Below are 72,089 nucleotides of genomic sequence, written 5' to 3' on the forward strand. Positions count from 1 at the left end.
CTCTCTTACTATATTACTCTGGTCTAACCCATGTTATGCTTAGCTGTGATTGGACCATAGCAGTTTGGGGAGGGGCTTAGCTATAGGTCAATTGAGGGGCAGGCCCTCAATTTCAATGTAGCCGAAATACAAAAGACAAAATCAACAACATACATTAAATACAGCAATATCAAATATATGAATTGGAAAACAGAAGGTATTCAAAACTATAATAGATAGATGAGAATTAATTAAAACAGTTACAGTGTTGAACCAAAGTGCTAGAAATCATTTCCCTGAATCGACCTATAGGGAAGGCAGTGATCTGATTTTTAGGGACTTCTGGAGTTCGTTCCAATAAAATGGAATGACAGAGAAGGTTGCTTTACCTAGCTCTGAGTTAGCAAATGGAACCTTGAGGGTCAGGAAGTCATGGTCAAAGTCTGGTTGAAGAGGGCAGCTGGGTCAATATTTAGCTGGCAGAAACTTACGTAACATTCCATGTGCCGAGTGGAAGGCTATTTGCTGAACCCTTCCATCTGCCAAGGCAGGAGGTCATTCTGACCCGTTGGCTCGGAGGGAAGTATAGTTATGACCGGATGGGTAATGAAGGCGCTCACGTATCAACGTCTCAAGCCAGTCTCATAGAGGGGATTCACTGAAGATTCTTCCCCGCGGGGAGGAAACTTCAGTGAACCCTCGCTATGAGTCTGGCCGCGCCAGGCTAGGACAGTGAGCCACAGTGAGCTAGCCTGGCAAATAAGCCAGACTAATATCACACAACACTGTCGCGGGAGGCAGGCAATTTGTTTTTGCCAACAGCTGATTCGGTCTGGCTTATTAACAGTGAGCATGGCCAACTACAGGAGGCTGGGCTGCAGCACATTCTTTTTTTTAAAGATTTGTTTTTTGGCTTTTCTGCCTTTATTGATAGTATCAAGTGAAGATAGACAGGAAAGTGGGAGAGAGAGAAGGGGAGAGACACGCAGCAAAGGTCGTCATGAACGGGACTCGAACACGCGACACGCTGTCTGGCCAGAGCCTATATGTGGCATGCGCCTGGACCACTAGGCCAGCGGGCGCCCTGCAGCACATTCTAACACCCCAAAATGGACCGCAAGATATTCTGAGAGGGTCACGGTCAAAGAACATTGTTTGCAGTGTTGATTTCGTCGACTATAAAACCATGACGAAAAATGTCCGTCGACTACCTTTTTTCAGTAGATATTCTTTATTCAAAAGACTATGACTGAATCTAAAATGATTGAAATGTTTATTTGAATAAAGCAATTTTAAAAACAATATAAACAGAAACGCGTCAGAATAACAAGCAGTACAAAAATAATAAAAAAGCAAATTCAAAAGGAGTGAGAAGAAGCATGGCGTATTGCTCCCACCCCCTTTCCATTAATACTAAATATCATTCAATAATCTATTCAATACTTAACAATAACTAAATCTGTGATATCTATGCATACAAATGAATATTACATACACACACAAACACCCCCCCCCCCCCCCCCACACACACACACACACACCTAGTGAGATCCTGCACCTTCTTCATCCCTCTACCTCATTAAAATAATGTCTTTGAGCTTAATTTAAAAAAAAATCACGTTTGCACATCTTTTTTAACTCCGCCGTAAAACCATTCCATAATCTCACCCCAGAATTGGAAATACAATAATCTAAATTATTGTGATATCTCGGGATGAGTAATGCAAAACTAATGTAATTAGTTGTGTAACAATGTACTTTCCACAGTCCGTAAATAACTAACGAGCAATGTGTAAAACACCTGCTAGCCCACTTGTAAAAACCTACAGCAGGTGTTTTGTGTCCCGTGTCCCCCCCAGGCCCCCACCCACCGGGTGACCTGCATTTACCTCTGAACGTACAGTAGTTTGTGGTATAGGAGCAATGAAACGTGACTGAAGGCGATAAGACTTTTGCCCCCGAGAGGGAGAGAGCCTCTCGAAGCTATGTGAGCAGGTGCTGACTGACCCCATTACAATGGCTGCACGTTTGCAGCGTTCACACACAGAGAGAGAACGCAGTCCACCACGCAAAGCTTTGTTCTGACACCGTTTAACTCTGAGAGGTGAGCTTCAAAACTGCCCTTTCATACACATGCTCACATGCATGCTCAAAAACTAGGCCCAGCGATAACAGCACATACGATTGCGCCTGTTATTATTGTCCCTTCATGTTCCTCCAAGCTGGGCACCTTATATGGTCACGGTGTCACATTGTTAGGCCTTAATTGTGGAGGAAAGAAAGCATTATTTGCTTGTTTTTTCTGGCCTAGTGCACACCACACCTCACAATCCACCCACCCCCTGAATCCAAATCCCAACCCGATGTAACGCCCGGGGCCTCCCGCGTGAAAGTCCCAACATCTTAACCACTAGACCAAAGGGATATCCCTCTGGACCGGGGGGAGATATTAGACATTTGAGGCCATCAGGCAGAGGCTCTGAGCCACTCGGCTACAACCGAGGTGCTGGTGGGGTCGCTCTTTATCTCTTCTTTCTTTCTCATAGTTTACAACCAGCCTAAATGGGTTGATTGACAGACATTTTTTTACAGAAATAGATCATGTTTCTCGTGTGATGATAGACAGCTTTTAGTTCAGTTTATCTTCCTGTTAGTACCTGATTATGGTGACATTATTCTTCCTGTCAGTACCTGATTATGGTGACATTATTCTACACGCATGCACGTGCTAGCTGCCCCCCCCTAGGCCCCTGCCACCTTGAAACAGGTCCTTGACAAGGTCTATCAATCAGCACTTAGTTTAAATTATTACTGGGATAAATTTAGAACGCATCATTGTACTCTTATCAGCCGGTCGTCCCAGGCTAACTAGGATAATGAAGTTTGACTCCTGTATGTTTAAAAAGCAATCTTATTATGCTACCTACTGTAATTACCCTGCAACGTCTCTCGTTCTAATGAGAGATGTTCTAGTAATTACTAAACCTTTCAGTCAACACCGACCTGGGAAAAACTTACTTTAGAGACTTTCACATTGGTCTTAATCGCACTGGGCAGATACAAACATTTGTCCTGTATATGTTTTATATAATATGTTCCCATAATTGTCATCGTAATTGTTATTGTATGTATAAAATGTAGTCACAGTATAATGGATTTAATGTTGTTTATTGCGACCGTCCGTATAGGTCGCGTTTACTATGAAAACCTGCATCTCCCGTCTGTCACGCCTCATGTCACGCCTCCATATATTATGGTCACGCCTCGTGGACACGTGACGCCACCATATATGGCCCTCAGGGTGTCTTACTGGTAATATTGTATATTGTTTAAACTGATTACGCTTTTATGATTATGTTCATATGATTGAATGTAGTTTGTATGATCATGCCATGTCATGCCTGCCATGTCCCCAGACAGGATGAAAGGCCTTTTGGATTCATCTCCTCAGACAACCCCAAATCCTTTCCTGTCCGTTTTCCTGTTTCATTATTGGCCTTGGGTTCATTACACCTGGTTTCACCCTCTACAATTAGTCACACGCAAAGGTGCACTAATGTTAACTGAAACGATGGGGATTTAATTGGAGAGAGAGTGAAGAATAAGAGAGAGAGACGTGCAGTAGGAAAAAGAAGAGAGGGAGAGAGAGAGAGAGAGAGAGAGAGAGAGGGAGAACCTGGGAGCAAGCCAGAGGAGAGAGGGAAAGGAATAGCAAATGTCCGACAGTTACCTCGGAGGCATTTGTCTTCCCAGGCATGTGGGCCCTGTTAGTGTATTTGAGGGCCGTGACCCAGGTCACAGTCGGGGGTTACAGCCTGTAAATCAGAGGCCTCTCAGCCCCCCAGGAGGCTCCGTGACCTCCCTGTTGCACGTCCCACTGCTCAGCAAAGAAGACGGACAAAACCTCCAGTCACTTCCTCCATGTGCCTCTCTCTGCCAGCCCCCTCTCTAAAAGAGTCAACTCCAAGTACATCCTGGCTGTGACGGACTGCCAGAGTCCAATTTTAGAAGACCTATAGTTACCTCTGCCCAAATACCTATATCGGAGTGATTAGAGGATTACTAAGTGGTTATCGGTGGTGCGGATGATTTGAACTGGCGGAAGGTGAATGTAGTGCATACTGTTCTTATTAAGCTTCTGCTTCTGAACAAGAGTACTAATGATCAAGATGTGTTTGGTGGAAAGTGGAAACTGAATATGGAGGCCAGGGAGTTTCCCCGATAACGTACGTACTACTTAAGGGCTCCACTAATAGAAGCGTTACTTTATCTCTGAAGCCGGTGTGTCGCTTCTCCGTCTCCTTGGTGGTTTTGTGTCTTTATTGGTGCTTTTACGGATTCTGTATTTCCGGATTAAATTCTGTGAAGTTTCTCAGAAAGCAATGGTCCAAGAGGTGCACGCACGTCGTCCACAAATTGCAACGGGTGCAGGATAAAAAAAAAAAAATAAGAAAGGAGAGAGGAGATCCGCACACCGTTTTCGATCATCGTTATCATGCTTTTCGACGACATACCATAGTATGTCGTTTCTCATGGATTTGCGACGATGCACCTTCCCACGATGCGCTGCACTGTTCGCACCACTCTCTGCACAGTGCTTTGCATTCCGTGGCGGTGCAGTTCCCAAGAATACCGGAGAACTCAGCCAGTTTACCAAGTCGCCGCGGCGAAAGTTCTTCATCAATGTCTTCATGGTTATGCTAACATGCTGTCTTCATCAGTGTAGTATGTCAAACTCACAGATGTTATAGTTCATTTCCAAAGTGATCAAATTATTTTGCTAGATAATGATATAAAAGGCGAGTATGTGAATACCAATGATGAAGTAGGCCTACCATTTCAGGATATGTTTACTAATTAATTACATTGTTTCGGTACTTTGGTGTTTAAAGGTATATTCAGTGATTTGACTTAATTCAAATATCACTTATTTTTCTGGATAATCCTCCCTACTATAGAGTGTGCTGACCATATAAGGAGTTCCTCCCTGTCCCCAGTGAGCCCCTGGGGTCAAAAAACCCTAGTTTCAGTTTTGGTGGCGGGTGGCAAATCCTTCATCCAATCAGGATGAGAGGGGCCTTCCTCCAATCATGATCGAGTGGGGGTGGGCCTTGGTGCACATGCTGTTGGCCTGTTGCACTTCCCCCCACTGTAGAGCGTGCATGTGCACATTTTGTTACCGGGGCGGACTGGGTGGTTTTCCAAATCACCCAAATCACTGAACGCTTCTTTAAACTTTTAGCATTCCTACTTTCTCTAGTGTTAACTCTAAACAACTATCCTCTCTCAATTCAATGCAATTTAAATGAAGGTGAGGTAAAACTATAAATGCACTAAATCACAGCCACTCGTCAGAACACTCTCCATGGTGCCGCTGTAAGACGCTCTGAGCATGCGGGGGGCTCACATAATATACAGTTGGAGGCCATCGATATTGTCCTTTTCTTTTTGCTGAGGTTTGCGTGATCTCCAGAGGGAGTGCAACGAATCATGTTCAACCCAGATTCGGCACAAACAAGGGACTAAATTATTTTCGCTCCTATGCCACCAAAATGTGGAACGCCCTACCAACAGTCATTAAGACATGCGAATCCCTTGACTCCTTCAAAACCGCTCTCAAAGGGCACCTACGGATGGCTGCAATTCGAAACTGGCCCCCGTAAAATCTGAATCCCCCCCCACCGCCCCCCCCCCCCTTTTTCCCCTCACTGTATATGTTTCTTTTCCCTTTTTACCTCCATTATGATGAATTCCTGTACTGTTCTTTGTCTATATAGAAGTGTCTTTTTGTACGTCTCTAAATGTTTTGATGAATTGAACATGGTGGACCCTGTTGCAAACAACAGCCTTTGTATTGAGTTTGTGCTTGAAATGTACTGTAATTCTGCAAACTGTTAATACAAATTTCAATCAATCAATCAATCTGCGCAAAAGGACAGTTAACCCATTTTGGGCGGGAACCCCTTTTGGTGTTTTCAACATTGTTATAATTTAGCTTTTGAAAAATAGCAGATCTACAAGCTCATAGCGCGCCACCGAGTGGCGCGCTACGAGCTTGTAGGTCTGCTATTTTTGAAAAATCGTGAAAATATTTATTTCAGAAAACTGGAGGATTTAGAAGGATTTTTTTAAATTTTGAGGTCAGGCCTAAATGGGTCAAATGATAAGGGACAATATCGGTGGCACCCAACTGTATGTCGAGTCGACATACTATATAGACATTGTCGACGAAAACTATGAAAAGCGACTGCATCTGCATCCCACGATGCCACAAATCCATGAGAAACGACATACTATGGTATGTCGTCGAAAAGCATGATTTTCATCTATTTTCTTTAATCATGGAAAACCATGAAAGACGACATTCTGTGTGGAACAATCGGTCAGTCTGGCATGGATTGATAGGACAGCTCCGCTTAAGTACTACTCACAGGGCCTTCTTAGCACTGTTTTAAGAAGGGCACTGAAGTGCACTGCAGACTATACTATAACATGTCGTTTTTCATAGTTTTCTAGCATTCAACCCATTTAGACCTGAGGACGATTCTTTAAAAAAAAAAGTCTTCTACATCCTAAAGGTTTTCTCAGTGGTACTCAACCCTTTTCATGTCATGGCGGACCCCCAGAATTATCTGTATTTGTCCTCGGACCCCCCCATCTCAAAATATGTTTATTATTCACTCTGAAAGAATATTATATTCAAAGATTTGCGCCACATTTTCACGATTTTTCAAAAAATAGCAGACCTACAAGTTCATAGCGCGGCACTCGGTGCCGCGCTATGAGCTTGTAGATCTGCTATTTTTCAACAGCTAAAGCATAACATAATGCTTAAAACACCAAAAGGGGTTTCCGCCCCAAAATGGGTTTTAAATGCATTGCGGACCAGTTCTCTAGCTCTCAATAGGCATAACTGCAAGCAGGCAAAAATAATGAATTGAAAATGTGTCGTTGAATATGAAGTGACCTTCATTGGTTGGGTGGTACTTTACCATGATTACAGACATTAGTTTTAGGCTATAGGTTTCTGTGCATGACATGCATGCATGATTGAAGAGAAATTACATTTTTGAACAATGTGAAATATCGCTCCAACTGCATGGATGCAAAGCAAAGCAAAGCAAAGCAAAGTTACTATATTTACCCAGGGTATCTGGGCTAAGCTCAAGAACTTGTTTCCAGCCAGGCCCTGCTCATAGAACATTTCATGGTAGTGGTTCAATGCCTTGCTCAAGGGCACTTCAGCCGTGGTAATTTTAACGTGTCGGACCGCTGATCAAGACCGCTCCGCAATCAGTTCGGCCACCGCTGCCACCGCTGCCATGCGTGATCTGACAGGGGACATTTTTTTTTAGCTTTATATTTATAACAGAGCTTTGAGCTACATATAACATATTCTACGTATTTGGTCAAATCCCACAAACCAAGCTGGAACAAGTTGCTTTCAGACAAATCCCATGAACTAAACCCATAAGCATACGCATGCTGGAAGATGTATGATTTTAGCCCTTCGTCATATCATTAGGACAAAGAGAGACCAGCCAAAGTGTGTGCGTGCGTGCGTGCGTGCGTGCGTGCGTGCGTGCGTGCGCGCGTGCGTACATGTTTGTGTGAGGGCTGGCAAGATATCAAATTGGATATTCCCTGCAGACAGACGTGCCTATCGCCACTTATACCCTGCACATGTTTTTATACCGTGCATGGCTGGGTGAAACCTCAGAGGCATGCAGACAAACAGGGAGCGTCCTTGGACTAAATGTGTTTCTGCGTGCGTGCGTGCGTGCCTGTGTGCGTGTGTGGGTGTATCCGTTTTGGCAAAGAGAGAGAGAGAGAGAAATTACGAGAAAGCAACAAAAAGACAAAAACTGAGCACAAACTCAGATGCCAGCCATGGTTGTCTGTGGGCATGTAATGAGGAGAGGTGTGGATGGATGGATAATGGCAGGGTTACTAAGATGACCATCCATTGTGCTAACGTTGACAACGATGCCTGTTGAGTACATATATACGTACATAGAATCTCTGTTTCTGTGTCTCTCGCTCTGTCAATATGGTGCAGTGTTGATTTCGTCGACTAGAACTAAAACGAAAAATGTTGGCCGACTACCTTTTTTCCATGATGAAAACTAAATGGAAACGAAATGGAAACTAAGCTGTGGTGACTAAAACTATGACTAAATAAATTGACAATTTCGTCAACAAGTAAAAACGAGACTAAAATGTTAGGATGGGGACTAGTGGACAAGAGATCCAGAATAAGTCATTTTACACTTGGTTGCATGCTGAAAATAGCCGATCTACAAGCTCACAGCGCGTCGCGTCGCTGTAAAATACATTTTAGTCGACTAAATCAACTGTAGATTTAGTCGACTAAAATCTTATGACATAGTCGACTGAAACTACACTAAACACTAATGCTGCCACGAAGCAAGAAGCTGCTTCTAGCTTCCTTGGTGTGAACGCGGCTTAAGACATTCCAGGTGACTAAAATGTGACTGCAACTAAATGAAAACAATTGAAGGGACTATGACTAAAACTAAAAAAAATCAAAAATTGCTGCCAAAAACAACACTGATATGGTGTCAAGTGCCAGCTTGTCCTCCTTGCTCGCTCTCACAGCTCACTGCAGGTTAATGAAATACTGCCAAGACTTGTTTGTGCCTTTGGTGTCAGATTATATGCCACTTGACTTGTTGATATAGCCATGGGGTTTCGGTGACAGAAATTCTCCTGCCTGAGCAACTGTAACGCGACCTGTAAGCAACATGAACATTAGAGAAATGTGATATGGTGACATTTTACGATGGTAAATGATCTGGAGAAAACAAAAATGACAACAAAGTACAACATAAGATGTTTTCACAGCAAGTGAAACTCATTCTTGGGGAGTGTTAGAACAGATAAATAAAATATTGTTGGTTCTGGCCACAGTTTGACAGTGGTCCATTAATTGGGGTATCAGTAAATAACACTGGTGTAGCCCAGGGCCGGATTAACACCTCTGAGGGCCCCTGGGCACTGAAGCTCGAAGGGCCCCCCTTCACGCTCGCGCAAGATTTTTGCTGTTTCAGAGCCGTTTTGGGGCAGTTTTATGCCGTTATATTGGCCTATTTCCGGTCGCCTACCCCCCCCAGAGTGACAGCCAATCTAGCGCATTGTTGCTGCTTTACACACAATTACACTTTCAGCTGCCTTCTCACCAACAATAAAACACTAATCCATTTATTAAGAAAAAAATATATATATATATATATATTTTGTGAGGGGCCCCTGGTGCCCAAGGGCCCCTGGGCACGTGCCCAAAGTGCCCATATGGTAGATCCTAGCCAGAAACTGCACTCACAGAATCAATCGGGGTGACTTGATTGTGGTATGATATATTGTATTTATCTAGCATTCAGTGATGCTTGCGGAACTCGACTTCGTCTCGTTCCTTACCGCATCACTATCGTGGCAATAATCACGTTAAACCACACCCTCTCGTGTAATATTGCTTCATTAGGCTATTGCTATTTTATAGGTGAAGACATAGGACATCTTAAATATTTGTATTTTTGTGGAGCAGAGAACCAAAGTTTCAATCAGGAATTCCTTCAGCATATCCACGTTTTTCCCCCGCCAACGTACTGGGCTCCTTGTGTGTGTGCTTTGCTTCCTTCAGGCTGTGTTGCCATGTCTGCTAATTATAAGCAACCTTTGACTTGTTTTTTCTGTAACGTCACTTGCAAATAAATTATTGGTAGTTGCTGGTTGATGGTTTTTTTGGGCTTGATTCTAAAGTGTATAGTAGTTGCTTATTTGGGCTTGCTTCCACATTTCTTCACATCAAGGAACCCCAGATGAATATGATTGTGCCTTTTTGATTAAAATATTTTTAAAATATTCAAAATATTTCGATTTATTCTCAATGTGCTTTTAAATAACGGATGTACAACCTCACAATGTGTTGCTGTGAGCTTGTAGATCAGCTATTTTCATTTGTGCTTGTTTTCATAGACCTGGCTACTTGTTTCTCTTGCAAAACTGGCAACACAGCAAGATAAAGAGGAACTTATGCACACACAAACGCAATGGGCTGTAAGAAAAAGGTGAATATAGCGCCATAGGTAAATGGTAAATGGTGCATTTATATAGCGCCTTTATCCAAGGCGCTTTACATAGATTGTGCATAACATTCACCCATTCACACACATTCATACACCGATTGCGGCGGAAGCCATGCAAGGTACCAACCAGCACATCGAGAGCAATTTGGGGTTCAGTGTCTTGCCCAAGGACACTTCGACATGTAGCCAGGAGGAGCCGGGATTCGAACCGCCGACCCATGGATCATTGGATGACCTGCTGTACCTCTTGAGCCACAGTCGCCCCCGGTCCGTGGTCCCCAAATTGACACTCATCAGCCCGCGGACCCCCATTTGAAGAGATATGCCAAAGACCCCCATAAGAGAAGATTTTTACGACTCTAGCAGTGATTCTCAACCTGTTTAATTTCAAGGACCCCTAGTTTGACATGCATATTAGTCTACAGACCCCCATGTAATGGCATTTACCATTGTAACTAACTACTTGCCTGTGTTTTATTGCTATTTTTATGAACCTTTGTACACTCTCAGAGTTACAGACCCATAAGTATCCATTTGGTTCCTAACTAGGACTATCATTGGCCATGGGGACTCCCTGGAACTCCCTCAAGGACCCCTGGGGGTCCCCGGACCCCACTTTGGCAACCTCTGCCATATGGTATGACATTTCTTTGACATAATGGTATGTTTTTAGATAGGCCTACTATATCACTTTTTATGACATATGTTTGGGTTTGAATTTATTAGGATCGCCATTAACTGATGTGCAACATCAGCTACACATACCCTAACATATAACCATGAGGACAGATTCATTATTTTTCCAATGCCAGATACCCATAGCATGTCATTTACCAGTGCTATTAAATTAAATAGCTTGATGTTTTGGATGCCACATTATGTATTTTTGAAGCCATAGCACAGTATAACATAATTGTGATGCCATGATATTTTTCAAAGCAATACTATGACATTTTGTCACCATGCATATACAGTAGCATGACACTAACGGATGCCATATCATGGGCTAATATCATATTTGTAACAGTGTAGTGTATTTCTTATTATAGACGCTTACTGTATGCTGTACTGTGTAGGCCTATATAGGCCTATTGTGTATTTTCAGTTTTTGACTAACACAAACAGGAATTAAGTGTGACTTTGCAAATCTCCACCACATTCATTACTCTATCAAGACGTTATCATTAAATTAATCTAGAGCGCCGTTGCATAGCTGTGATTGAATGTAATTCTGTTCTCACCTGCTGAACCCTGGACCAAATTGTAGTGATGCTGCCCTCTACTGGGTATATTGAGAACTGTCTGAAGGGCTGTTCAAGCCAACTAGAAGTTCTAACTGGTGGCAGAGTTCACACCACAACTAACCAGACTAGACAATGGTCAACGATATGGTTATCTTTATCTGCTTGGTGGGGATGTTCCTAAACCCATACTTAAAAGTGAAACATCTATATATGATTAAATAAAATAGTTGTATTAGCAGGAGATATTTATTTTAGAATACATTTCAGGTAAGTAGTTGTAGCACCACCTGTGAAATCTAGATGAAATTAAATGCCAAATCAGCATTTTATACATATGCTCTTGCCATGTAGATGTGGCACTTATCTGCAGTATTTTATTAAAAAACATTAACATACAAGGAGTTGGTCATCCCAGCCCAAGTAGCTTTGTCTATATGGTGGCCACTGGCCACCTAAACATTCTCCCACCAGCTAAATAGTTTCTGCAAATAGAAATGGCTTGCTTGTACACTATTTTTTTAAGATTCAGAACAACATTGATGTGCAGTTGTGCACAAATTAAGACATTGCTAGTAATTTTAATGAAATGTCAACACAGTGCTCCTATATATAAAATGACACCAGCAGTTTATTCCCCCATATTGAATTTGGTTTAAATTATTAACCATGTCATAATGTAAAATGGCAAGTTGTAACTCAAGATTAAATGTCTACTTTAATGCTGTGCTTAGTTTCATAATTGTTTGACCAAAAAAAATGAATACAAAAGTTTTAGTATTAGTTAGAATCAGATTGTATGATCAAATCATTCTTAAACATAAATTGCTTGGAAAAATCTAGCTTTCACAAGATTTATATAGCGATGTATTGATCATCATAAGAAGTAGTCTACGACAATGGTTTATAAAACCACTTTCCAGAATAATGATATTTTTCTCTTCATCAATATTACAACCAAGCTCAAAAACAATGACAGAACACAGGACTTCCTTCAGCCATCAATTACCAAATTTATTTTTTAACAAACGTCAACAAACAAAGTCAGAGATGTAAGCCAATGCAGGCAATAGAACTGGTCACCATCACTCCTCCACACCTTGGATCGGCACCCCACACATCTCCACTGGGCACTGCAAGAGAAGGGAACAGTGTCAAATATCTGATCATTTTACTGTTCCAGCTAAATCAAAAAAGGAAAGCAGTTTCCCAGGACCTGAATGGAAACAAGCCCGCAAGGACTTTTTTTCAGCGATATCCTTTTGGACTTAGTGTTTGACTGTACTCTGTACCATTTCTGCCAATAAAGTATTCAATCAAAGTTATTAATACATTGTAAATACATCTACACATGCCCATTGCATTCAACAAGAGCCTTTTCCAATGTGCATTTAATTTTTCTTCTCAATTTAGTCTTCACTCCACTTCGACGGTCTTCCACACACGACCTGTTACTTGGTTATTATTGGGGCAATGTAGACCATCGTTTCTCAAATAGTGGTCCTAAACCAAACCACCAATAAAGCGTTATTCATAGTCTGCATTTTCAGTGGTGAGGTGACCACCGAACTACATGACGTCACTGAGCCACGGTGAAGAGCAAACCACCGCTCTCTCCCCAGCCCTTCTGTTTTTACTCACCACCGCTCCACGTTATTACAGCTTCGGTGGTCACCTCACCACCAAACATCCAGACTATGAATAGGCCTTTACAAGGTCATCATTTGACCCGAGTGAGTTTGAATATTAAAAAATGACACCCGTGTGAACAGAGTCGTGTAAGGTCTTATATAGACCGATCAGCTGTGGTCTGACGTAATGAAATCACACCCGTGTGAACTGGGTGACCATAGCAACCGTGCTCATTTTTTGAGCACAGACAGACTAACAAAGCCAGTTGTAGGAGTGGTTTACACCACTCAAAAAAATAATAAAATAGCAGACAAAAATAAATAAAGTTAAAGAAACACCAAATGTCAGGGAGAACTGGTGAGCAGGGTACTCCGCTAATGAATTATGGTTAACGGGGGAAACTCTAGCAAAGAATGTTTGAGAACCATTGGTTTAGAATGACCAGGTGTCCTCAAGATACACAAGTCAGAAATTGCCAATACATTTTTACCCGAGTGATCAGTTTCACCGTCAAGGGTTCAACACATGTTGAGGAACACGCTATGCGACCCAGTATATTCTCCCTGCTGAAAAGGTGCTCGCCCAATCTGTACCCCCTTCTCCACCTGGACTCACCACCCTCGAACATGGCCAATTCACATCATATGCACGACTGTATGCAACACATAATAGAAGCTGGGCCAACGCCACATTAACCTGACTCCGCCAGATGGGGCAGCAGCTATCCCGCCTCTAGCTGCTGCTGATTGGCCAGGCCGTTTTGTGGCCGGGCATCAAGTCTGCCTGAGAGTTCCCAGATGGGAGCAGGAGGGGGGAACCCAGTGTACTCTCTGCTGCCCCATCTGGCGGAGTCAGGTTAACGCCACATAGCAGCAGCACAAAACTAATGCCGCACAGGTGAACCTTTACACAAAAATTAACAGGGTGGGCGGGTGGTCAGATCTTGTGGTTAAACAGTGGGTAATCTCCCCCCAAGAGAAAATGTTGTTAAATGTATGTTAACCCATTTAGACTAGAGGACGATTCTACAAATGTCTGAAAAACCCTGTTTCTGTCAGTCGTTCTCAAACATTTTCATGTCAAGGACCCCCATCTAATTGGGCGGCCGACCCCCATCTGAAAATATGTTGTTCCAGGGACCCCGTCCCCAGAAGCAAAGATTTGAGTTAAAAAACGTTTGCTCTGAAAGAATATAATATATTCAAAGATTTGCACCACATTTTCACGATTTGTCAAAAAAATGGCAGATCTACAAGCTTGTAGCTTAACTCATTGAGTTGCATTGGTGTGGTCTACCTAAAAAACGCTTTGTCCCAACCCGACCCTTTGATGTGGTTTGAGCTTTAATAGCCATCATGGACGGGAACCCCTTTGTGTTTTAAGCATTATGTTATACTTTAGCTATTGAAAAATAGCAGATCTACAAGCTCATAGCGCCGCGCTACAAGCTTGTAGGTCTGCGATTTTTGAAAAAATATGAAAATGTAGTGCAAATATTTGAATATATATTCTTTCAGAGCGAACGATATTTAACTCAAATCTCTGCTTCTGGGGGGTCCCTGGAACAACATATTTTCAGATGGGGGGGTCGGCGGCCAATTACATATAAATCTTGGGGGTCCTTGACTTGAAAATGTTTGAGCACCACTGACATAGAAACATAGGTTTTTCAGAATTTGTAGAATCGGTTCTCAGGTCTAAATGGGTTTTTTAAAAAAACAGTTTTGTCCCAACCCGACCCTTTGGTGTGGTTTTGGCTTTAACCATAGCTGCTTCCATGATGGTGACCGTACCTATCGCAGCCTCCTGGCCTCTCTCTCAGACTCCAGGAGCGTCAGAACGTCACCCTCTCTCACCGGGCCCTTCACGTTCCTGATGATGGAGCGGTTGCTGTCATCCATAAATTCTACACGGACCTGCAAGAAAGAAAACACAACATCAAATCACTTCTCTACCCAGACCTGCAATAAAAAGGAAAAAAGGGGACATCAAAGGCTACTTTTGAGGTGACTGATGGATAAAATAGGTTTTATGAACTATTGTTGGGCTGTTTTACATGTGTTATTACAGTCAAGGAGAAAGGGATGACTAGAATTACAAAAACCTAATTAGAATTAGTTATAAATTGGTTAACTTAGTTATACATTAGTTCAAATAGATATCATTTGTATAGTCGTCTTAAATGAATGAGGTCTGAAAAGTTGTCAAACAACAAAGGGAAGGGATTCAGTGCAACTTGAAACCAACAAACCTTATTCTTAAAAGGTATGGATTTTAACTTGGGCAATAATGTTAAACCCCCAGTATTATTAGGTCTGACAGTACTAGGCCATTAAATAAACAAATAAATTGACATAACCTACTAAATCACCCAATGTACGATTATGCATACTTTGAAAATCGCAGTACCTCGTCAAATACTTTGAGAATAGTGGTTACATAGGACCATAGGCCAGTGATTCCTGAAGTGGGATCGGGGACCCCCAGGGGGGTACTTGAGGGAGTTCCAGGGGGTCCCCAGCTAAATGATAGTTAGGAACCAAATGAACCCTTATGGGTATGTAACTCTTACTTAGAGCATACAAATTGTACACTCAAGTTAAATTAACTGGTTTTACAATGTAAATTGTGGTACAAAGTTGGAAATGTCATTAAATAGGGTTCATAGACTAATGCATGTCAAACTGGGGGTCATTGAAATTAAAATGGTTGAGAAAAGTGCTTTAGCCGTAGAAATCTTTTCTTATGGGGGTCCCTGGCATATTATCTCTTCAAATGGGGGTCAGCGGGGATAATTAGGGTCAATTTGGGGGTCCTTGACATGAAAGTTTGGAAACCAGTGACAGACAGACATTTATACTTGTTAAGTTTGTTAGCCAGTTTAGCATCGCATCGACATTACCTGTGTACATTGTCCCTGGGACCCAGTTCTTCCGAGCACCTTAGTGACCTAAAAATGACAAACGTGCAATTAGTTTAGCATGTTGAATTAAAAACAAAGTCAACATCCATTGAAGCACCACTGCCATGATATGCAATAGTAACGTTAGCTATAGCATGTTGCTATCGCTTTAGCTGAAGCATGTATATCGCCTCCATGATGGAACCAACAAGGGCCGAGGGAACGGCTCGCAAAAAATCGCAAATACGAAGCTCAAACATGCGTCTCGTTTCGTTCTTTCACAACCGAACGTGACACTAACAGTTTAGGTTTCTGTAAATCTGTTTGGTTGGCGTTATTTCGGCGTTAATTTAATCGTTTCTTACTCTGGCGAGCTTGATCGGCTGCACGCGGCTGGCGTCCATGTTATCAGCTTAGACCGGAAAGGAAGTCAAGTGGTGCGGGGTTTCATTTTATTAAAAAATAAATAATAAATAATATATATGGGATATTTTTTGTTGTTGTTTTTTTTGTGCGTGTGTATACATTCCACACGCATACACATGATGTATGTATATAATGTGAATTGAAATAATGTTTCTTTAGATTACATTTATATTTTTATTCGAAATTCCATTTCCGGTAGCTTGGGCTAGTACCATTCCATATTATAAACGGGGGGTTCGGAGGACGGAGGACCATACCATTACTAAAATCATTGGAATCATATAAAACAATAAAACAATACATTCACAATCATTACTCTGGAACTGCTCAGTTAGTTACACAATTATGTGTTTGATACAGAGTCTGTTTGGTTGTAGACTAGACTATTACAAAAAAAGAAAACTGCCAATGCCAAGCAACTTGCAGCAAGCCTGCCTCTAGGTGCTGCCAGACGGTCGAAAGAGCTGCGCACGTTCTCGGCTGCGCGTAGCTTAAAGCTTGAGTTTTTAGACAGCTGGTGGATGGAAATTAAGCTCCACCTCCGCCGAATACTTGCGCGACGGCCAGATTCCCGGAAACGCTCTCCTCCGCTCAAGTCTTCCGCGGAGGTGGAGCTTCTTTTCCATCCACCAGCTGTCTAAAAACTCAAGCTTTAAGCTGCGCGCAGCTTAAGAAATGCGCAGCTTAAGAAAGTTTTGCGCTATGGTGTGGAGACGGTGTCACAGACACCGTCTAGCCGCTGCCACACCATCAAAAGAGCTGCGCACGTTCTCGGCTGCGCGTAGCTTAAAGCTTGAGTTTTTAGACAGCTGGTGGATGGAAATTAAGCTCCACCTCCGCGGAATTCTTGCGCGACGGCCAGATTCCCGGAAACGCTCTCCTCCACGCAAAAAGTCCGCGGAGGTGGAGCTTCTTTTCCATCCACCAGCTGTCTAAAAACTCAAGCTTTAAGCTGCGCGCAGCTTAAGAAGTGCGCAGCTTAAAAACGTTTTGAGCTATGGTGTGGAGACGGTGTCTCCACACCATAGCGCAAAACTTTCTTAAGCTGCGCACTTCTTAAGCTGCGCGCAGCTTAAAGCTTGAGTTTTTAGACAGCTGGTGGATGGAAATTAAGCTCCACCTCCGCGGAAGACTTGAGCGGAGGAGAGCGTTTCCGGGAATCTGGCCGTCGCGCAAGAATTCAGCGGAGGTGGAGCTTAATTTCCATCCACCAGCTGTCTAAAAACTCAAGCTTTAAGCTACGCGCAGCCGAGAACGTGCGCAGCTCTTTCGACCGTCTGGCAGCACCTAGATTCATACTTCTTCACGCGACGGTGTCGCGCGTCAAAAATACTAATAGCCAGCCCAGCACACCCCTAGGAGCACACCACACACACACGCTAAGCCCAAGGGGTTTATAAGAAATATAGAATATCCAGAATATATGATTGCAGTATAAAAAACAAGAACAAAACAAGAAACAAAACAAAAAACGACAACAACATGATTAGAATACTTGGTTATCCTGATTGATTGATTGAAAAATGTATTAACAGTTTGTAGAATTACAGTACATTTCAAGCACAAACTCAATACAAAGGCTGTTAACTGTGAGTGGACGACCCAATTAAGCATTACACTTGTTTCCAATAGGGTCCACCATGTTCAAATCATCAAAAACATTTAGAGACGTACAAATAGACACTTCTATATAGACAAAGGACAGAACAGGAATTCATCATAAAGGAGGTAAAAAGGGAAAAGAAACATATACAGTGAGGGAAAAAAGGGGGTGATCTACTGCGGACCCCCCATTAGAAAATAGTATGCCAAGGACCCCCATAAGAGAAGATTTTTTGTATGGCTCTACCATTGATTTTCAACCATTTAAAATGTATGGGCCCCCTGTTTGACCTGAATTACTAATTAGCCAATTTGGCTACGGTCCCCCACTTCTATATCTGGGACCCCAATGCATATTGTAAAATCAAAGTTAATTTAACTAGAGAGAGTGTACACATTTGAGTGTACATTTGTACACTCTCAGAGTTACGATAAGGGTCCATTTGGTTCCAAAGTTCCAAACTATCATTTAGCTGGGGACGCCCTGGAACTCCCTCAAGGACCCCTAGGGGTCCCCGGTCCCCGGTACAATAGCCAGCTAAAAAGAGTGACACACACACACACACACACACACACACACACACACACACACACACACACACACACACACACACACACACACACACACACACACACACACACACATATTTACAATTTAGGCATTTAGCAGACACTCTTAATCCAGAGCGATTTACTTTAAGCAAGCACAATACATCAAATACATAGAAATAGCCATTACTAACAACTTAGAATATCTCAGACAATGAAGCTATGAGTATGATACACTGACTATAGAGTACATGCTATGTCTACATAAAATGCTATATTGTTAATTTACTTTTTGAAAGATTTTTCAACAAATTCCCAATTTTAAAACGCTGATGGCCAAGCAAGATTTCTGTAGTATAAGGCTGCTCTTTTCCTAACCCTGGCCTGTGCGACGATAAGTAACTCCTGATTTATTTTGTAGTTACTTTAATCTCATTTTCTGTATCTGTCCTCTGTCTCATAACGGCTGTACTGACATGTCAACTGAATTTCAATAACAGGTCTATCTTACAATGAGTGAACAGGTAAAGTTAAGGAAACGTTTACACGCTTCATTGCCTCAGGGTGGCAGCTGGGATTAAACCTGTGACCTCTGGCCTAATGAGTCTTCTACTGGAAAGATAAGTCATCATGTCAGACGCAAAGCTCACAGAGGAAAACATTTGAAAAGGGATCTTCCATTATTATATTTATGAAATACAATCACTTCCAGCTGAATCTATTGGCCTGAAGGGACATTAGTAGGTTTGATTTTTCTTTCTTAGAAAAGCCGTTGGTTTATATTTTTTGTGTCGTTTTTTTTTTTTCTTTTTTCAGGGTTGGTGTCTTTTTAAGGGTGCAAGAAAAAAACTGAAGAACTGAAGAATTGGGTTTTTTTATGTGGGTGAAAAAAAACTGTTTAGGTAGCAGGAATGTCCACACACTTCTTGTTGATTTGTTGAAGATCTTTGAAGTTTTGCAAATGTTAAATCTGTATGAATCTGCAATCAATTGACATTACTTTATTATAATTGTATGGGGAAAATATTGGCAGAATAAAAAATTGTTGTGGTTTTCATTTCATAACAGCATTTCATTACTTTCACCAAGTTCGCCTCACGTACAGTAGGATGCTCATAAGCACAAGCAATTTTTCCTGAATTATGTCATGAACAAAATTAAAATGTCCTCCCTTGTACAAACAAAAAAAATGTATATAGGCTATGGTCATATAGTTTCTGTCTGTACTGCATGCACATACGCTTTTAATAGCCCTGTCATCAATACAAAACTGACATCTCTTTCCACTATCTCTCTTTGCATTTCCTCTTCTTAGAAGCCAAAGCCTTAAATCACAGCACTAATCCTCACGGACAGTATTTTTAACTTGCGTTTGGACAGAAAGAACAGCAATAGGATTATAGAATCAGTGAGGAGGCTGAATCCTCCTCATGTGATGCTGATCTTCTTGCACGCTGAGAGGAAAACGTGGCAGCTCTTTCTGTCCTCATTTCTGTCTTTCTTTCATTCACCCGGATGGCAGAATTCATGAGTCTACAAAGGATCCATGTTGGAATATAAGTCTTGTGGAATACTGTTGTTTTTTTTGGAGGTGTCCACTGTGTGGGCCTGAATTTAGCCAGATAACTTCATTGGGAGGATAACAGCAGTCTGTGCCATCGTCGGTATGGAAGGCAAAAGGCCGCCGCCTAAATTGAAGGTGTTGAAAAAGCGCCGCTCCAGCCTTTTTGCCAGCATAAAACGAGATGTGAGCTTCAATTCGAGCGTTGAGGAAAAGGAGGACGAATTCCCCTTTTCGCAAGTCAGCTCTGTGAAAGCATGGGGGTCTATGGACAATCTGGATGATCAACAAGAGGCAGCACACAAACCAAAACCAAGAAGATCAAATGTCGTCAACCTCAATGTGGGGGGAAAGGTCTTTCACATCCCCAAGCATCTCGTCCTCCGTTACCCAAAAACACGGATTGGGATCCTCGCCCTCTGCGAAGATCCGGTCAAGCGGCTGACCCTTTGCGACGACTACAACGTTCACAACCACGAGTTCTTTTTCGACAGAGACCCCATGTTCTTCCACTACATCTTCCACTTCTACTGCAGCAACGTCATATGGGTGATGGAGAGCCTGTGTCCCATCAACTTCGATGAAGAGATGTCGTTCTGGGGACTGAGAATGAGGGACACACCAAGGTGCACTCAGATCTCCCTCTGAACCAGTGTTGTTTTTGTCGACTAAAACTAAGACGAAAAATGTTCGTCAACTGCCTTTTTCCACCGACGAAAACTAAATGGAAACTAAATGAAAACTAAGCTATGATGACTAAAACTAAGACGACAATTTAAAAACAAATAAAAACTAGACTAAAATGTTAGGACAAGATATTCCAATATAAGTCATTTTACACTTGGTTTCATGCTGAAAATAGCCGATCTACAAGCTCAAGCTTGTGAGCTTGTAGATCGGCAATTTTCAGAAAGTTTAAAAACAGTCATTATGACGGCATCAAGGCCCTCCAAAATACATTTTAGACTAAAATCCTATGCTATTTAGTCGACTAAAACTAGACTAACACTACTAAAACTATTGAAGAGACTATGACTAAAACTAAAATCAAAATTTGCTGCCAAAAACAACATGCAATTGTACCAAGGGGTTTGTGTGTGTGAGTTTCTGTGTCTGTTCCGCGCAGGTATATGAAAAACACATTAACGGCGACTCTCTCTTTCTTTTCAGATGCTGTCGGATTTCATTTGAGGAAAAAGTCGACGAGATCAAAGACCAACTGAAGGTCACAAAAGAGCTGATTGCTGAGATCAAGCCTCACCAGGACGAGGATTGCTACAAGACCATGTTCCTCGGTGGTTTGCGAAAGGTCCTGTGGGACCTGATAGAGAATCCGTACTCCTCGCTGGCGGCGAAAGCCTTCGCCGTGTTTTCCAGCCTATTGGTCCTCATCTCCATCGTGGCCATGACTCTGAACACAGTCAAGGAGCTCAGGGTGTACAAATTATACGGCAAGACCTACATGGAGTGGGTGGAGATCTTCTCCATCGTCTTCTTCACCCTGGAGTACTTCCTGCGTCTTTTCACGACGAGCAACATCAAACACTTTTTGAAAAGCGCGCTCAACTTTGTGGACCTGGTGGCCGTCATGCCCTACTTTCTCCAGATCGTCTTCGAGATGTTCACGGATTCGGAGGACCTCGGCGCCCAGGAGGACCTGAAGACCATGGCCCGGGTCAGCAAGGTCAGCAAAGTGCTGAAGGTGGTCAAGCTGATGCGCATCTTCCGTATTCTGAAGCTGGCTCGCCACTCCACGGGAATGAGAGCGTTTGGCTTCACCATCCGCCAGTGCTCTGAGCAGGTACAGTGCGCATGACGCTCAGGTGCCCAACATAGCCTATGCTTCACATTGCGACACATTGGGGGCTTGTAAATGCATATAGGGTCGAAGTGGTTAATGTATGTTTTGTAATAATAATCAAAATGTACAAAGTATCTAGTAACTAAAGTTGTCAAATAAATAAATGTAGTGGAGTAAAAGTACAATCTTTGAGATGTAGTGGAGTAGAAGCAAAAGTATTGGAATTTGGAATTACTAAAGCACAAATACCTCAAAATTACCGTATCTTTTTAGATTTACTTTACACTATATTTCCCAACATGTAATAGAGGGTATGCGCGTGACATCATCATCAAACCAGGAAGTTATGCAGGAATGCCTACTGAGTGGCAAAAAACTACTTTCTGGCCTTGACAGCCCATGCATCCAAACAGAAAAGTCATATCTGATTGCATTAAACGACATTAAACAATGTTAAACTCACTTTGCCTGTCCCTTTGCCACTTGATTTCACTTTATGCATGCGCATACCCTCTATAATAATATGTCCAAAAAACGCACATTTGCATGTATTCCCTACAGGTGTGCTGCTTGTTCCTGTTCATTGCCATGGGCATCTTCAGCTTCTCAGCTCTGATGCACGCTGTGGAGCAGGACCAGCCGGGGACCCCTTTCAGCAGCATTCCAGATGCCTGGTGGTGGGCTGCGGTGAGTAATAGGCTGCTGCCACAGGGACGTGGCTGACCATTTGGTTGCCCTATACTCGCCAGTGTTGTTTTTGGCAGCACATTTAGTTTTAGTCATAGTCTCTTGAATAGTTTTCATTTAGTTTTAGTCACATTTTAGTCACACGGAATGTTTTAGCTTTACTCGACTACATTTTAGTCGACTAAACCTACAGTTGATTTAGTTGACTAAAATGTTTTTTGGTGGGCCTTGATGCCGTCGTAATGACTGATTTCACACTTGCTGAAAACAGCTGATCTACAAGCTCACAACGCGTCACAGCGGTTTTACACAACCAAGTGTAAAATGACTTATACTGGATCTCTTGTCCACTAGTCCCTTCCTAACATTTTAGCCTAGTTTTTATTTGTTGACGGAATTGTCAGTATATTTATTCTTAGTTTTAGTCACCATAGCTTAGTTTTTATTTAGTTTCCATTTAGTTTTCGTCAGTGGAAAAAGGTAGTCGACAAACATTTTTCGTCTTAGTTTTAGTCGACGAAATCAACACTGCTACTCGCATATTATTTCCCGACGACATCGCTATACGTTATCTGCTTTCACCGTTGGCGAGGACGCACACATGGGCGTGCGTTATTATGGAGCCATGCATGGAGAAAATAGTTATTCATTCATTCATAAGTTTATTTATTCTCGAAATTACACTGAGTAAATCAAACTCATTTTCAGTGTCGTCGAGTAATACAATATCACATAGAAAAACATCACATCTTCTGATGAGAAGATCAGGAAAATAAAAACAAGTAGGTATACATGTGAATTACATTAAAAAATAAATGACATTACATTTACAAATAAAAAGCTAAGACAAATTTCAAAATGATCTAAAGAACAGTTACATACTGTATTGTGGGGGTCTGTGTTCTCACCAAGGTTTTAAAACGACTTGAGGGTACTACCAATGTGGTCACTTTTAATGTCGTTTGCAGGTCATTCCATGTATTTCAATAAAAGGAGAGATCACACCAATATGATATAATAATTTTTATTTAGAAAAATTGGCAGCATTGGAGCAGGCAAAATGACAATTGTTTATTGCAAGAGATTGTTTGGCAATTAGACTCCATGGGCATTTTAGCAGGCATAAAATTGATAGGGAGAGAACCCCCCATGGAGTCTAGACGCTGATGGTGGTAGAGTTTCCCGTTTGGCTCCAGGATTTTAGCAAGGTGGAGCTGGGGTTGGAGGTGGGTTGGTCGCTGGCTGTAAGGAGAATGACAGGTTAGAGGCAAGGCATTTTAAAGAACGAGCCTAATCGCTGGTTGGCTGAGCTGCGAAAGTGCTCGTGCTTGGTTTTGTGAATGAACGAGCTTTGACAGCGTGGGAACGGAAATGACGTAGATTATTATTATTATGAAGCCGAATAGAATGGTTAGGATCTTCCTTATTGAACCTACGCTAAAAGCTACATTAGGGCCACAGAAGCTAAAGGCAGATCTACCAAGTTCAGAGTTAACTTTTGGTACCTTGAATTTGGGGAAACTACTCGATCGGGTGTGGTAGGGCTCAGAGTACCATTTCAGAAAAGATGAGATGCATTTAGGACAATCTCCAACCATAGCTTTATACAAGAATATAGGTGCCAATGCAGTTCTCGTCTCTCTGTCAGGGAGGACCATCCAACCTTGTTATATAAGATACAACGGTGAGTACCATTATGAGGGTCGGCTTGGCAACATTTTGTTGCCCTCCTCGGCATACGCGCAGTGCGTATTGCACGTATAGGTAGCGACGGCACTGGGCTCACAAAAGTATACTCACACTTTGTACTTGAGTCATTATCAATACTGCAATAGAAATAGTAAAAGTCTGGAATTAAACATTTACTCGAGCAAAAGTATTGGTATCAAAATGTACTTAAAGTACCAAAAGTCAAAAGTACTCTTTATGCAGAATGTCTCATTTCAAGTTTTCAAATGTCTGAAAATATGTTGAAAATAGCAGATCTCCACGCTCACAATGCGTCGCACCGCGACGCATTGTGAGCGTGTAGATCGGCTATTTTCAAATGGCCAAAATGGATACAGGGCTGAAGTGGGTAATGTATGTTTTGTAATAATCTAAATCTACAAAGTAACTATAGTAACTAATGTTTTCAAATACATGTAATAAGAGTAAAAGTACAATATTTGGATCTGACATATAGTGGAGTAGAAGTATTGGAAATTGGAAATACTTAGTTACTTTCCACCACTGCCAGTTTCAACCTCCAAAGTCTCAGCATGTGTGTCTGTTTGACTCTGTTATCGCAGGTCCTATTTGTTGGACCTGCCTAAACAGCAGTGTTACAAGTATTTTCAGTTTTGCCTTTTTTTGAGTGGTGTAAACCACTCCTACGACTGGCTTTGTTAGTTTACGTGTCTGTCTGTCTGTCTGTCTGTCTGTTCGTACCAAAAAATGAGCATGGTTGCTACGGTCACCCAGTTCACCCGGGTGTGATTTCATTACGTCAGACATGACGTCAGATCAGAGCTGATCAGGCTATATAAGACCTTACACCACTCAGTTCACACGGGTGTGATTTTTTGGTTTATGGTCAGGAGATTGGAAACATTGCATGGTGCTGGTTCAAAGGCTAGGAGAAGTCATGTGTTGTTATCATAACGTCACATTATCACTGTCAGTAATTAGGGGTATGCGCATGCATAAAGTGAATGGCAAATCGAGTGGCAAAGTGAGAGGCAAAGTGAGTTTAACATTGTTTAACGTTGTTTAATGCAATCAGATAGGACTTTTCTGCATGGATGTATGGGCTGTAAAGGCCAGAAAGTAATTTTTAGCCACTCAGTAGGCGTTCCTACATAACCTCCGGGTTTGATGATGATGTCACGCGCATACCCTCTATAATAAAATGTGTACATGCCCTTGAACACTTGCTGTAGTTTAAAGTGAACAATTATCGTGGGGAAAGAAATAAAGTGTTATTTATTATGAAGCTCTGGGGGAAACCGAACCGTTCACGTTTGTCAGACCGCCTATGGGGCAGAAGTGTGAACTGTGAATACAAAGTGGAGGTTTTCTGTATCGAGGTAACCTGACTCCGCCAGATGGGGCAGCAGAGAGTACACAGGCACAGTACAAGGCATACACAGTGCTGCCTTGATCCCGCCTCTAGCTGCCGCTGATTGGCCAGGCCGTTTTGTGGCCGGAGCATCAAGTCTGCCTGAGAGTTCCCAGATGGGAGCAGGAGGGGGGAACCCAGTGTACTCTCTGCTGCCCCATCTGGCGGAGTCAGGTTAGTATCGAGGCCCCTCGACATGTGATTCCAAGTTGGGAATGATGGGTGGAGATTCTTCCTTGGCCAACTGGGAGTGCGCGCGCAAAGTTTCACGCCGATTGGTTGAGCAGTGTCCAATATTAGCTGTTCACAGACGACACACCCACACAGACACACTGACACACGAACTGACAGGGGCAAAATCATAATCCCCCATTCTGGCCTAGTGGAGGAAAAAATAAGTACATTTTTCAAAAAGCACCTCTCTATCATTAAGCTAGGTGAGAGCAGTATACTGTATAAGCCCTGGATCAGTGAACCGTTCGCTTCATTCTACTTATTCACAATGGAGTGAGACAACAATCTCTGTTGTTGATAAGTATAATTATATAATCCTAGTATTATAATGTGCCTTCGTGTGAACCTCCCCAACACAAGGTATTATTAGATGACAGTGTGTCTGGTCGTCATCATCAGCATGATCCCCCATGTTTCCCCCTCTTTGATTAAGGACGTACTCTCATGTCTGACGGGTGGCATCTGTTAAGTTGCACTGTATGCCTAAGCTCATGTAATGCTGTGTAATGAGTTGCATTTCAGACCAGACACTGCAGGGATTTCAGTGAAGCGCTAGAGATGTTTAATCTCAGTTGTGTGTGACATAATGCCTGGAACAACACATCCGATCAGTCTTGTCTGTAAAACAAAATGCATGTCTTCATTGACAGCTAGAAGCCTTGCAGTGTCATGGATGGGGCACGGTTCGAGGCAGGAAAGGAATTCTAATGTAACACCCCTTTTTAACCCATTCTGGACGGGAACGCCTTTTGGTGTTTTAAGAATAAAAATTTTGAAATAAAAAATAGCAGATCTACAAGCTACGAGCTTGTAGGTCTGCTATTTTTGAAAAATCGTGAAAATGTGCCTCAAATCTTTGAATATATGTTATTTTAGAGCAAACGTTTTTAACTCAAATCTTTGCTTTTGAAATATTGAAATATAATATAATATATAATAATTTTTGAAATATTGAGCACCACTGATACAGAAACATAGGTATTTCAGAAAACTGTTGATGATTTAGAAGACATTTTTCATGTATGAGTCATTCCCATGGTCACTATAGTAAAAACAACCAGAAACATGATTTAGAGTGGGATCGTCCCTTGATGTGGAGAAGTAGATTTTACGGATTAACATCCATTCGTACAGTACAAACAAGAAGCGCAGTGCTTCTTTTGACCTCACTTCTTTTCATGATTGATGAACATGGCGAACAGCAAAACCTATAATGTGTATACTATGGAATTAAAGCTATTAAGTTAGTTTCATCGTTTACACATTGTTCACAATGATCATCCACATTTGCAAAATGTGAATGATGTGATTCTTGAGAAGATTGGTCTTTCTTGCTATCAACAGCACCTCCCTGTTTTTGGCAGCAAATTAAAATTTTAGTTTTAGTCACGTTTTAGTCACCTGGAATGTCTTAGTGTTTTAGTCGACTAAATATCATAGGATTTTAGTCGACTAAATCTATAGTTGATTTAGTCGGCGGGCCTTGATGCCGTCGTAATGACTGATTTTACACTTAAAATAGCAGATCTGCAAGCTCACGTTGTGAGCTTGTAGATCTGCTATTTTCAGCATGCAACCAAGTGTAAAATGAGTTATACTGGACCTCTTGTCCACTAGTCCTTTCCTAACTTTTAGTCTAGTTTTTAATTTGTTGATGAAATTGTCCATATATGTAGTCTTAGTTTAGTCATCATAGCTTAGTTTTCATTTAGTTTACATTTAGTTTGTCAGTGGAAAAAGGTAGTCTTAGTCTTAGTCGACGAAAACAACACTGATGTGTATTGGTGTTTCATTGAATGTAATCGTCTCCTTCTTGGAGAACACAAGTTTGACATAATTGTTTTTTGCATATTCATACACAGGTGAGCATGTCCACCGTGGGCTACGGGGACGTGGTTCCCATCTCCTACCTGGGCCGCTGCGTGGCGTTCGGCTGCATCTCCTTCGGCATCATCCTCAACGGCATGCCCATCTCCATCCTCTTCAACAAGTTCTCCGACTACTACGCCAAGCTCAAGGAGCAGGAGTACAACAGCACGCACGCCTACGAGCGCAGCTTCCAGATCGAGAAGCGCCTGAGGCACAACTTCGACCACTGCTTCCCGCCGCCACTGCCGGAGGACTCGGATGACGAGGTTCACTATCGGCCCAGCGGCAGGCGCGCCGGTCACGACACGGTGGATTGAGAATGATTTTGTTCCATCAGGGACGTCGTGCACACATAAGGCTCATTCATATAGTCTGGATTTTCGGTGGTGAGGTGACCACCGGTGCTGAAATAACGTTGAGTGGTGGTGAGTAAAAATAGAGAGATTGGGCTGGGGCGGTGGCAGTGGTTTGCTCTTCACCGCGGCTCTGTGACGTCATGTTGTAGTTCGGTGGTCACCTCACCACCGAAAATCCAGACTATGAATAACGCAATAGACATCAAAGGGGGCTTCAGGCCCCTGCCCCCTTTTACCTGTCTGTAAAAACAACTGCCCTCTCCAGACCACGGATGCAGCATTTACTGTGGTGAAAGAAATGCAAATGCCACTCCTCTCCTTTCCATGCCACGCCGGAAGGCAGCATTCAAGGAGAATGGCTTTTTTCCCCTCCTGAGTCTCCTGAACTTGAACACAGCATTTTGCGTTGAACAAATTTGTTTAGAAATCCAGGTCGTTACACCTGCATCTCCACTAGCGTGCTGGGTTCCCCCGCTACCCCAAAAAAAGCTGTCTACAATCTACAAGCTCTCAACGTGTCGCTCTGCGATGCGTTGTGAGCTTGTAGATCTGCTATGTTCACATTTTTTGGTCCAAAAGTGCCCTCTTACGGGATTTCAGACCCCTGCCCCTCTATAACACTCTCTACACGTCCCATGTCGTCCATATAACCTCGCTAACCCCTAAGTGGCCTTATCATCCTGGCCCCGGGTGGGGAGAGCATCCTGGCAATCTGCCTGTGGCTTTATTCTGGGGCCTATAATATGGAATAAAGGGAAGCAAACAATCCAAGAGGAGGAAACGGAGGCGGCGGAGGAGGGACGATGGAGATAAGCTTTTTAAGCCTCTGCTTTGGGTGGTGTTTTTGCACGCTTAGAGAGACTGCACTCTTCTGTCAAATGGAGAGGAATTAATCAACCTATATATGAGGCAGCATGATATCTGTGTCCAAGAACGGTATATATATATACCTGTCCCGGATGCGACTAATTCCGTCTCAGTAAGGATTAGAATGTTGGATCGGGATTTCACGTATAGTGAAGGTATTAGTGGAATACATGGCAAACAGATCTCACTGTGATTATTTTCTTTGGCCAGCTGCTCTATACTGGAAGTGCTGTTTAATGAAGGTGTTGTTGATATGTTCAGAAATCATTGCAGTGTGCAAATCTTAAAATAATGATATGTTGTTTTACACTAGTCTAATTTAAAGTCGATACTGTTAAAGCTATCAACATGGATGTATAATAATATGCAAATGCACTTGTGGCTTTAGCTAAGTAATGTGTCGTGGCCACAGTCTACAAATCATTAGACATTGTGATAGCTGTCATTTGCCACTAATAATTGCAAGTATGTTTCGCTGGGACATGCTCCTATGTGCTTGATCAGATAGCAGTGGTGCAAAGTAACTAAGTACTTAATACTTTTACTTAAGTATACTGTACTGAAGTACAATTCTGAGGTATTTGTACTTTACTTGAGTATGTCAAATGTTCAGTACTTTTACTTCTGCTCCACTACATCTCAGAGACAAATATTGTACTTTTTCTCCACTACATTTATTTGAAAACGTAGTTGCGAACTTGCGACCACAGGTCGTATTTACTATGAAAACGTGCATTTCCTGTCAGTCAGTCCGTCCGTCTGTCAGTCAGTCAGTCCGTCTGTCTGTCCGTCACCCCACATCTCCATATATGGTCATGCCTTGTGGCATCACGTGACATCACGTGACATCATCATCAGGGTTATCTATGTGATTAAATAGCACAGTACCACCGTCAGGGTTGCCAGATCAGAATGACAGTTTCCAGCCCAAAATCAGCCCAATAAATAAAAAACAGCCCACATACAGTATATGGGCCAAACCCATGTAAAACCGTTAAAATCATTACACGGGTACCAGATTTAACGAAGAACGGGACAGGTGCTTCCTTGTCCGTCATTAAAAATAAATAAATAGATCAAATGAAAATCTTCGTGCAGCTGCGCCCCCATTGGACGGACATGGGTATCCACCTCCCGCCCATACGTATGTAAATGGTAAAATGGTAAATGGTGCATTTATATAGCGCCTTTATCCAAGGCGCTTTACATAGATGCATTACATTCACCCATGGCGGAAGCCATGCAAGGTACCAACCAGCACATCGGGAGCAATTTGGGGTTCAGTGTCTTGCCCATTCGAACCGCCGACCCATGGATCATTGGACGACCTGCTCTACCTCCTGAGCCACAGCCGCCCATGTACACACAACAAATATATGTCCGGTCTAGTGTGGATACGGAAACAGTGTATGTATGTGTGTTAAGGTCTGGATACAGTGAGTAGGCGGGTTCTAGACCGGATCAGAGCACTGAGGAGTCGAAAGAAACCAGGCTTTAAACACGTACTGCGCAAAGAAAAAAACCCCCCCAAAAACCTGGTGTCTTGAGGCTAATAAAACCCGCCAGATATGTATTAAAAACAAGCCCAAATTTGAAGTCCCCGCACAATGCTATTTTATTTACAGCCCAATGAATTTGAAAACAGCCCAATTGGGGCGGAAATCTGGCAACACTGACCATAGTGTTCTTCAATTTATGAATATACAATGTGTATATATACAGTGGCATCTATGCATGTGTTTATTATTTCTTGTCTTAGTTTTACAGCATATTTTGCAGGGGGGGAATATATCATTTCTGCTTTAATACTGCATCCAGTTCCAGTCTTGTTTGTGTGTGGGCTCTAAAGTTAGGAGTCTTATTGGCTGTTTGTCGTCTAATGGGATTACAGGATAAGGAGACAGAAGGAATGCCAATGGCTTTTAATAGTGGCTACAGCAATTAAGCTCAGGAAGCTTTGGGCAAGTATATCATCAATCATTATGGTTAATCATTGCCTGTTGTCTGGTACATTATTTATTTAATGCCCCATTTTTCTTACAAAACCAAATCTCTCTCTCTCTCTCTCTCTCTCTCTCTCTCTCTGAAGAAAGTATTATTGTTAAAGCTCCCAATTTTATTACAAAATGGTTCATGAACACTTTGGGCCCTATTATGCGTGTCTTAAGTACCAGGTCTTATGACTTAACTTAAGACCTGGAGGCGTGGTCAATGCTGTTTGGCCACTCAGAATAGCCAAATGGCATTGATCACGCCTCCAGGTCTTAAGTTAAGTAATAAGACCTGGTACTTAAGACATGCATAATAGGGCCCTTATACTGTATGTGCACGCACGCACGCACGCACGCACGCACGCACGCACGCACGCACGCACGCACGCACGCACGCACGCACGCACGCACGCACACACACACACACACACACACACACACACACACACACACACACACACACACACACACACACACACACACACACTGTATTAGACCAATAGATAATTTAGTTGCTGTGTCTCTGTATTTGCAGAGTAACTTTGCACATTGTTTGCATGGTAATGATGATGCCAGAAAAGTTTGTAATTATGTTTGGAGGATTTCCCAAGGCCTTAATACTATTGCAACAAATGGACATGCTGTATGTGCAAATTACACTATTAATGTCATTTCTGGTGTGATGGTCCGATCTTCTACATCAGGGGAACATCATGACAACAAACACAATTTTTCGGGTTGAACAAATAATTAGAAAGAAGAAGAAAACGGCAGGTTACAACACTTTTGTTGTTGTTTTTCTTCTTTGTAATTATTTGTTTGGTCCAAAATATTGTGTTTGTTGTCATGATTTGTCACGACAAGAGTTGGCTTTGTACGACGCTTATAAGGTCTTTAAATAAATACGTTTTGAAATGTCACTCCAGAGGGCCGCTATAGTTCCACACTCACTCCAGAGGGCCACTATAGTTCCACACTCACTCCAGAGGGCCACTATAGTTCCACACTCACTCCAGAGGGCCACTATAGTTCCACACTCACTCCAGAGGGCCACTATAGTTCCACACTCATGCACTCCAGAGGGCCACTATAGTTCCACACTCACTCCAGAGGGCCACTATAGTTTCACACTCACTCCAGAGGGCCACTATAGTTCCACACTCACTCCAGAGGGCCATGTTTCATTATACTGTCTTATGAAAAATAGCAGATCTACAAGCTCAAAACACGTCAGTGGGACACGTTTTGAGCTTGTAGATCAGCTATTTTTGAATTGGAATCCTGAAAAGTAAACATGCTTATTTAATTTCAAATGCATTTAGTTATATAGGTTACTTTTGTTAACTTTATGAACTCAAATGCAAATACATTGGACATGAAAAAAGACTATACTAGTAATTTGGCTACTAATATAGACTGAGGCATTTAAAGCGGCTCATGTTTGCATGTTTGAAATTGTAACAACTTCATAATATATCAATATTGTGATATTAACCTGCAGGCCACATTGGATGAAGGTGGGGGCCGCATGTGGGCCCCAGGGCGGCCGGTTGCCCATGTATCAGTGGTTTTCAACCAGTGGTCCGGGGACCACCAGTGGTCCAGGGACCGTTCCAGGTGGTCCCCAGCTAAATGATGGAGAGTTGGTAACCAAATGGACCACTCGTGAGTGTGCAAAATGAAACCAAATGGACCCTCATGGGTCATTTTGGTTTCATTTTACGCTCTCAAGAGTTAAGTTATTGTTAAACATCTGCATTCCTTTAAATTGCAATAAGTCTACACAGAATGTAGAAGAATTATCATTTCTGTATTGATTGTATACCACATTAATACGGCATTGAATTGTGGACAAAAATCTTATCTAAGGACAACAAAATATTCAAAGTCTTGAGTTTAAGAGTCTAAATGTCATCAAATGGTGGTCCGACGTGGCTCAAATGTAGCCTGGTTAATAAACCAGACCGAATCAGCCGTTGGCAAAAAAAAATTGCCTACCAGCGGATTACGGTCTGGCGAGGCTCAGTAGCACGCCTCTTTCCTACAACCGAGAACAGGTCGGACCAATCGGGACACGGTATGCAATATGAGCGGGCTTTGGTACAGTGACGTTCAATGCTTGAGACCTTTGACTGACAGTATCTCTGACCAATTGCGTCAAAGAGAAAATGTTTGAACCCGCCCCCCGGGAAATGAAATCCAAGTGGAGCCAGCCCAGACTAATATACCGCGACAGTGTTGTGTGATATTAGTCTGGCTTATTAGCCAGGCTAGCTCAAATGCTGAATAAATAATGGGCCTTGATATGAAACGGGTTGAAAACCATGGTCTACATTGAGTCATGCGGAGCAGCAGGTGTGTGGAGAACAACGTCAGCAGTGTACCAATCCCCTTGACATCCGCGCGTCCTCCCTCCGTATTCTGTTCTCTTTCACTTCCCATTCGTCAGCATCTGTCAAGATAAGCGTTAGTCAAAGGAACACAGCCAAGGCAATGAGTCCATGTGCAATATTAGACCTGTGATTATATAGGCCAAACAGAAACCAATGACTGGAAATGGCTCTTTCTGAATTATGTGTGATTATAAGTATACATTGAATTTGGATATAAAATGTTGAGGCCGAATATTTTTGGTTGATCGGTGACTCTATGGTAATTTGACATTTTTCTTTTTTTTTAGAATGCCTGGCTGGCTTGTAACCAAGAAAATGAGAAGGCATGCATGTTGAATGGGTGTATACTTGTTAAAATGTTAATAAAGAATGTGTGGACAAATTTGTGGACAAGTTTCTAACAAATTGAATCTCTCATAGAGATACATGTATTCTGCAAAATGCATGCTTAATTTATTGCCACAGGGGTATTTTGTCTATCCCCAGTCAGAATGCTGATGAGTGATTCTGCAAGGTAACTCACTTCAAGGGAAAGCCACAGTCAAGGACAGTCTTGATTCTGATGAAGAGCACCAAAAGTATATGCAAATCAATGAGACATCTAAATGTCACTATCTTTACAAACCAATCCAAAACAAAACAAACATACATGTATACTGTATTTGTAATGCAGAAAAAATAGAATAGAATAGAATAGAATAGAATAGAATAGAATAGAATAAAATAAAATAAACTTGTGGAGTTTTATATAGTCTATTGATACTATAAAATGATCAGTGTTCATTTTGTAAGGGTCCATTTGGTTCACATATGCATGCAGGATCATATTTGGGTCTCGAAAGATTGAGAACTCCTGGCATACATGCAGACGCAGTATATCACCGTCATCATCATCTTTTGACAGTTATTTTTTATCTTAATGAGAATTCCAGCCTTCGTCACTGGGCACAAGATCAGGACAGGTTTTCCCCTGCCCAAGGTTGAAGACACGTAATGGCCCGGGCCGAATGCACATTCGGTATATAAGGCCCTCTGGATCACTTCAAAAAGTCACTCTAGTCTTGCAGCCTTTTTATAGGTCTCCACAGAGGCGCAGACACCATCCTCCATTCCTGCTCTCGGTTCCATGATCAGACCCTTTGCTGCCTTAAAAGTGACTGAAGTGACGCTATAGCCTACTTTAGCCTCTACCATACAACATGTCTGCTCTCAAGGGTCTGGTGATGATGTGTGTGTTGCTGGCGGTGCTGCTGCTGACGGGCGTCAGCGGCAGCGAGGACAGGGTCAAACTGTGTGGGAGAGATCTGATCCGCTTGGCCGTCTCCGCCTGTGGCAACTCCCGCCGCTTCCGCAGGAACGTCTCGGAGCTGGGAGGAAGTGGATCATCTGACTGTAAGTATACTGAACAATGAACATTACACCGGGAGGCCTATTTTTTAAAATGTTTTAAATTTTAAATTTTATTATTATTATTATTATTATTATTATTATTATTTTTTTTTTACCAGATTAAAGGATGTAAACAGTGTGTTGATTTTGACGGCAAATTTAGATTTTTAGTTTAGTCGCAGTCTTTTTGAATAGTTTTCATTTAGTTTTACTCACATTTTAGTCACCTGGAATGTCTTAGTGTTAGGCTAGTTTTAATCGACTAAATATCATTTAGATTTTAGTCGTCAGATTTTAAATCTTCAGTTGATTTAGTCGATGAAAATAGATTTTGGCGGGCCTTGACGCTGTCGTAATGGCTGATTTTACACTAGCCGATCTACAAGCTACCAAGCTACCATGCAACCAAGTGTTGCCCTGTGACTCTGTCACAGGGCAGTATTATGCGTGTCTTAAGTACCAGGTCTTATTACTTAACTTAAGACCTGGAGGCGTGATCAATGCCATTTGGCTATTCTGAGTGGCCAAACAGCATTGACCACGCCTCCAGGTCTTAAGTTAAGTCATAAGACCTGGTACTTAAGACACGCATAATACTGCCCCCTGGATCTCTTGTCAACTATAGTGACTATAGTCCCTTCCTATAACATTTTAGTCTAGTTTTTATTTGTTGACTAAATTGTCGATATATTTAGTCTTAGTTTCAGTCATCATAGCTTAGTTTTCATTTAGTTTCCATTTAGTTTTCGTCAGTGAAAAAAGGTAGTCGACAAACATAGTTTTTCGTCATAGTATTAGTTGACGAAATCAACACTGGTTGTAGACAGTATACAGTTGGGTGCCACCGATATTGTCCCTTATCATTTGACCCATTTAGGCCTGACCTCAAAATTAAAAAAAAATCCTCCTAAATCCTCCAGTTTTCTGAAATAAATATTTTCACGATTTTTCAAAAATAGCAGATCTACAAGCTCGTAGCGCGCCACTCGGTGGCGCGCTATGAGCTTGTAGATCTGCTATTTTTCAATAGCTAAATTATAACATGTTTAAAACACCAAAAGGGGTTCCCGCCCAAAATGGGTTAACTGTCCTTTTGCGCAGATCACGCAAACCTCAGCAAAAAGAAAAGGACAATATCGATGGCCTCCAACTGTACACCCAAAAAATGACCAGTGGTTTACTTTAAGTAAAAGTATCAATGCTTCAATGTAGAACTATAGTACTACTCCGTTACAAGTAAACATCCGGTATTCAAATTGTACTTGATTTTGAAGTAGAAAAGTATTGGCATCAAGATGTACTTAAAGTACCAAAAGTAGAACGTATATACTCATTGTGCAGAATCATTTGAAAAAACTAAACAAATCTACAAGGTCACAATGCGTCGCATCATGACGCATGTCAAGTAAAAAGTACAAACGCATGTCAAGTATAAAAGTATAAATAAACGCAAAATTGTACTTAAAGGAAATGTACTTCATTACTTTCCAACACTGAAAATGACTTATTTTCTATACACACCCTGCATTGAAAGCCTTGAAGTTGTGGATATATATATATATATATATATATATATATATATATATATATATAGTTTTGCTTTTGTCGCATTCCCATGTGATTATCGGGTAGAAGAGTCATCTAATAATTGGCCCGCAGGATGCGACAAAACTACAATGTAGGCTATTCAAGGCTTCATGTTGTGAGTAATTGATAGAAAACAAGTCATGTTTTGGGGGGTGAACTACTGTACTTTTGAAACATCTGAAACTAATACAACTAGTGGTTCTCAAAACAGTGGTCCTTGATGGTGTTCCAGGTGGTCTCCAGCTAAACTTAAATGGAGACTTGGAAAACCAAATGGACCCTTATATAATTTAACACTCGAGAGTGTAAAAACGAGGGTCCGTTTGGTTTAATTGGACGCTCTCAAGAGTTAAATTATTGTTAAACATCTGCACCACAATGTAGAAGAAGTGTTATTGTCCTCAATGTTTGCCTGTTATCTCTATGGTACCACATCAATACAGCATGGAATGTGGACAACCTCTTATACAACAACAAAATATTCTACAACAAGTGTTGGGTCTGAGAAGCTATAAATGTCATCAAATGGTCCGTGGCTTAAATGCAGAATAAACTAAAGGGACCTTGACATGAAAACGGTTGAAAACCACTGTCATACGATAGAGGGTATGCGCGTGACATCATCATCATACCAGGAAGTTATACGGGAACGCCTACTGAGTGGCAAAAAATCACTCCCGTGTGAACTGAGTGGTGCAACTCCCCCCCCCCTCTCTCCCCCCCCTCTCTCTCTCTCTCATTAGCAGGCAACAGTGCAGCACTATCTCTCTCTCTCTGTTTCTGGCACGACAGCGCCCCTACTGGTACTCATGAGTCACACATGAGTCACACACGAACATAGGTGTCACACACAAACATAGGTTAACACGGACATTGCTGTTCCTTGGAGTGGTTGCACCACTCAAAAACGATACTTTACTATAGTAAACTATAGTATACTAGCCTTGACGGCCCATACATCCACGCAGAAAAGTCCTATATCTGATTGCATTAAACGACGTTAAACAACGTTAGGCCTACGATATATCCAGTACCATCCATATACCATAGTATATTTGGGGTTGTTGGGGAACCCGAGTTGGGGAACAGAACTAACTGATACACAGTTAATCTCCTCTACACCTGGCTGCTTCCAGATAATGCTTGACACGAATCTACAGTGGTGGAAAGTAACTAAGTACAATTTTGAGGAATTTGTAGGCTACTTTACTTGAGTATTTCCAATTTCCAGTACTTTTATCTCGGAGCCAAAAGTTTTACTTTTACTTTACTACAATTTTTTGAAAACTTTAGTTACTAGTTACTTTGGCGATTTTAATTTTGATTAGAAAACATACATTAACCACTTCAACTCTATACATTTCATTTGAAAATAGCCGATCTACAAGCTCACAATGCGTCACAACACGACGCATTGTGAGCATTTTGAACTTGTGAAATGTGACATTGTGCAATATGAATACTTTTACTTTTAGTACTTTAAGTACATTTGGATGCCGATACTTTCGTACTTTTACTCAAGTACATTTTCAATTCCGTACTTTTACTTGTAACAAAGTAGTTCTAAATTGCAGTATTGGTATACTTTTACTTAAGTAAAACAATTGAGTACTTTTTCCACCACTGCACGCATCTATATGAATGAGTCTTTCTGTCTGTGTATCTCTGTGCAGTGGACTTGGGCGTCTCAACGGAGGAGGGCCCCATCATGCAGGCAACAACACCGGAGCTCCCCACCAGAGCTCCTGCACAGCTAGATGGGGAGGCCGACGACGGAGACTTGTTCCTGCAGGCCCAGCACTGGTACCACGCAGCAGCAGCCTCCTCCTCCTCCCGCGTGCGTCGCGCCGCTTGGAGAGTGCCCGAAGTGTGCTGCGAGAAAGGATGCAGCATGCAAGAGCTGATCCAATTCTGCTAGCCATCTTGTATAGCGTGATGATGATGATGATGATGATGATGATGATGATGATGATGATGATGATGCATGGGTGTTTGGAAAAGGGTGTTTGCTTTTAGCTGCATGTACTAAAAATAAAAAATAAAAAATCTCTGTTAATTTTCTGCATTTTTACATTTGGGAAAAGGCTTTTCAGAATGAAACCTTTGTACCTGAATATATCCGGAATAATAATAATAATAATAATACTAATAATACCCCATTTAGACATTTAGATTCTACAAAATGTCTTCTAAATCATGACAGATTTCAGAAAAAAACACTTGATTACGGCCAAATTAGCCATTGAGCCGGTGGGGGCCGGGGCCCCAGGGGCCCTTCAGGGAAACTGGACCGCACGGTATACTGGGTTTGAGGCCCCCCCCCCCAAATATGTAATTATAAAATGATTATCAGAACAGATGCAGAAATTTGTTTTGCACTGTAAAATCGCAGTCAGTGTTCAACACCAAAAGAGCATGCCTCATGAATCTATGTACATACAGCAATGTATAGGCCTAGTAGTTACATTAAGCTCTCACACGCACGCACGCACGCACACACGCACGCACGTACACACACACGCGAGCGAGCGAGCGCTTGACTAGTACAGCAGTATAACATACAGTTACACAATACAGTGTATTCTCTGTTCTGTCTGATATATGGGGATAAATCTGAATGAGGCCATTGGCCAAGTCATTCAACGTGATTATAACAGAAATAATCTGGCTAAACCCAGCCACTTCCTCACACTTAGGGGGCCTTTTAATTCGCTGTGGAAGATAATAAAATAATGACACTGCTTATCTGCCACGCTATAGGCTATACCATAGCTTTGGCTAAATGACTCCCAATAGCCAATCATTCATTCAGACCTACACATAATTTATCGGTTAATTGGCTTTAGGGAGATGGGTGGGGGCGGGGCGGACAGGAGAGGAATATTCATACAATCACTTGTCTGTATAATTGACTTAATTTCTGTATTCAGCAACACATCCCAGGATGAAGCTATAGCCATAGCAGAGGGATACATTTCCCCGCAGTGAGATCTGTGGATTGATTGATTGATTGAAATATTTATTAACAGTTTGCAGAATTACAGTACATTTCAAGCACAAACTCAATACAAAGACTGTTAACTGTGAGTGGACGACCCAATTAAGCATTACACTTGTTTACAAGAGGGTCCACCATGTTCAATTCATCAAAACATTTAGAGACGTACAAATAGACACTTCTATATAGACAAAGAACAGATCAGGGATTCATCATAATGGAGGTAAAAAGGGAAAATAAACATATACAGTGAGGGAAAAGGGCGGTGGGGGGGATTCAGATTTTTACGGGGGCCAGTTTCGAATTGCAGCCGTCCGTAGGTGCCCTTTGAGAGGTTTTGAAGGAGTCAAGGGATTCGCATGTCTTAATGACTGTTGGTAGGGCGTTCCACATTTTGGTGGCATAGGAGCGAAAAGAATTTAGTCCCTTGGATGATGATGACGACGAACGCAATGGAGCTTTAGAGCGGGGACGTTTATCTGGTATAAATATGTAAGTGATAGAGAGTATAATATGAGACATAATGTCACATCGATCCATCAAAGTAATTAGGTCAATTATGTAACCGGAAGTCCCGCCCCCTTTTATGTAACCGGAAGTCCCACCCCCCTTTTATGTAACCGGAAGTCCCACTTCCATTTATGTAACACAGATGTCATGAGGCAAAAGGCGGGATGGAAAAGAGCGGGAATATCGTTTATGTAACACAGTTACATCATCACAACAGAAGATCCACCCCTTTTTTTTAAAACCCTTTAAACCCCTCCTCCTCCTCCTCAGCCAGCCTCCCTTTAAATACCGTAGACTGGGTTGGAGTAGAGAGCAGATAATAGGAAAATAAATGATGGCGTCTAAGGGTTTGATCTACAGCAGTGCTGATAAGAATATTTGGCAGTTGGCTCGCTCACGAAGACTGCTATGCCACTACAAGAAATTCTATAGTAAATCACCATGGGTTACCTTGATGACCGTTGAAGCTGGAGAGAGCATGTTTGAGGAAAATCGGCGTGAGGTGCGGGTGTATACTACAGAGTTTGAAGCACTGAGGGGTTCGATCCTGGAGTTCTGTGATTACCTACAGGCTGGTCGAATGGAGAACTACCGGGAATAAAAGCGTTCTCAGCTGGTCGAGGTGGATTCGGAGGCCGCTGGACGTGGAGGGAGAGAGCAGGCCTTCATTGTCGACTGTTCCAGATCACTTTTAATTGGCTTCTGGTGAGATTCAGGAAGGATGGCCCAGATTCACAACACATACCGTTGAACGTCATGCAAAAGGAGAGTGGCTACCCTATTTGTTTAGCGTTCCATCGGGATGACATCTGGATTGTGCGTCAGTTAATGAAAGAACTTGGGGTTCACTTTGAAAATATGAGAGCGGAATGTGGGAGAATGGCTCTGCTGGAGAAACGCTTCATCGAGGGAAAACTGTGGGATGAGAATATGAGAGATGGTGCTAAGAAGAGGAAAACCTCGAGACGTGTTCAACTCACCCGTGCTGCGGTTTCAGCCTCTGTCAAGGAGGAGGTTAACAGAGGTTATGAGACTGATGTGGAAACTGATGGAGCAGACTGTGTCATTGTGGGCTAGAATCTACAGTTGGGTGCCACCGATATTGTCCCTTATCATTTGACCCATTTAGGCCTGACCTCAAAATTTAAAAAAAATCCTTCTAAATCCTCCAGTTTTCTGAAATAAATATTTTCACGATTTTTCAGAAATAGCAGACCTACAAGCTCGTAGCGCGCCACTCGGTGGCGCGCTATGAGCTTGTAGATCTGCTATTTTTCAATAGCTAAATTATAACATAATGTTTAAAACACCAAAAGGGGTTTTGCGCAGATCACGCAAACCTCAGCAAAAAGAAAAGGACAATATCGATGGCCTCCAACTGTACACCCAAAAAATGACCAGTGGTTTACTTTAAGTAAAAGTATCAATGCTTCAATGTAGAACTAGTACTACTCCGTTACAAGTAAACATCCGGTATTCAAATTGTACTTGATTTTGAAGTAGAAAAGTATTGGCATCAAGATGTACTTAAAGTACCAAAAGTAGAACGTATATACTCATTGTGCAGAATCATTTGAAAAAACTAAACAAATCTACAAGCTCACAATGCGTCGCATCATGACGCATGTCAAGTAAAAAGTACAAATAAACGCAAAATTGTATTTAAAGGAAATGTACTTTGTTACTTTCCAACACTGAAAATGACTTATTTTCTACACACCCTGCATTGAAAGCCTTGAAGTTGTGGATATATATTTGTTTTTGCTTTTGTCGCATTCCCAAGTCAATCATGTGATTATCGGGTAGAAGAGTCATCTAATAATTGGCCCAGGGATGCGACAAAACTACAATGTAGGCTATTCAAGGCTTCATGTTGTGAGTAATTGATAGAAAACAAGTCATGTTTTGGGGGGTGAACTACTGTACTTTTGAAACATCTGAAACTAATACAACTAGTGGTTCTCAAAACAGTGGTCCTTGATGGTGTTCCAGGTGGTCTCCAGCTAAACTTAAATGGAGACTTGGAAAACCAAATGGACCCTTATATAATTGAACACTCGAGAGTGTAAAAACTAAAAACGAAGGTCCGTTTGGTTTAATTGGACGCTCTCAAGAGTTAAATTATTGTTAAACATCTGCACCACAATGTAGAAGAAGTGTTATTGTCCTCATTGTTTGCCTGTTATCTCTATGGTACCACATCAATACAGCATGGAATGTGGACAACCTCTTATACAACAACAAAATATTCTACAACAAGTGTTGGGTCTGAGAAGCTATAAATGTCATCAAATGGTCCGTGGCTTAAATGCAGAATAAACTAAAGGGACCTTGACATGAAAACGGTTGAAAACCACTGTCATACGATAGAGGGTATGCGCGTGACATCATCATCATCATACCAGGAAGACAGGAAGTTATACGGGAACGCCTACTGAGTGGCAAAAAATCACACCCGTGTGAACTGAGTGGTGCAACTCCCCCCCTCCCCCCCCCCCCCCCCCCCTCTCTCTCTCTCATTAGCAGGCAACAGTGCAGCACTATCTCTCTCTCTCTGTTTCTGGCACGACAGCGCCCCTACTGGTACTCATGAGTCACACATGTGTCACACACAAACATAGGTTAACACGGACATTGCTGTTCCTTGGAGTGGTTGCACCACTCAAAAACGATACTTTACTATAGTAAACTATAGTATACTGGCCTTGACGGCCCATACATCCACGCAGAAAAGTCCTATATCTGATTGCATTAAACGACGTTAAACAACGTTAGGCCTACGATATATCCAGTACCATCCATATACCATAGTATATTTGGGGTTGTTGGGGAACCAGAGTTGGGGAACAGAACTAACTGATACACAGTTAATCTCCTCTACACCTGGCTGCTTCCAGATAATGCTTGACACGAATCTACAGTGGTGGAAAGTAACTAAGTACTTTTACTTAAGTACTGTACTTAAGTACAATTTTGAGGAATTTGTAGGCTACTTTACTTGAGTATTTCCAATTTCCAGTACTTTTATCTCGGATCCAAAAGTTTTACTTTTACTTCACTAAAATTTTTTGAAAACTTTAGTTACTAGTTACTTTGGCGATTTTAATTTTGATTAGAAAACATACATTAACCACTTCAACTCTATACATTTCATTTGAAAATAGCCGATCTACAAGCTCACAATGCGTCACAACACGACGCATTGTGAGCATTTTGAACTTGTGAAATGTGACATTGTGCAATATGAATACTTTTACTTTTAGTACTTTAAGTACATTTGGATGCCGATACTTTTGTACTTTTACTCAAGTACATTTTCAATTCCGTACTTTTACTTGTAACAAAGTAGTTCTAAATTGCAGTATTGGTATACTTTTACTTAAGTAAAACAATTGAGTACTTTTTCCACCACTGCACGCATCTATATGAATGAGTCTTTCTGTCTGTGTATCTCTGTGCAGTGGACTTGGGCGTCTCAACGGAGGAGGGCCCCATCATGCAGGCAACAACACCGGAGCTCCCCACCAGAGCTCCTGCACAGCTAGATGGGGAGGCCGACGACGGAGACTTGTTCCTGCAGGCCCAGCACTGGTACCACGCAGCAGCAGCCTCCTCCTCCTCCCGCGTGCGTCGCGCCGCTTGGAGAGTGCCCGAAGTGTGCTGCGAGAAAGGATGCAGCATGCAAGAGCTGATCCAATTCTGCTAGCCATCTTGTATAGCGTGATGATGATGATGATGATGATGATGATGATGATGATGATGATGATGATGAATATGATGATGATGATGATGATGATGATGATGCATGGGTGTTTGGAAAAGGGTGTTTGCTTTTAGCTGCATGTACTAAAAATAAAAAATAAAAAATCTCTGTTAATTTTCTGCATTTTTACATTTGGGAAAAGGCTTTTCAGAATGAAACCTTATGAATATATCCGGAATAATAATAATAATAATAATACTAATAATACCCCATTTAGACATTTAGATTCTACAAAATGTCTTCTAAATCATGACAGATTTCAGAAAAAAACACTTGATTACGGCCAAATTAGCCATTGAGCCGGTGGGGGCCGGGGCCCCAGGGGCCCTTCAGGGAAACTGGACCGCACGGTATACTGGGTTTGAGGCCCCCCCCCCCCAAATATGTAATTATAAAATGATTATCAGAACAGATGCAGAAATTTGTTTTGCACTGTAAAATCGCAGTCAGTGTTCAACACCAAAAGAGCATGCCTCATGAATCTATGTACATACAGCAATGTATAGGCCTAGTAGTTACATTAAGCTCTCACATGCACGCACGCACGCACGCACGCACGCACGCACGCACACACACACACACACACGCGAGCGAGTGAGCGCTTGACTAGTACAGCAGTGTAACATACAGTTACACAATACAGTGTATTCTCTGTTCTGTCTGATATATGGGGATAAATCTGAATGAGGCCATTGGCCAAGTCATTCAACGTGATTATAACAGAAATAATCTGGCTAAACCCAGCCACTTCCTCACACTTAGGGGGCCTTTTAATTCGCTGTGGAAGATAATACAATAATGACACTGCTTATCTGCCACGCTATAGGCTATACCATAGCTTTGGCTAAATGACTCCCAATAGCCAATCATTCATTCAGACCTACACATAATTGATCGGTTAATTGGCTTTAGGGAGATGGGTGGGGGCGGGGCGGACAGGAGAGGAATATTCATACAATCACTTGTCTGTATAATTGACCTAATTTCTGTATTCAGCAACACATCCCAGGATGAAGCTATAGCCATAGCAGAGGGATACATTTCCCCGCAGTGAGATCTGTGGATTGATTGATTGATTGAAATATTTATTAACAGTTTGCAGAATTACAGTACATTTCAAGCACAAACTCAATACAAAGACTGTTAACTGTGAGTGGACGACCCAATTAAGCATTACACTTGTTTACAAGAGGGTCCACCATGTTCAATTCATCAAAACATTTAGAGACGTACAAATAGACACTTCTATATAGACAAAGAACAGATCAGGGATTCATCATAATGGAGGTAAAAAGGGAAAATAAACATATACAGTGAGGGAAAAGGGCGGTGGGGGGGATTCAGATTTTTACGGGGGCCAGTTTCGAATTGCAGCCATCCGTAGGTGCCCTTTGAGAGCGGTTTTGAAGGAGTCAAGGGATTCGCATGTCTTAATGACTGTTGGTAGGGCGTTCCACATTTTGGTGGCATAGGAGCGAAAAGAATTTAGTCCCTTGGATGATGATGACGACGAACGCAATGGAGCTTTAGAGCGGGGACGTTTAGATCATCTGGTATAAATATGTAAGTGATAGAGAGTATAATATGAGACATAATGTCACATCGATCCATCAAAGTAATTAGGTCAATTATGTAACCGGAAGTCCCGCCCCCTTTTATGTAACCGGAAGTCCCACCCCCCTTTTATGTAACCGGAAGTCCCGCCTCCATTTATGTAACACAGATGTCATGAGGCAAAAGGCGGGATGGAAAAGAGCGGGAATATCGTTTATGTAACACAGTTACATCATCACAACAGAAGATCCACCCCTTTTTTTAAAAACCCTTTAAACCCCTCCTCCTCCTCCTCCTCAGCCAGCCTCCCTTTAAATACCGTAGACTGGGTTGGAGTAGAGAGCAGATAATAGGAAAATAAATGATGGCGTCTAAGGGTTTGATCTACAGCAGTGCTGATAAGAATATTTGGCAGTTGGCTCGCTCACGAAGACTGCTATGCCGCTACAAGAAATTCTATAGTAAATCACCATGGGTTACCTTGATGACCGTTGAAGCTGGAGAGAGCATGTTTGAGGAAAATCGGCGTGAAGCACTGAGGGGTTCGATCCTGGAGTTCTGTGATTACCTACAGGCTGGTCGAATGGAGAACTACCGGGAATAAAAGCGTTCTCAGCTGGTCGAGGTGGATTCGGAGGCCGCTGGACGTGGAGGGAGAGAGCAGGCCTTCATTGTCGACTGTTCCAGATCACTTTTAATTGGCTTCTGGTGAGATTCAGGAAGGATGGCCCAGATTCACAACACATACCGTTGAACGTCATGCAAAAGGAGAGTGGCTACCCTATTTGTTTAGCGTTCCATCGGGATGACATCTGGATTGTGCGTCAGTTAATGAAAGAACTTGGGGTTCACTTTGATGTGGGAGAATGGCTCTGCTGGAGAAACGCTTCATCGAGGGAAAACTGTGGGATGAGAATATGAGAGATGGTGCTAAGAAGAGGAAAACCTCAAGACGTGTTCAACTCACCCGTGCTGCGGTTTCAGCCTCTGTCAAGGAGGAGGTTAACAGAGGTTATGAGACTGATGTGGAAACTGATGGAGCAGTGTCATTGTGGGCTAGAATCTACAGTTGGGTGCCACCGATATTGTCCCTTATCATTTGACCCATTTAGGCCTGACCTCAATTTTTTTTTAAATCCTTCTAAATCCTCCAGTTTTCTGAAATAAATATTTTCACGATTTTTCAAAAATAGCAGACCTACAAGCTGGCGCGCTACGAGCTTGTAGATCTGCTATTTTTCAATAGCTAAATTATAACATAATGTTTAAAACACCAAAAGGGGTTTTGCGCAGATCACGCAAACCTCAGCAAAAAGAAAAGGACAATATCGATGGCCTCCAACTGTAGGTCAAGGGTTAGGACTGACCATAACCCCATCCGTATTCGCACTTTTTACATCATTCTTCCTGTAGCAAACTGTATATAGGGTTAGGGTTAGACTTGTGGATGTTCAGACAGGCAGACATCTCAGCTTTTCAACATGGAGAAGGTGCAGCTATTCAGTGAAGAGGCATGTCAAGAAGCACCTGGAGAAGAGAGCTACCATACACTCACAGACTGTGCTGATTCTTTCAAACCGTTCAACGATCCTGGGCTCATGTTTTACCAGCGCGGTGACTACAATGGACCCCCGCCTTCTCCAGAGCCTTTCAGTTCTGAAACGGTTGATGGCCTCGCGCCAGTTAATAAATCTATCCCATCTCCTTTAAATTCACCTCTAACCTTGGATCACCCTGATGGTCTGTTTTTGGTGAGCTCTTTCTGGAGACAATAAAAGCCGGAATTGTTTCAGTGCTGGGTGAAGAAATTAAGTTTTCGTGTAATTGTTGTCAAAATGGCCACCCGTCTCAACGGGAGCATCCTAGTCTGTACCCTCTTGAGGAAGACTTCTACAGAGAGCACTTCAGATCGTTGATGAAGAGACTTTGGACTGAGCGTTTTATTCCTGGACTCGCTCGTCTTCTCCGTTTTTTTTTTACATCTGCAAGCCGAATCCAAGGAGCCTGTGAAGCTATTCTTTATGAGCTGAAGAATTCTTCTGATATTCAAGAAAGCATCAATGAGATCCTGGAGGAGTTGGTCGGGGATGACACGGATAAGAAAGATGATATGAACACCTCTGTCACTTTCTGGATGTACAAGGCTGCTGTGGAAGGCGAAGAAGAAGAAGAAGGAGCTGCTGTGGAAGGCGAAGAAGAAGAAGAAGGAGCTGTTTCTGCATAGTGATAAGACTATGGGGGGCTGATTCTGAATAATATAATATACTCAGTGTACTGCATTCATATATTATTGACAAGAATGGTGTTGCTATTTTATTCAGTGTTATTCCGCTATTGTAAATAGCCTACCATTTTTTAAAATTGTGAAATAATAAATCATGTATTATGTGTAATGAAAAATAAATAAATCATATTTTGTGTACAATGGAATAACTGTGTAGGCTGACATTATTTTCATACAGCTGTAGTAGTAGTGTGATTAGCTCACTCAGCAGAACATGATACTATGGCTTTAAAGAAGGTGCAAAGGGTAATGAAGATGTTATCCTTTTTTTCTAGAAGTAAAAAATGTAAAGTTGATGATAATAACAGAAGTACAATAATAAGAATAACTTGAATTTATATAGCGCCTTTACAAAACAGAAAAACAAAAACAAACTATTTGCCAAAATTTGTGTGGACAAATGTTACACTAGCAGATAAATTTGCTTATTAACACAACCGCATAATTGCAACTGAAATAATAGTTTTATCTCAATACGATCCCATAATGGTTGTAACTGCCCGTGACACTAGGGTTTAACTTCAACTATTTCTTTATTTGAAGTCAATTTGTTTACTTACTTTGCCTATTTTTGGGTTGCCTTTAATCTGAAACTTCCTGTATTTTGGCTTACTTTTACTGTGAAACTTCCTGTCACTACACCTACATGTACTTGGCTGGGGCCTGCTAGTTAGAGAGATAGCATTCACACTGTGCTGAGCCAGATCAACAGGGAAGAGAGACGCACACCAGCGTTGGGTGTGCACTCCAGCGTGTGTTTGATAGACTGCGTGGCAAGGTATGAAATGTTTGATTGCTTATACGCACCGTGCACCTTTGTACTCACTTAAGTAAGGTTGCTTGTACATCACAGTTTTAGCGAACCGTTTTGACTGAAGTTGTGTTTTGTCTACAGTGCCTGTCACACTACGTTGTGGCCATTGACTGTTTTGATGTGACTGTTTGATGTGGCCTGAGATCCAAGTTGTTTTATGCAGCCCTTTAGCACCCTCGATGAGCAGATTGAGGTAAATGATTGTTTCTTTGTTTGGTTTTGTTTGGAGTTTCATTCATGATTTATTTGGGATTAATTGTATTTTGTTTGGCGTTTTTGTTTGGTTATTGTGCATTTTCCTCTGGTATTTATTTGTCTTAGAATTGAAATGAATTGAGTTCTCGTATCACTGCTTTTATAATTGACCATAAATTAATCATTTTATTGTTGATTGTATACCTGAAGTGATGAATTAAATGCACAGCTTTTATAATGAAACTATAAATATTTCGATTATGGAATTGTAACTATGTATTCTATATCTTTATAGTTTTCACGGTGTTGGAACAAAAATAAACACACCCGTCGAGACCATTCAACCTTGTCATCATTTCATCAATCGAGGGCGCTTACAGTGAAAACTCATCGCTGAATGCAACTCAACAGTCAACACCAACCCATCTCATCTACAGCCATCATCTACACAGCCATCTTCTACAGCCACCAGCTCATTGTTACAAGTTTGTCACACAACACCACAGTAACCCATACATTGAGAGGTACCTATGCCAGGTAGCCTCTACATCTTGGACTGAATAAGTTTGAAGGTTGTGAAAAGGACAATGCAAAAACAAAATAAATAAAATAAATAAAAACAACAAAATTAAAAAAGAAACTACAAAAAAAAAAAGGAAACTAAGTGTAAGTGTGTGTAAATAGATTTTTAAGCAAGCTGAGAACTTTCAAGCTGATTGCATTATTGAAAATGTAAAGGGGACATTTGCATAAACTGTGCTGATATTTATTTGGTTGATACTACTCCTCTTTGGGGTTTTAATTGTACATGTCTGTGGAGCTCCTTTGTATTAATGGGTTTGATGCACTATATGCTAAATCACAGACATAAAAAAATGGAAGTGTCCGTGCTCTAACAACAGCTACAGATTCCAAACAAATGGCAACCTCTGAGACAGCAGTCAATATGCAGCAACCCACACACTCTGAAGAGACAACAGCCAACACACAGGATGCCACTGAGGCATCGACCAATGCACACCAGGTCAGATTTACCAAAACTTATAACACCTGGGCACAATTGGCTAAAAATATTCGAACCACACTAAAAACATTTTGTTCAGAAGAGGATCTCCGTGTCATAAAACAAGCTAGCCAGAAACAACACAACACAATAATTGAATGTTACGAATCAATACAACGCAACGGCACCCCTACTCCAGACACTGTAAAGAAAATGGATGCCTGCGGCACTATCACCTCAGAAATTTGCGAGATAGTGGATAAATTCCTGGACACTGTTGGCCAGCCTTTCAATGAGGTGCTGGCGAAGTTGCGTATCAGCATGGCCTTTGATAAGGAGGCGTATGGGTCCATTTTCGGACACACCAATACGGAAACTGTCGTCTCTGACTCTTCAGATGGGACGGGAAACCGTGCACAGTCCCGTGGAACCCATTCATTGCACCCATCCAAAACTCCTTCCATAGCAAATAGTGATGATTCAACTACCTCCAGTCGCCACTCCAGTACGTCCTCCAAAGCCGCCCAGAAAAGAGTTGATGCAGAAGCAGATCTTGCTGCCAAACAGGAAACAGCCAAGGCACTACAGGAGATCCATAACCAACAAGCCAAACTGCAAGAGGAAAAACTTAAGCTACAACAACTTAAGGCCCAGAAGGACATCAGAGTAGCAGCAGCACGGGTTCAAGCTTATAACCTATTTGAAAGTGATTCCGAACATTGCAATAAACCACCCTCTGCTCCTCCAAACATCACATCATGTTTCACAAAGTACCAAGCAGAAGCCTGTATAGCCTGTCACCCTATGGCCTCCCCCTTCCTAATGAATCGTAGGCCTGCGGATGAGAGGACCCCTAAAGGAGCCAGAGCTTTCCATACCACTATCCAGAATGACCCCAAGCCTGCATTCACCTGCCCCATATGTGCTCAGAAAGCACATAGTATTGCTACATGCCCCAGCTTTGCAAGGACAACTATGGAGGATAAGAAAGCTTACATTTTTGAAAACAACCTCTGCTTCGGATGCCTGAGAAAGGGACACGTCGGCAAGGAATGCAGGAGAAGACACACCTGTGGCATATGTAATCGACCTCATCCTACCTGCCTGCATAATGGCAGAGATAAGAGAACGGGGGGAGAAATGTCGAAGGACTCCACAGATAACCACACAAGTCACGAGACCCATGCTGCCATCGCATACTCGAGCACTATTCCTGTTTGCATGTCATCTACAGAGGACCCACAGAGGTGGGCGACTGAGTTGGAGTCTCGAGTAAACTGTTTAGAGGCCGAGTTAGATGACCTGCGCACCCATAAACGGATGGCCTTGGTGCATAATGAACACCTGCGGATAGAAGTGGCCGAAATCATGATAAGGAATGGAGAAACGGTGAAGCTTCTCAATACCATGAAACAGAGCCAGGATGATGTCCTCAAGGCCAAAGAGCAGCTAGACAGTGAGTCCCGGCAAGGGACCAAGACAGATCAGCAGCAGCAAGAGATCGATCGTCTGAATAAAGAACTGACGGAACAGAGAGCGGAATGGGCCAACATGCACAATGCTCTAGGAAATAAGGACATGGAGATTGATAGAAATCATAGAGAGCTAGAGGCCTTAAGGGCTCAGCTTAAACAACAGCTTGCCATCACTGTAGAGCAGAAGCAGGAGACTGAACAACTGAGAGAGGAACTGGATCAGACACAAATTGAATTAAATCATACAAACAGTGCCCTGCGAAGCAGAAAAACTAGTGACTCTCAGCTGAACAGTACCATAAAAGATCTACAGGCAGAAAATAATGATCTTGGGCGCTCTGTGAGGGATCAGGAGGCAGAGCTCTCCTCCCTGAGGGAGCAAACACGGATCCAGATGAACACCTTGGACCAGGAGAGGCAGAGAATCAACAAAGAACTGAAAAACGTACTGCCCCAACTCGAGCAGGAGTGTAGCGAAGGCAAGCAGACAAGGAAGCTACAGGAAGAACCGTTATGTCCGCTCCAGTGCACGGCGGTTGAGACCAAGGGCATTCTACCGAACGCTGTAGTCCAAATTGATGACCCCATACATGTCCACTGCAACAGGTCCCCGGAAGAGCTGGGAGACATGGCTGCTATAGAGGTCCCCTCCACCAAACATGGACAGCAACAAATTAATAACAGCCCAAACGGACTCATTAGGACAGACAACAATCAAAATGGAAAAGGACCTGAAAATGGAAAACTAATTGGCAGCAAGATCTTTCCTCTAATCCTGTCATCTAAAGGCCAATTGCAAAAGTGGTTCTTTACTTAAAAGTGAATCACCAATGTATCCTCTCAAACCTCATGTACCTTGTAAAGACATTTTGTGAATCATGTTCCGTTCAATCCAGAATGATTTGCCCTAGTAACATGATTGGGGGGAGTGTAACTGCCCGTGACACTAGGGTTTAACTTCAACTATTTCTTTATTTGAAGTCAATTTGTTTACTTACTTTGCCTATTTTTGGGTTGCCTTTAATCTGAAACTTCCTGTATTTTGGCTTACTTTTACTGTGAAACTTCCTGTCACTACACCTACATGTACTTGGCTGGGGCCTGCTAGTTAGAGAGATAGCATTCACACTGTGCTGAGCCAGATCAACAGGGAAGAGAGACGCACACCAGCGTTGGGTGTGCACTCCAGCGTGTGTTTGATAGACTGCGTGGCAAGGTATGAAATGTTTGATTGCTTATACGCACCGTGCACCTTTGTACTCACTTAAGTAAGGTTGCTTGTACATCACAGTTTTAGCGAACCGTTTTGACTGAAGTTGTGTTTTGTCTACAGTGCCTGTCACACTACGTTGTGGCCATTGACTGTTTTGATGTGACTGTTTGATGTGGCCTGAGATCCAAGTTGTTTTATGCAGCCCTTTAGCACCCTCGATGAGCAGATTGAGGTAAATGATTGTTTCTTTGTTTGGTTTTGTTTGGAGTTTCATTCATGATTTATTTGGGATTAATTGTATTTTGTTTGGCGTTTTTGTTTGGTTATTGTGCATTTTCCTCTGGTATTTATTTGTCTTAGAATTGAAATGAATTGAGTTCTCGTATCACTGCTTTTATAATTGACCATAAATTAATCATTTTATTGTTGATTGTATACCTGAAGTGATGAATTAAATGCACAGCTTTTATAATGAAACTATAAATATTTCGATTATGGAATTGTAACTATGTATTCTATATCTTTATAGTTTTCACGGTGTTGGAACAAAAATAAACACACCCGTCGAGACCATTCAACCTTGTCATCATTTCATCAATCGAGGGCGCTTACAATGGTCATTACACAACGATTGATTGTATCAGGACACACTTTGATGATCAGTAATCTGCTCTTGTGACAATTCCTGAACATTAGATGGATTCCTGGACATTAGATGGATTCTGTCTGAATAGACTAATGAGCGCATATACCCTTCTAGGCTTTCAACTGTGTTAGTTGAGAAAGTTTGACTTTTAATTTAATTACCCTCATTCTAACTCACACTGATTGATGGGGAGAATTTTGATTCATTTAATTGTCTCAATACTGACTTTCTCTGACTGTGGTCATACTAACATTCTCAGGATGAATGTCACATGAATACTTACAGCCTCAGTGACACTGTTACATGGATATTCAGTACACTAATAAAGTATGTAGTGTACGAGATCTGAACGGTTACACATGCCCGTATCCACAGACCTCACTGTATATATATATATATTTTATTGACTGATAGGCACATCTGGCTCTCTGTGTTTCATTGCTTGATGACAGCCGATCTGTCTGTCTGTGTATGTGTGTATGAGAGAGAGAGAGAGAGAGAGAGGTGAGGAACAGGGTGTGCATAGGAGGTTGTGGTTTTAGGGTGTGCTTGTTTTGCATGGGGCTCTGATTCAATTGAAACGAATGAAACAAGTGAAATATGAAGCAAAGATAAGACCGCGACCGTCTAACCCTGACCATAATACACTGCATCCCTTTGAAAATACGTGAAAATATGTGCTCTACCGGTTTGAGCTATGAGGATGATGATAGAAAAGTATGGGCATTATCTGAAGGGCGGAAAATACGATTGTCTTGTATGCGGTTCAAGAATCATCCATTTTAACTCTATACATTAGATTCAGGTGATAGTATCTTTGAAGACAGATTGCCTTACATACGAGTCTATGAATCTGAATTTGAGAGGTTGCTCCTATTTTGGAGTTCTGTAATTAGTGTGGTTGCCCTAACAGGGCAACCAGACTATTGTAATTGATAATTTGGATACTTTGACGCACTACTCCTCCCACAGTTTTTGGCGCACACACTCGAGCCATATGTCAAATCGACCAGCTTCATCGGGAATCGTGTGCTTGCTCATTGCTAAGAGATCCGTTGTATAGTTTAATTGATGATTAATTAATTAGTTCTCCATAGACTTATAATGGGGATGCCCACTTTATGTTTTGGCTTATAACTCTTGAACCATAGGTTGTAAAATCAAAATTATTTTGCCCTGGATTCCTTGGGTCATGACGCATCTCCCCATATAGGCCACGCCCATTTGCGTCAGGATAGACTTTCCGCCATTTTGAATTTTCTTCAAAACACACTTTTATTTTCTGATTCTACCGATTTTTTCCGATTCTCACATAAATCGGTACACATGATCTCTGGACCTATCGGACTGCGTTTCAATTTTTTTCAGATTTTTTGAATTTTTTTTGTCCGTATCGTTCGGCCTTAATCGTCGTCCAAAGTTAGTGGGAGGGGCCTATTTTACAAAAAATGCCTAAAATCACGAACGGAATGTCCAGATGTCGCGGGTAGTTTAATCAACCAAAAGCCAAAAGCGATTCCATTTTCATCCATAGGGGGCGCCGCAAATGCGAAAAATGTAACCGTTTCTTGCAGAAAAAATATTTTACGTTTTCCCCTATAACTCTTGAACCGTAAGTCGTAAAATCTAAATTTCCTTTTCCATGGATTCCTTGGGTCATGATGCATTTCCACAAATAGGCCACGCCCATTTTCAACCTAGAAAGAAATCCTGCAAAATTAGAATTTTCTCCAAAACACACTTTTGGCTCCTCCTACTACATATTTTGTCCAAATCTCACAAAAATCGGCACACATGATCTCCGGACCCATCCGATTAAAACACCAACTACAGAATTTTGGTACTGCGTATCGTTCGGTCGTAATCGTCGCCCAAAGATAGTAGGAGTGGCCTATTTCACAAAAAAGGCCATAAATCACGAACAGAATGTCCGATCCATCCCAAATTTTAATCACATGTCGCGGGTGGTTCAATCAACCAAGTTCCAAAAGCAATTCCATTTTCATCCATAGGGGGCGCCGCAAATGCCAAAAATGTAACCGTTTGTCGCAAAAACATGATTTTTGGGGGATAAATCCCCTCCGAATTACTTACGCATGATCGCAGGGGTGACGTGACATTGTAATTGGCTGGCAATATCAGTGGGAGGGGCATATGTAAGCCACTGCGGCAACCACACTTTGCAATTTTTTTAAATTGCGACCTTTCTAGTTATCTTCTGTTTGAACAGCAGATAAACCCTGGCTATATCAAACCATCTCGAATGGTGCGAGTGGACAATACAATGATGAAGCTTTCATTGTCGATTGTTCTAGGTCAAATTCATGGCTGTTATTGAGATACCGTTCTCATGGCCATTGTTGCGAAGGCTCTCAAATGGATCTCCATATATGGGGATAAAAGGCCGTCACTTGGATCTCCACATATGAGGATGATTTATGGCCCATATGTGGAGATAATGGAAATATCCAATGCTGACATCGGATTGATGTGGGAACCCCATATAGGGATGTACACGTGTGTCATCGTCATATCACTTGGATCTCCACATATGAGGATACTTTATAGCCCATATGTGGAGATAATGGAAATATCCAATGCTGACATCAGATTAATATGGGAACCCCATATAGGGATATACACGTGTGTCATCGTCATATGCGATTGTAAAATAGCTCGAACCAGTGCTGATTATTTCGTTAGGACCCGCTACAGTGGTGTTCGATACGAACTTAACCGGGATGTGGAAACCTCTACTTCAATGCTCTACGAGTTGCTTAGCCATTAGCCAGTTATTCTGTCTCATCTAGAAGACTCGTACCCAAGGTAATACAAGCCATTCAAGGTATATGGGTTGTAAAGCCAGATACCTTGATTCGTATATGTTGACCTGTTGGAGATACCGCGTGCGTTGCCTGGAATCTCAGGTTTAGAAGCCATGGGAGCCGCCTTTTATGGTGTGCAAGTCTAGTGTTACGATGATGTCACCACAGTGTATATTAGGGTTTAATATTTTCCCGGATTTGGCTCATTTTAATTCCCGGGAATTTGCGGACCTTTTCCCGGGCTCCCGCGGGAATTCCCGTCAGAAAAAAAAGAAAAAAAGTGCCCACCAAAATGCATTTATATGTATAGATACTTCATATGTTCAATAGAATAGTGATATTTTTTGGTTTAAAACGTTTTATTTGAACGAAATATGAACATATAGCCTACAATAAAAGTATTAAATTAAAATATTAATAATGTTATAGGCCTACTACGCTATTCAGAAAAGGGGACACAGGAGTTTGCACTAATGTGACTGTCGAAGCACGGGGAAAAAACGACCTCACGTCTTTCACATAGATACCTTAGCCATGGTCTTTCATAGCCTGGCTTGGCCAGCCTCATAGCGGGGATTCACTGAAGATATGCGGGGAGGAAACATCAGTGAACCCTCGCTATGAGTCTGGCCGCGCCAGGCTAGGTCTTTCACCCTTTGAGCATGCAGTGGGTCCCCTTCTCCGCTGCAGAGAATGTGATCATCCCGCTTTGTACTTTATGAAAAGTCCGATTGGGTGTTAAATTAGCCAGCACGTCCAGTGCACAGCACACTGATTATTAGAGAGCGAGAGAGAGAGAGGGAGAGGGAGAGAGAGGGAGAGAGACGCTGCGTGCTGGTGGTTATTATAAAACAAATTGTAGCCTACTCATCTTTGTTTGTGTTCCGTTTCACGTTATTGCTGCACACATGCAGGCAAAAGCAAAAAGGGGTTTAGAAGTGACCCATCACAGGGAAAGGAAACTCCTCGCTCCGTCCGTAACACACAATTCTCACAGAGTGACTGATTAGGCTAATGATTGACAGGTGCAGCAGCTTTGGGAGCGTGCCTGAAGATGTCTGTCAGACATTCATATTTTGCTAAAGTGTATATAAACTCTGTAGGCCTATCTGATTAATTGCGGGAGGATGCAGGATTCGTGGGGTCCCACTGATTTCATCTTGACCGGCCGGCGGCCGTGCCTGCCCGCCCGCAGGTAGGCTATTTAAATACCGCCCGCGCCGCCAACATTTACGCTGGGTCCCGCTGGCTCCAGTTCCCGTTGCAGGCTTGCAGCCCTCGAGTGTAATCCATAATTCCATATAAATATCATCAAACATGTTTGAAAATGATGGGAGGGTTCAGATTGGACATTTGATCACTCCTAGATAAGGGGAAAGAACGCGCACTGTGTGAAAACTCCTTTTAGTGTAATTTCCCTACAAGAAGAAAAAAACTCCGGGACAACGGGTCCCGAAGAAATTTCCGGGCGGGAAATTGCGTGCCCTATTCCCGGGAGGCCCGAAATCCCGGGGTCCCGGCATTAAACCCTAGTGTATATCCATCTTTGGAGTTTCTACATTAATCTGATGTCAGCGCTGGATATCGCTGTTGTCTCCATATATGGGACTATGGGTTATCCCATATATGGAACTCTAAGTGAAAGCCTTCGCAACACGAGGTAACGAAGCGGAACGCTCTGGTGGATATGCAAGGGCATCGGAGCTATATCAACCCTCCCATAGATGTTGGAGCAGTCGGAGGACGGAAGCGGAACGCTCTGTTGGATATCATGAGAGCATTGTCTGGACAGCATGATGATGCAAGGGCATCGGAGCTATATCAACCCTCCCATAGATGTTGGACCGATATCACCGATATGATCGAGATGAAAGTGCAAGCTGACAGACCAGAAGTCCAGGTTCATAGGGACCGAAGTAGTCCAGCAAGGAGGCTGGACGGTCACTCTTGCAGAAATGACCATGAGCATAACCGGAGACGAACAGTCATCATGCATGGTACGGTAGTAGCACCCAATTCTGCCGATCATACACCAAGTAACCAGCAAGATGGCAAGAAGCCGTATTGTCAGTACTGTAATAGCGGCACACACCATCCTGGGGTATGCGGCAGGTTCAAACGACTGAGTTTAATGGCGAAACGAGATTTGATATGACAGATGAAGCTGTGTTATCAGCAATGGACGTCGTCATCAGGCAAGAAACTGTAAACTACAGACTAGGAGTGAACTGTGGTGGAAGGCACCCTCTGGCTTTTCACAGTATTAATAGGAGCCGGACCCGGTTGAACCGGAGAGCAGATGAACATTTGCGGAACCCTAGGACACCTAAGATCGAGACGGGACAGGATTTACAAGAGGAATTACCGCAGCCAGATTTTACAATCTTGACTATAGCAGGAGAGTCCTGCATGTGGGCTATCCACCGCCTAAAGGGAGAAATGTCATGTTAAAGGTGTGCAAAGTTCTAATTTGCAATTGTGGCAAAGTAATGGAAGTATATGCAGTTCTGGATGATGGTTCGGGGCGAACCATTTTGTTACACACAGTTGCCAAGCAGGTCGGATTGAAGGGTCAACCTGAAGAGTTGCGTATCAGAATCATGAGAGATCTTCAAGTTTTGCACGGGGTGGCTGTATCTTCCGAGGTTTCTCCTGCCGTACAGCCAAACCAAGTCAATAATATTGAGGGAGCATTGATCGCCAAATAGCTTGGATTGTGAGCATATACAGATCGTCAGCAGACTAATGGAGAGAGATTAACATCTTCGAGAGTCTTCTAAATACGGTATAGATTTCAACGTGAAATCTGGGGTGGCCCAAGAGCCAGGTACGCCTTCGATGGGGTGGCCCAAGGGCCAGGGACGCTCTTGATGCGGTGGCTCGAAGAGCCAGGTACGCCTTCGATGGGGTGGCCCAAGGGCCAGGTACGCTCTTGATGCGGTGGCTCGAAGAGCCAGGTACGCCTTCGATGGGGTGGCCCAAGGGCCAGGTACGCTTGCAATGGGCGAACTGTTCAAGCCTTCTTGATATTTTACATATTTCCATGGGAAATCTGGGGGTGGCTGTTGCGAAGGCTTTCACTTAAGAGTTCCATATATGGGATAACCCATAGTCCCATATATGGAGACAACAGCGCTATCCAGTGCTGACATCAGATTAATGTAGAAACTCCAAAGATGGATATACACAGTGGTGACATCATCGTAACACTAGACTTGCACAGCATAAAAGGCGGCTCCCATGGCTTCTAAACCTGAGATTCCAGGCAACGCACGCGGTATCTCCAACAGGTCAACATATACGAATCAAGGTATCTGGCATCAGATTAATATGGGAACCCCATATAGGGATATACACGTGTGTCATCGTCATATGCGATTGGATAGCATTGTCATTATGACACACATATAACTAAAAAGTATAAAAGGATTACAGTCAGAGACTTAAGGGGGCAGAATATCTTCTAATATCTTTGGCCTGAGTCAGTTGGATAGGACGGAATATCTGGCCAAGCAAATTATAGAGCTTTCCATTGGAGGTTTCCATATCCCGGTTAAGTTCGTATCGAACACCACTGTAATGGGTCCTAACTAAATAACCAGCATTAGTCAAGCTATTTTTCAGCCATACTCTTTTTGAAAGACCTAAAAGTGTTATTGATAAAGAAAAATACTTTCCAATCCAACTAGCCATTGGTGTGGAAGATTTAGGGATTCTGAGGCATGTGCTGCAGGGAGGTTTTGATTTTTTCAAAGCAACTAAAGAGAGCCGAAAGATCATTTTGATGGAAGAGCGGATTAGAGGCAACAATCGTGTAGATTCAGGGTCTGTGGACTATCTCACTGAAAAGAAACCTAGGCGTGTGGATTACCAGGCATGCCATAGAGGCCCTACAGGGTACTCATTCTCGGATTATATACCACGGAGTAGTATCGATTGCCACGCAATACCACGCCCTGCAGGTGCTACATTATTCTCAATGCCAGATGACAAGCTGGAAACTGCTGGACCAACAGTTGCAGCTATTACGCCCACCCCTCCTACAATACAGGTAAAAAGGCAAACTCCTCCTCCTCCTCTACTTTATACACTGTTACCCTATACTCTGTATATAATTCTGATATCACCATTCATTATGGTGGAATCTACTTTTTTCAGCAGGAGAAGCCAGCTCAAGTGGAGGAGACACTAGACAGCCAACCCGTATATGGATATCCAGCACTGACATCAGACTAATGTACTGTAGAAACCCCAAATATGGATATACAGTGGTGACATCATTGTGACATCATCATGACACACATCTAATTAACCATATAAAAGAGGGATCATAAATGCATTAGTTGAGTTGATGGGAACTCCCAACCTGGACATGAGAGATACTCCAAGAACTAGATGATGAGGATACGGACTTGCAACTAGACTAGCAGTACATTAGAAGCTTCGGATCGAACACCACTGCAGTGGGCTCTAGCGAGACAACCAGCCCTGGTTCGAGCTATTCAATAGCTATATTGTGAAGGGTGCTTCTCTGTATAATTCCTGCACGGCCCTCATCTCAGAAGGTCTTGGACACAGGGCTAGACAACCAAATCATTCCATAGGTGTTTTATAAAATGGATGACATACGGCTAGCTCAATCGGATTCTGATAAGTCAACAAGAAACCCATTTTCTACCTTTAATGCCAATCCATTTTGCATCCCTAATAAAGATGAAAAATCCTGCTACTCAAAAGAGGAAGTTGGACAACCCACAATCTTTGAAAGAATAATTTAAAAAAATGGACAATATGTAGCCACTGGTATAGATCCATATTTTGATGGATTTATGACAGACCGAATAAACTGGATGACTAAGACGGATGGGGGCAGGAATATTCCACCCGACGACAATTCTATGTATGCCCGTGAAGCGGCTATGTGTGGACTACCTTCGAGAAACAATCAGCCCCATATTAAATCAAACATTGATTATGGGTTAAAATCTAAATCTAAATTTGCATGGTTGGGGGATGCTGCTAACATGATTCATATTGGTGTGGGTGACCAGCACAGATGTCCAGCATGTAAGCTAATCCTTTCAACGTTTTTGCCTGGCGATACACTATTGAATCAGCATGTTTACTTCAGCAGAGGTGAATGTTCATTTCTCAAAGCCAACTACTCCTGTGATCGGTTAAAAATTGAAATTGGACAAGAAAGATTTCGCCGGGGATTTATCGCCCACCCAGAAGCAATCATAGTTCCTGATGCATGGAAGCTATCGGATGTTGGATTAACAAACAGGATATATGTTAAGCTAGCTACATGTGAAAAATGTTACATGTGTGGGTGTTCTCCCGGTGAGCATGCCAGGGACTGTTATAAAAAAATGACAGAACTGAAACAGAGACTTAACATTGGTCTTCAAGAGTTAAAGTTATATGATTGATTATCTTCATGCTGATGTAGTGTTGTATATTCTTATGACATTATCTTATGTTTTGTTAAAGTCTAAAGAATATATCAATTGATTTAGATACATCCAATCTTCATCTTTATAATAAAATTTGAATTTGCAATTCTGGGCACATTCTCTGTCTATAGTTAAATCATAGCAGTTTGTCAGAGTGTTATAAGAATGTTTCTGATACTGTAAGAATGAGTTATTCTAATAATAAATTCTGCAATGCTGCTTTTGTAAATATTGAACACAAAGTGCTGGATGTTAACCAATAAACAAAATAACCAAGAAACTGTTGTATCTCCTATCATATAATACTATGTAATATTAGAGGTGATTACATGGTGAAATAAACATGGCAGTGGAATTATTATGACTGTGGTTAAATATCTTATACATCATTATGCTCAGCTTTGCTTATGGTAAATCTGTAATCTGTAAACTGTTTTTCATTTACAGTAGTGACCCGTTTAAAACCACTAGAAGTAGGTTTTGACAATATAGCTACAAACCAAAGGATCCAAAGGATCACTGGAAACAAAATAATGTGAATAATATAGGATGTTGAAGCCATAACACATGCTTCTGTCATCTGAATCAACGGCTCTGTGCAGTAAAACAGTGATGTGGTCTGCTTTTCCAAGGAATCCAGGCGGAGTTTTTTCCAGTCTTAATATTGTATCAAAGTTTTATTGATAAAAAAGGCACTCAGTTTACAAGGCAGTTTCAGGGGGCAAAGGCCCACGAATGGAGAGACACAGCATAAGCACATTCGAATCACCAAATACCTGTGTGAGCACACAAATTATCCGTCAACAAGGGTTTTTAAGATTAAAATTAGTAGATGTTTCTTTGTCAGGCGAAAGACAGCGCTCCTGTCGTATGCATAAGTGTTAATCGTCCTAATTGTGCATAACGTTCTTATTTTTGTTCGAATACATTTGTGAATGGGAAAAGTCAACGAAGGTATTTATGCTATGACATGTGGGGAAACACAGTTATATAAATTACTCTAGGATTTTAACGTAAGTAGATTTTAACGTAAGTAGGTAACCTGTAGCATGCATGAGATCTGGAAAACATACCGCTCTTTTAAATGGGAAAAAAGTTATTAGTGTGTAAGAGAGATTCTTACTGTGGTTTTTGGGCTGGAATGTATTTTTTACTTACTTACTTATTTTTTATTCATTGCATTTCCTATGTAATGTTTTAGCCTGAAATTAAATAAACACAGAGGGAGTCTTATAAGCACAGCGATGATAATACTGTAATGGAATGAAGAACACTGGTAACGAGTTATGTGATTTGAATGCCTGGAAGTTTGTAAGCCATTTTTTGAATTCTACACTGTAATTGTTTGATTTCTTTGTGTCATATTTTTGATGTTCCAGTCAGTTAAGGGTCAAAAGGAGGACGAGGGTCAATTGTGGTTCCATGTTTTTTTGGCATGACTGTCTTATGGACAGTCGGACCACCTTTCATTTTCCTTTGATCTTGAATTGTATAAAGTCTACTGAAAATGTTTGTAACAGTAGTTAGTCTCCGAACGCCGTAAGGCTGTTTTGTACTCTCTGCAAATAAATCAGGACTCCGAAACCTTCATTCATTTGCCTGTCTGCTGTCGACTTCATTCTCCGTATTTTTGCCTAAGTATTTAATTCAAGTCTTTATGTCTGTTTAAGGGGTTTATGTCTGTTTAAGGGGGTATATAGAGAAAGAAAAACACTATTTTCTCTTCATAGTTTCAGTTACTTCACTTCACTATTCCATATAGTCAATTGTATAATCGGAGTAGGAAGTGTTTAATCTATCTCCCACCGGAACATAGATCACAAGTCTACTTTTAAGCAGTTCTCTAACCTGCAGCGTTTCTGGTCATACCTTAGAGAATCAGCCCATGCTAACTGTTGGTTCAAGCAAATTATTTACATACATACATACATACATACATACATACATACATACATACATACATACATACATACATACATACATACATACATACATACATACATACATACATACATACATACATACATACATACCATAACAGTAGAGTATCAGGCTTATAATTGTAATTTTACGTTGTAGTGTGAAGATGTATATCTAGATATTATTTTCACTTCATGTTTTGTCTCCCTCATGTTTTGTTTACTCCATGTTCACTCCATGTGTGTAAGCTATTATATTCCGTGTGTTTAGTGTGTGTTTTCCTTTATGCTTATATTTACCGTTCATGTTTTGTTTTCTGTTTTCTGTTTGTGTGTTATGTTTTATGTTTTCATGTTTGTGTCTTGTGTTTACGTGTTTGTGTCTTGTGTTTTACATTTGCGATTTGTTTTCTGTTTTCTGTTTGTGTGTTGTTTTGTGTTTTACATTTTCATGTTAGCATGCTATGCTAGCATCATGCTAGCATTAGCATGTTAGCATGATGCTAGCATAGCAATTTCATGTTTGTGTCTTGTGTTTTACATTTGTGTTTTACATTTGTGTTTTGTTTTCTGTTTCTGTTTGTGTGTGGTGTTTTTTACATTTTCATGGTTTTTCTTCTGTTTTCTGTTTTCATGTTTTCTGTTTTGCGTGTTATGTTTTGTGTTTTACATTTTCATGTTAACATGCTAATGCTAACATGCTAATGCTAGCATTAGCATGTTAGCATTAGCATGTTAGCAATTTCATGTTGTGTTTTCCGTTTTCTGTTTAATGTGTATATGGTTTGTGTTTTTTGTTTTTATGATTCGGGTTTGTGTGTTTTTTTTAATATTTTCATGTTTTGTCTTCTGTTTTCATGTTTTCATGTTTTCATGTTTTCTGTTTTCATGTTTTCTGTTTTGCGTGTTATGTTTTGTGTTTTACATTTTCATGTTTTACTGTGTTGAATTTGTTTAATCTACCTGATTAATACATAGTGGTAATATATATTGGCCTGACTTAAATCTCTGTGAATAGATAGAGGAAATAATTGTCAATTTGTATTAAATATCTGATCCTTCATCTTACATAGCATACACCTACAGTATGTTTGGCTGTAAAATAACTATTGATAGAGATTGAGAAGAAAGAAATCCAATACAAATGCTGGATTTCAGTTCGCATTTCCAGCCTACTGTTGAGACATGTCATGTACAGGTTAAAACTATATGTAGAAAAAAAAGAAAGAAAAGAAAAGTGAATGCAGTTGAGTGTAAACAGAAATATACAGTTATATATGTAGCCCCTTTTACCACTTGAAATACGGGGGGCAGGGACCCTGAAGTTCTTTAACCTTTAAACCTTTTTTTAAATACACAGCTTATTATGAAATCCTTATTTAAGCAAATAGATAAAACAGACAGTCTTTTATAATTTTAGTTTAAAAAATGAATTCAAATAAAATGATCTTAAAATAAAAACAGAATAAAGTTCCCACTGGTACAGTAGATGCTACTCAGTTTCACTCAGCAAATGCACTTCACAATAGCATTTCAGATAACGTTGGTGTATTCACAATTATAAAACCTTTATATAAAAAAAACCTGTATAACCTTTAACACAACTATCTACTGTAAGTATATCTATCTATCTATCTATCTATCTATCTATCTATCTATCTATCTATCTATCTATCTATCTATCTATCTATCTATCTATCTATCTATCTATCTATTTGTGGCAGCGGTGGCCGAAAGGATAGCGGAGCGGTCTTGATACCGGAAGGTCGCCAGTTCGAATCAGCGGTCCGACACGTTAAAATTACCACCGCTGAAGTGCCCTTGAACAAGGCATTGAACCACTACGATGAAATGTGTTCTATGAGCAGGGTCTGGCTGGAAACAAGTTCTTGAGCTTAGCCCAGATACCCTGGGTAAATATAGTAATCATTTCATATCTATCTATCTATCTATGTCTTCACTCTTGCGAGTCAGGACAACTTACAGTTCAGGAGAATGGTGGTTGTGGTTGTGAGAGCACTGTCTTTGATGCATGTATGGCCTACACATGCAGGTGGATGCTGAACAAGGGGCTTAGCTGGGCAGAGTCTGTCAGAAGAGATGAGGGGCATGTCCCACATTGCCAGAGGAAGGTTTAGTAGCTAAGGAGTTGACTCCTTTAGCTAAACAGGCTACCTCCTCTCACTATCATGATACACTTTCCAATTAGCATAGCCGACAGCACACATGCAGTCACAGCAAAGCTGGAAAACGTTCTTGTAACTCCTTGCCGAAATCACTTGTGTGTTACATTTCTCCTCTCTTCACCCATGTCCCTTTGTGGGGCTCTGCTCTCCCTCTCCTAATTACTCAATGCCCCCACACCTATGACCCAATCTACTCACTTAATCACCCAATCAGGGTGCTCTCTCTCTCTCTCTCTGTCTCTCTATCTGTCTCTCTCTCTCTCATGCTGAAACTGAATTACAACTTGCACCTATTTCCTGATAATAACCTTGGTAAAAATGTCATGAGAGTGATGCATACGGTGCGGATTTATACTGTCAAACTATTTTGTATAAATCGACGGAGTATGGACCTCTGTACATTAACGTTATGTTAGCAGTTGAAGTGAAAATAAACTAGAAAAAGTGCCCTTCTGGGCACAGGTCTCCACCAGGAGGATAGGACTGTGTGAGATGTTTGGCAAAATGTTTAGGATTAATATAAACATGTTTTTGAAGCATTTTGTTCCAAAAATGTGTTTTGCAAAAATCAACCTGTTGGTGGCGCTATAACAGGCCAATGTGAAAAGGGTGGGATATATTCCTCAGCCTAGTAAGAAAATGTGTGAAAGATTTCACGTAAATTGCATGCTGCGTTCATGATTTGAGGCTTTTGTTCAAAACGGGGCAATCTTGCAAACTGTGAAAGCCAATTATAGCCAATTAGGATGGAATATGAAATATCGGACAGATCCGACTTGAGCACATGACCATAGAGATACTGTGTAACGATTTGTGAGATTTTTGGACAGAATCTGGAGGAGTAATATCAAAACATGTGTTTTACAAAAGTCGGCCTCCTGGTGGCGCTATAAAAGGCAGATGCGGAAAATGCAGGTCAAAGGTTTGTCCTTGGCCTCTAGGGAGTGTGCATGCAACGTATCACGCAGATCGGTGCAGTTTTAGGTAAACAATGTGAAAAGCTGCCTCATGGTGGCGCTATAACAGGCCGTTCTGGAAAATGTGGGGCAGAGGTTCATCGTTGGCATCCAGGGAGTGTGTGTGCAAAGTTTGGCATTGATCGGGCCAACGGTGCCGGAGATTAGCTGATAACGGACGGACGGAAGGACGGACGGACGGACGGACGGACGGAAGGACGGACGGACGGAGTGCAAAACATACTCTCTCCCCATGCCTTCGGCCTGGTGGAGACAACAATGATCAGATCATTGATCATCATGAACTGTGCAGCTGATACAGCATTGTCATATTTAAAAACGCATCAAGATTATTCACATAACCAACTTAATAGGATTCATACAGCTCAAAGTTTGTATCAACCGTATAATTATGTCAAACATAAAATAATACTGCACACCATTTGTACTTTTGAGAACAGGATAAAATTACAAGAGTGTCAAAATATAGGTTTGTACTTTATTTTCATAGTCTGGCATGAACAGTAGTTAGTCTATGCAGTTTGAGCATTACACACATTACACATGTCTCAAACTCTTCTCCCTTCTGGCTCCAAAACTATGGAAGGCACCTCCCTTTGCAGTCAGAACTACAGCCTTACACGCAATCTTCTGCTGTAGTCTGAAAACCCACCTTTTCAGACTCTATCATGGCCCATAGGACTTGCCCTAGCCCCAACTTTATGTAGACTTAGATAGCATTTGTATACAGACTTAGATAGCATTTTATACAGAGTTATAGCATTACGTAGACAGCACCAGAATTGCATTTTATGTAGTCATAGCACTTTATACTACATATGTAGCCTATAGTATAATATAGTATAGTATGCATAGGCTATATATATATATATATATATATATATATATATATAGTTTCATTATATAGATACTCCACTGTTACGTTCTTAGCTTACCCATGTTTCATGTTATTTCTGTTATTGCTTAATGTAAATCGCTCTGGATTAAGAGCGTCTGCTAAATGCCTAATTTGTAAATTGTACACAATAAGGTCCTCTCACAGTTAACATGTGAATATGTTTGGATATATTATAATACAAAACATATGATACTGGCATATATAGTACTACATACATAACATAAAACAACTGCTCACATATCTATCCTCTAAAAAATAGTATGATAGAATCGCAATCAAAACCATCTGACTACAACCACATAGGTTTAACAGTTAGTATGCAGTGTTCCAATCGTATGTTAATGAAATAAAACAATAATTATTGTCAGATCATTTAACTCATGTTGTAGTTTTAAACGAGATGTACATTTTCATGACGCTTGAGACTGAATAATGTAGAGAAACCGGAATTACAATGTCGACACGGATACAGTTTGAATCCTGTATGGACAAGCATGTGTTGTTTTAAATGGTGACATAGGATAACATTTATTTTACAGCATTCACAATTATAAAGTTTTTCCCCTGTATGGATTAGACAATGTCTCTTAACACTATCTGCATGTGTAAAGTATTTTCCACAGATATCACAGTTGTAAGGTTTCAAGCCTGTATGAATCATCTGATGTCTTCTAACGCTTGTCTGGTCAGGGAAAACTTGTCCACAATGGTCACAAGAACAAGGCTTCAATCCAGTATGAATCTTCATGTGGCGATTAAGACTGAACACTCGTGTAAATGATCTCCCACATTGCTCACAGCTACGTGCACACTGGACCGGGAGGTCAGGTGTGACTGTTAGGTCGATCACTGTGTGGAGAAAAACAAGATGCGGTGTAGTAGAGTTAGTGATTAATAATACAGCATTACACATTGCTATGGTGTGTGTGTGTGTGTGTGTGTGTGTGTGTGTGTGTGTGTGTGTGTGTGTGTGTGTGTGTGTGTGTGTGTGTGTGTGTGTGTGTGTGTGTCTGTGTGTCTGTGTGTGTGCGTGTGCGTGCGCGTGCATGTGCGTGCTTGTAGATCAGCTATTTTCAACTAGAACAATTCTTACCAAGCTCTCCAGGTTCATATTCAACTGCCTCTTGTGCTGTGGAATTCCTGCTGCTGCTGCTGTCTGAACTCATTCTCGTTGTGGTAAATCAACAGTTATTTACTCCAAGATCTGAGAACACAGAAGAAAAAATAAAAAAGTAAATTATAATTAATACATTTTTTTCTTTTTTTAAATGTAAAATTAAAAAAAAAATATATATATATATATATATATAGATATATATTGTCATTTTATTATTAAAAAAAAAACAATAGGTTGTAGCTACATACAAATTAGTGTTGAGCGGTGGTGAGTAAAAACAGAGAGAAGGGCTGGAGCGGTGGCGGTGGTTTGCTCTTCACCGCGGCTCGTGACGTCATGTTCGGTGGTCACCCCACCACCGAAAATCCAGACTATGTATGAGCCTTAACACTTACCACACGAATCCTATTATGCACCCAGCAACAAGAGAGGCTTCACAGGAAACAATTTAAGCATTTAGCAGACGCTCTTAAAGGACCACTTCACCACTTTTCAACTTCTCTTCCTATAATTGGTCCTAACTAATGTTCATGATAAAATACCACCATTTTTTCCTACTCAGTCTGTGTCTCATAGGAAGGCTGTGGGCAGTTCAGAAACCCGTCCACCAGTGACATCATCGATGGTGAATCCAAGCTAATAGAAACGGCAGGCTTTCTTTTCCTGAAAAGTTGCAATGCAAAAGTTGAAGCCATCGTTCTCACGATAATACAAATCTAAACATATTTTAAAACAAATCTTGTTTAAAAAAAATCTGCCTAATGATGATGTCACTGGTGGACGGGTGTCCGAACTGCCCAAAGCCCTCCTATGAGACACAGACTGAGTAGGAAAAAATGGTGGTGTTTTATCATGAACATTAGTGAGGACCAATTATATGAAGAGATGTTGAAAAGTGGTGAAGTGGTCCTTTAATCCAGAGCGATTTACAGTGAGCAAAGAACAACACATGGTAATACATCAAATAGCCCATAGAAGTCATCAAGAATCATAAGTAAGCTAAGAACCTAACATCTGTGTAACAGTATCTGTAGGCTACAATCAATGAAACTATATGCGTACACTATAGAGTGCTATGTCTACATAAATATGCTAACTAAATTACATAAATTGAGCCTTTGCATACGCCAGTAAGCTAGGTCGTCAAGGCTGGGGCAAGTGCTACGGGCTAAGGCCTGACTCACACCTTCGCAACAGATTGATGTATGCTTGTTGTATGAGACTTATTGACTGATGCAAGCTCACAATGCATTTCCAATGGGAGTCACATGGTTTGACACAACATTTGTGTTGTATGAGGGGGTGGGGGGCAGTCGAAACACAGCCGAAAGCCGTACAACACAAATGTTGTGTCAAACCATGTGACTTCCATTGGAAATGCATTGGGGCAAGATGTAAACAAACCCTTTCATACATCTAGCATGCATCAATGTTGTATGCTAGATGCGAAGGTGTGAGTCAGGCCTATAAGGCCCGATTCATACTCCTATTTTAGAGCCGAATAAAAGTCGGTTCGGCTCTGTAGAGCCTACAATGTGACGTCATTTGAGGTTCGGGGGGGCGGGTACCGTCCTGAAGTCGGCTCTTCGGTGCTGCTGAAAATTTCTGACGAGCAGAAATCATTTCGGCACTACAGCGCCGAAACAGCGGTAAAATAGGAGTATGAATCGGCCCTAAGTCTGGAGTTCTGATTCTGATTGTGCATTCCATAGTTTTGGAGCCAGAAAGGAGAACAGTCTTGGACGTGTGGATCGTTGTCCCGACAAAAGACAATTCAACAATATCTTGAATACATCATGTATGCAGTTTCTGTGCAGATTCCATCTGCTTTTTGTTTTCGTCTATTTTCTCTCCATAATATGCACATTGTGCTATGATTGACCAATACAATAACAGACTGTTCCGTCCAAGGATTAATAAGAAGAAGCATTTGACTTTGATGTGGTAGACTTTAATGTGTTTTGCAAATCAATGTTGGAGTTTAATTTAGTCTACAATGTGTTGTTTTGAGCATTTCTGCCAATTATTGTGTGTGCATTGGTGTAATAATAAATAATAATAATAAAACTTTATTTGTATAGCACCTTTCATGACATGAAATGCAGCTCAAAGTGCTTTACAGAGCAATGGAGAAAAAAAGCAAAAAAAAGCAAGGCATAAACATTAAAAAACAAGAGCAGTAATGCAATACAGTGAGGACATGAATAACAAAATAATAAAAGATCAATTAAAAGCAAGGGTGTAGAAGTGGGTCTTGAGCTGTGCTTTAAAAATGTTTACAGAGGCTGCCTGTCGAAGGTACAGTGGGAGTTTGTTCCACGCCGTCGGCCCGTAGAAGCAAAAAGCTGCTTCCCCGTATTTTTTTGTTGCCATTTTTTTAGGCAAAGCGAGCAGGCCAGCAGTGGAAGACCTTAGGGGGCGGTTTGGGACATATTTAGGCAGGCAGTCATGTAGGTAGGAAGGTGCGAGACCATTGAGAGCATTATAAACAAGTAAAATAATTTTAATCAAATCAATCCTAAAAACAACCGGAAGCCAGTGCAGTGAAGCCAAAACTGGAGTAATATGTTCTCTCATCTTAGTTCTAGTTAAAACTCTGGCTGCTGCATTTTGGACAAGTTGTAATCTGTCAGTTGTTTTCTTAGGCAGTCCAGAAAAAAGTGCATTGCAATAATCAAGCCGAGAAAAAACAAAGCATCGTCCAATGACAAATAGGCTCTGATTCTTGCAATATTTCTAAGGTGAAAAAGGCAATCTTGGTAACATGATTAATGTGTGAATTAAAATTCAATTCAGAATCAATAATGACCCCCAAGTTCTTTACTGTACTGTTACTTTCTACAGTCAGGTTGCCAAGTCTGCTTATTATTGATTCTTTCTGCTCACTAGAACCTAGTGAGCAGAAAGGGCCTAGTGACCACTAGGCCTTAAGAGTTCACGCACGCACGCACGCACGCACGCACGCACGCACGGACACACGCACACACACACACACACACACACACACACACACACACACACACACACACACACACACACACACACACACACACACACACACACACACACACACACACACACACACACACACACACACACACACACACACACACACACACACACACACACACACTGACACAGTACAGTTTAGGTTTCATGCATCATCTCTACCAAGCCAAGAGAGGGCGCCAAGCACCTGCTTTTTACAGAAAAAACGTCCTTGCTTTGCTGCTGTGTCACAAACGAATGACCCTTGAGTTGAGTAAAGTTCCCACTCTGACTGTTCTGAGTGAGAGAGGAGGAGGAAATGGGCAAATTAATGGCCACTATAGGTCAGAATAACACCTCCGTTTTAGTTGTAGGCCTATATGTTTCCAATATTCAGTGGTGGAAAGTAACTAGGCTAAGTACATTTACTTAAGAACAATTTTGAGGTAGGCCTATACTTTAACTTTACTTGAGTACTTTCAATCTATTTGAAAACTTTTGTTACTAATACTGTGGATTTTGATTATTATTACAAAACATACATTAACCACTTCAACCCTATAAATTTCGGCAAAGCCGATCTATGCGACGCATTGTGAGCTTGTAGATCGGCTTTTTTCACAAGATGTATAGGCTAAAGTTGAAAACTTGATGCAAGTACATTTTGAATTCCGGACTATTTCATGTAGTAGTTCTACAGTGCAGTATTGATACTTTTACTATTTTCTATGGTCCGGCTCCAAGTCCAAGATGCTTCCACTGCTTTATATATAGTCTTGAATTCTGAATTCAGCGAATTTTGATTTAGTATAGTCATATAGTCTTTGGAATTAAACTTAATTTAGTTTTAGTCGATATTTTAGTCATCGGAAATGTTTTAGTGTAGCTGACTAAATATCCTACGATTTTAGTCGACTAAAACTGCACTTGATAATAGTCAACTAAAATGTATTTTGGCTGATGGCTGATTTTACACTGGGTTGCATGCTGAAAATA

General features: G+C 41.5%; 2 protein-coding genes and 2 long non-coding RNA genes across 4 annotated transcripts; 3 read left to right on the forward strand and 1 right to left on the reverse strand.

The window, feature by feature from the left end:
* Window positions 1-12,315: 12,315 nt before the first annotated feature.
* Window positions 12,316-16,330, reverse strand: rps28 (ribosomal protein S28). Its single transcript, XM_079529894.1, has 4 exons — window positions 16,226-16,330; window positions 15,861-15,908; window positions 14,752-14,874; window positions 12,316-12,459 (listed from the first exon to the last, which is right to left on the reverse strand). The coding sequence occupies exons 1-3, from the start codon at window positions 16,262-16,264 to the stop codon at window positions 14,752-14,754; spliced, it is 210 nt and encodes a 69-aa protein (XP_079386020.1). The 5' UTR covers window positions 16,265-16,330; the 3' UTR covers window positions 12,316-12,459.
* A 3,773-nt stretch (window positions 16,331-20,103) lies between these two features.
* Window positions 20,104-28,006, forward strand: LOC306943763 (potassium voltage-gated channel subfamily V member 2; the record flags this gene model as incomplete). Its single annotated transcript, XM_079530293.1, has 4 exons — window positions 20,104-20,624; window positions 21,169-21,799; window positions 22,361-22,486; window positions 27,683-28,006. The coding sequence occupies 4 exons, from the start codon at window positions 20,104-20,106 to the stop codon at window positions 28,004-28,006; spliced, it is 1,602 nt and encodes a 533-aa protein (XP_079386419.1).
* Window positions 28,007-48,064: 20,058 nt separating this feature from the next.
* Window positions 48,065-49,144, forward strand: LOC306943590. Its single transcript, XR_013792428.1, has 3 exons — window positions 48,065-48,159; window positions 48,277-48,388; window positions 48,686-49,144. It is a non-coding gene; the product is annotated as an uncharacterized lncRNA (long non-coding RNA).
* A 2,855-nt stretch (window positions 49,145-51,999) lies between these two features.
* LOC306912626 lies at window positions 52,000-52,685 on the forward strand. Its single transcript, XR_013788409.1, has 3 exons — window positions 52,000-52,084; window positions 52,202-52,313; window positions 52,611-52,685. It is a non-coding gene; the product is annotated as an uncharacterized lncRNA (long non-coding RNA).
* Window positions 52,686-72,089: the final 19,404 nt, after the last annotated feature.

Source organism: Electrona antarctica, assembly GCF_951216825.1.
Source record: "Electrona antarctica genome assembly, chromosome: 19".
Classification (NCBI taxonomy): Eukaryota; Metazoa; Chordata; class Actinopteri; order Myctophiformes; family Myctophidae; genus Electrona; species Electrona antarctica.

Coding starts and splice junctions, on each gene's coding strand:
- rps28 (XM_079529894.1), bottom strand. CDS start 16,264: ATGGACGCCAGCCGCGTGCAGCCGATCAAGCTCGCCAGA. Junction 15,909..16,225: donor AGCCGATCAAGCTCGCCAGA/GTAAGAAACGAT, acceptor TGTCATTTTTAG/GTCACTAAGGTGCTCGGAAG. Junction 14,875..15,860: donor CCCAGGGACAATGTACACAG/GTAATGTCGATG, acceptor TCTTTCTTGCAG/GTCCGTGTAGAATTTATGGA.